The 71,056-nt window shown below is 32.2% G+C and overlaps 3 protein-coding genes across 3 annotated transcripts; all 3 read left to right on the forward strand.

Annotated features, from left to right (window-relative positions):
* Window positions 1–42,798: 42,798 nt before the first annotated feature.
* On the forward strand, window positions 42,799–43,437 carry LOC113341879. The gene has a single exon (XM_026586593.1). The coding sequence runs from the start codon at window positions 42,799–42,801 to the stop codon at window positions 43,435–43,437; it is 639 nt and encodes a 212-aa protein (XP_026442378.1).
* A 284-nt stretch (window positions 43,438–43,721) lies between these two features.
* Window positions 43,722–44,933, forward strand: LOC113341880. Its single transcript, XM_026586594.1, has 2 exons — window positions 43,722–44,051; window positions 44,118–44,933. The coding sequence occupies exons 1-2, from the start codon at window positions 43,722–43,724 to the stop codon at window positions 44,931–44,933; spliced, it is 1,146 nt and encodes a 381-aa protein (XP_026442379.1).
* A 6,113-nt stretch (window positions 44,934–51,046) lies between these two features.
* LOC113341881 lies at window positions 51,047–52,051 on the forward strand. Its single transcript, XM_026586595.1, has 2 exons — window positions 51,047–51,284; window positions 51,423–52,051. Exons 1-2 carry the CDS (start codon window positions 51,047–51,049, stop codon window positions 52,049–52,051), a joined length of 867 nt encoding a protein of 288 aa, XP_026442380.1.
* Window positions 52,052–71,056: the final 19,005 nt, after the last annotated feature.

Consider the following 71,056-nt stretch of genomic DNA (forward strand, 5'->3'; position numbering starts at 1 on the left):
ACATTTAAAGATGATCTTCATTATTATAGGGAATTTTGTTAGTAACATTCATTATAAAGAATTAAGTTATTTTCAGTTGGCTTTAACGAATCCCATGGCTAATACATACTAGTGCTACGAAATATAATTAACTTAAAGCTTTTTCAGAGCTTTTTAGAGTTTTTCAGAGCTCTTTAGATTTTTCAGAGCTCTATAGAAATTTCAGGGATTTTTAGAGTTTTCAAGGATTTTTAGAGAACATTCAAACTTGATCTTCAATATTGTAGGGATTTGCTATTATTATTCTTTATCGAATCTCCTAGCTCGTAGATCCCATTACTACGGAGTATTATTGAATTAATCTTTTCAAAGCTTTTTGGAGTCTTCTTGAACTTTTTAGAGTTTCTCAGAGCTCTTTCAGGGCTCTTAAGTTTTTAGGGTTTTTAGGAAACTTTGAAAGATAATCTTCATTATTATAGAGAATTTTCTTAGTATCATTCTTTATAAAGAATTAAGTTACTTTCAGTTGGCATTAACGAATCCCCTGGCTAGAAGATACTAGTGCTACGAAATATAATTAACTTAAAAGGTTTTTCAGAGCTTTTTAGAGTTTTTCAGAGCTCTTTAGATTTTTCAGAGCTCTTTAGAGTTTTCAGGGTTTTTAAAGTTTTCAAGGCTTTTTTAGTGAACATTCAAAGTTGATCTTCACTATTGTTGGGATTTGTTATTATCATTATTTAAGGAATCTCCTAGATTGTAGATCCCAGTGCAACGGAGTATTATTAAATTTTAGTTTTTCAAAGCTTATTGGATTCTTCCTGAGCTTTTAGAGTTTCTCAGAGCGCTTTCAGAGCTCTTTAGTGTTTTTAGGATTTTTAGGAAACATCCATAGATAATCTTCATTATTGTAGGGAATTTTGTTAGTATCATTCATTATAAAGAATTAAGTTACTTTCAGTTGAGTTTGACGAATCCCCTGGCTAATACATAATAGTGCTACGAAATATAATTAACTTAAAGGTTTTTCAGAGCTTTTTAGAGTTTTTCAGAGCTCTTTAGATTTTTCAGAGCTCTTTAGATATTTTAGGGATTTTTAGAGTTTTCAGGGTTTCTTAGAGTTTTCAAGGCTTTTTTAGAGAACATTCAAAGTTGATCTTCACTATTGTATGTATTTGTTATTATCATTCTTTAACGAAGCTCCTAGCTTGTAGATCCCAGTGCTACAGAGTATTATTAAATTTAAGCTTTTCAAAGCTTATTGGAGTCTTCTTGATCTTTTAGAGTTTCTCAGAGCTCTTTCAGGGCTCTTTAGTGTTTAGGGTTTTTAGGAAACATCCAAAGATAATCTTCATTATTGTAAGGAATTTTGTTAGTATCATTCATTATAAAGAATTAAGTTACTTTCAGTTGGCTTTAATGAATCCCCTGGCTAGAAGATACTAGTGCTACAAAATATAATTTACTTAAAGCTTTTTCAGAGGTTTTTAGACTTTTTCAGAGATCTTTAGATTTTCCAGAGCTCTTTAGATATTTTAGGGCTTTTTAGAGTTTTCAGGGTTTTTTTAGAATTTTCAAGGCTTTTTTAGAGAACGTTCAAAGTTGATATAAACTAATTGTAGGGATTTGTTATTATCATTCTTTAACGAATCTCCTAGATTGTAGATCCCAGTGCTACAGAGTACTATTATATTTAAGCTTTTCAAAGCTTATTGGAGTCTTCCTGAGCCTTTAGAGTTTCTCAGAGCTCTTTCAGGGCTCTTTAGTGTTTAGCGTTTTTAGGAAACATCCAAAGATAATCTTCATTATTGTGGGGAATTTTGTTAGTATCATTCATTATAAAGAATTAAGTTACTTTCAGTTGGCTTTAACGAATCCCCTGGCTAGTAGATACTAGTGCTACGAAATATAATTAACTTAAAGCTTTTTCAGAGCTTTTAAGAGTTTTTCAGAGCTCATTAGAATTTTTAGATCTTTTTAGATATTTTAGGGCTTTTTAGAGTTTTCAGGGTTTTTAAAGTTTTCAAGGCTTTTTTAGAGAACATTCAAAGTAGATCTTCACTATTGTATGGATTTGTTATTATCATTCTTTAACGAATCTCCTAGCTTGTAGATCCCAGTGCTACGGAGTATTATTAAATTTAAGCTTTTCAAAGCTTATTGGAGTCTTCCTAAGCTTTTAGAGTTTCTCGGGGCTCTTTAGTGTTATTAGGGTTTTTAGGAAACATCCAAAGATGATCTTCATTATTGTAGGTAATTTTGTTAGTATCATTCATTATAAAGAATTATGTTACTTTTAGTTGGCTTTCACGAATCCCTTGGCTAATACATACTAGTGCTACGAAATATAATTAACTTAAAGCTTTTTCAGAGCTTTTTAAAGTTTTTCAGAGCTCTTTAGATTTTTCAGAGCTTTTTAGATATTTTAGGGCTTTTTAGAGTTTTCAGGGTTTTTTAGAGTTTTCAACGCTTTTTAGCGAACATTCAAAGTTGATCTTCACAATTAGAGGGATTTATTATTATCATTCTTTATAGAATCTCCAAGCTTGTAGATCCCAGTGCTACGGAGTATTATTAAATTTAAGTTTTTCAAAGCTTTTTGGAGTCTTTCTGAGCTTTTAGAGTTTCTCAGAGCTCTTTCAGGGCTCATAAGTGTTTTTAGGGTTTTTAGGAAACATCCAAAGATGATCTTCATTATTGTAGGGAATTTTGTTAGTATCATTCATTATAAAGAATTAAGTTATTTTCAGTTGGCTTTAACGAATCCCCTGGATAATACATACTAGTGATACGAAATATAATTAACTTCAAGGTTTTTCGGAGCTTTTTAGAGTTTTTCAGAGCTCTTCAGATTTTTCAGAGCTCTTTAGATATTTTAGGGCTTTTTATAGTTTTCAGGGTTTCTTAGAGTTTTCAAGCCTTTTTTAGAGAACATTCAAAGTTGATCTTCACTATTGTATGGATTTGTTATTATCATTCTTTAACGAATCTCCTAGCTCGTAGATCCCATTACTACGGAGTATTATTAAACTTAATCTTTTCAAAGCTTTTTGGAGTCTTCTTGAACTTTTTAGAGTTTCTCAGAGCTCTTTCAGGGCTCTTAAGTTTTTAGGATTTTTAGGAAACTTTGAAAGATAATCTTCATTATTATAGAGAATTTTGTTAGTATCATTCTTTATAAAGAATTAAGTTACTTTCAGTTGGCATTAACGAATCCCCTGGCTAGAACATACTAGTGCTACGAAATATAATTAACTTAAAATCTTTTTCAGATCTTTTTAGAGTTCTTCAGAGCTCTTTAGATTTTTCAGAGCTCTTTAGAGTTTTCAAGGCTTTTTTAGAGATCATTCAAAGTTGATCTTCACTATTGTTGGGATTTGTTATTATCATTATTTAAGGAATCTCCTAGCTTGTAGATCCCAGTGCTACGGAGTATTATTAAATTTAAGTTTTTCAAAGCTTATTGGATTCTTCCTGAGCTTTTAGAGTTTCTCAGAGCTCTTTCAGGGCTCTTTAGTGTTTTTAGGGTTTTTAGGAAACATCCAAAGATAATCTTCATTATTGTAGGGAATTCTGTTAGTATCATTCATTATAAAGGATTAACTTACTTTCAGTTGGCATTAACGAATCCCCGGGATAGAAGATACTAGTGCTACGAAATATAATTAACTTAAAGCTTTTTTAGAGCTTTTTAGAGTTTTTCAGAGCTCTATAGAAATTTCAGGGCTTTTTAGAGTTGTCAGGGTTTTTTAGAGTTTTCAAGGCTTTTTAGAGAACATTCAAACTTGATCTTCACTATTGTAGGGATTTGCTATTATTATTCTTTATCGAATCTCCTAGCTCGTAGATCCCATTACTACGGAGTATTATTAAACTTAATCTTTTCAAAGCTTTTTGGAGTCTTCTTGAACTTTTTAGAGTTTCTCAGAGCTCTTTCAGGGATCTTAAGTTTTTAGGGTTTTTAGGAAACTTTGAAAGATAATCTTCATTATTATAGAGAATTTTGTTAGTATCATTCTTTATAAAGAATTAAGTTACTTTCAGTTGGCATTAACGAATCCCCTGGCTAGAACATACTAGTGCTACGAAATATAATTAACTTAAAAGCTTTTTCAGAGCTTTTTAGAGTTTTTCAGAGCTCTTTAGATTTTTCAGAGCTCTTTAGAGTTTTCAAGGCTTTTTTAGAGATCATTCAAAGTTGATCTTCACTATTGTTGGGATTTGTTATTATCATTATTTAAGGAATCTCCTAGCTTGTAGATCCCAGTGCTACGGAGTATTATTAATTTTAAGTTTTTCAAAGCTTATTGGATTCTTCCTGAGCTTTTAGAGTTTCTCAGAGCTCTTTCAGGGCTCTTTAGTGTTTAGGGTTTTTAGGAAACATCCAAAGATAATCTTCATTATTGTAGGGATTTTTGTTAGTATCATTCATTATAAAGAATTAAGTTAATTTCAGTTGGCTTTAACGAATCCCCTGGCTAGTACATACTAGTGCTACGAAATATAATTAACTTAAAGCTTTTTCAGAGCTTTTAAGAGTTTTTCAGAGCTCTTTAGAATTTTCAGAGCTTTTTAGATATTTTAGGGCTTTTTAGAGTTTTCAGGGTTTTTTAGAGTTTTCAACGCTTTTTAGCGAACATTCAAAGTTGATCTTCACAATTGGAGGGATTTGTTATTATCATTCTTTATAGAATCTCCAAGCTTGTAGATCCCAGTGCTACGGAGTATTATTAAATTTAAGTTTTTCAAAGCTTTTTGGAATCTTCCTGAGCTTTTAGAGTTTCTCAGAGCTCTTTCAGGGCTCATAAGTGTTTTTAGGGTTTTTAGGAAACATCCAAAGATGATCTTCATTATTGTAGGGAATTTTGTTAGTATCATTCATTATAAATAATTAAGTTATTTTCAGTTGGCTTTAACGAATCCCCTGGATAATACATACTAGTGATACGAAATATAATTAACTTCAAGGTTTTTCAGAGCTTTTTAGAGTTTTTCAGAGCTCTTCAGATTTTTCAGAGCTCTTTAGATATTTTAGGGCTTTTTATAGTTTTCAGGGTTTCTTAGAGTTTTCAAGCCTTTTTTAGAGAACATTCAAAGTTGATCTTCACTAATGTATGGATTTGTTATTATCATTCTTTAACGAATCTCCTAGCTTGTAGATCCCAGTGCTACAGAGTATTATTATATTTAAGCTTTTCAAAGCTTATTAGAGTCTTCCTGAGCCTTTAGAGTTTCTCAGAGCTCTTTCAGGGTTCTTTAGTGTTTAGGGTTTTTAGAAACATCCAAAGATAATCTTCATTATTGTGGGGAATTTTGTTAGTATCATTCATTATAAAGAATTAAGTTACTTTCAGTTGGCTTTAATGAATCCCCTGGCTAGTAGATACTAGTGCTACGAAATATAATTAACTTAAAGATTTTTCAGAGCTTTTAAGAGTTTTTCAGAGCTCTTTAGAATTTTCAGAGCTTTTTAGATATTTTAGGGTTTTTAGAGTTTTCAGGGTTTTTTAGAGTTTTCAACGCTTTTTAGCGAACATTCAAAGTTGATGTTCACTATGGTAGGGATTTGTTATTATCATTCTTTAATGAATCTCCTAGCTTGTACATCCCAGTGTTACGGAGTATTATTAAATTTAAGCTTTTCAAAGCTTATTGGAGTCTTCCTGAGCTTTTAGAGTTTCTCAGAACTCTTTAAGGGTTGTTTAGTGTTTTTAGGTTTTTATGAAACATTTAAAGATGATCTTCATTATTATAGGGAATTTTGTTAGTAACATTCATTATAAAGAATTAAGTTATTTTCAGTTGGCTTTAACGAATCCCCTGGCTAATACATACTAGTGCTACGAAATATAATTAACTTAAAGCTTTTTCAGAGCTTTTTAGAGTTTTTCAGAGCTCTTTAGATTTTTCAGAGCTCTATAGAAATTTCAGGGATTTTTAGAGTTTTCAAGGATTTTTAGAGAACATTCAAACTTGATCTTCACTATTGTAGGGATTTGCTATTATTATTCTTTATCGAATCTCCTAGCTCGTAGATCCCATTACTACGGAGTATTATTGAATTAATCTTTTCAAAGCTTTTTGGAGTCTTCTTGAACTTTTTAGAGTTTCTCAGAGCTCTTTCAGGGCTCTTAAGTTTTTAGGGTTTTTAGGAAACTTTGAAAGATAATCTTCATTATTATAGAGAATTTTCTTAGTATCATTCTTTATAAAGAATTAAGTTACTTTAAGTTGGCATTAACGAATCCCCTGGCTAGAAGATACTAGTGCTACGAAATATAATTAACTTAAAAGGTTTTTCAGAGCTTTTTAGAGTTTTTCAGAGCTCTTTAGATTTTTCAGAGCTCTTTAGAGTTTTCAGGGTTTTTAAAGTTTTCAAGGCTTTTTTAGTGAACATTCAAAGTTGATCTTCACTATTGTTGGGATTTGTTATTATCATTATTTAAGGAATCTCCTAGATTGTAGATCCCAGTGCAACGGAGTATTATTAAATTTTAGTTTTTCAAAGCTTATTGGATTCTTCCTGAGCTTTTAGAGTTTCTCAGAGCGCTTTCAGAGCTCTTTAGTGTTTTTAGGATTTTTAGGAAACATCCATAGATAATCTTCATTATTGTAGGGAATTTTGTTAGTATAATTCATTATAAAGAATTAAGTTACTTTCAGTTGAGTTTGACGAATCCCCTGGCTAATACATAATAGTGCTACGAAATATAATTAACTTAAAGGTTTTTCAGAGCTTTTTAGAGTTTTTCAGAGCTCTTTAGATTTTTCAGAGCTCTTTAGATATTTTAGGGATTTTTAGAGTTTTCAGGGTTTCTTAGAGTTTTCAAGGCTTTTTTAGAGAACATTCAAAGTTGATCTTCACTATTGTATGGATTTGTTATTATCATTCTTTAACGAAGCTCCTAGCTTGTAGATCCCAGTGCTACGGAGTATTATTAAATTTAAGCTTTTCAAAGCTTATTGGAGTCTTCTTGATCTTTTAGAGTTTCTCAGAGCTCTTTCAGGGCTCTTTAGTGTTTAGGGTTTTTAGGAAACATCCAAAGATAATCTTCATTATTGTAAGGAATTTTGTTAGTATCATTAATTATAAAGAATTAAGTTACTTTCAGTTGGCTTTAATGAATCCCCTGGCTAGAAGATACTAGTGCTACAAAATATAATTTACTTAAAGCTTTTTCAGAGGTTTTTAGACTTTTTCAGAGATCTTTAGATTTTCCAGAGCTCTTTAGATATTTTAGGGCTTTTTAGAGTTTTCAGGGTTTTTTTAGTATTTTCAAGGCTTTTTTAGAGAACGTTCAAAGTTGATATTCACTAATTGTAGGGATTTGTTATTATCATTCTTTAACGAATCTCCTAGCTTGTAGATCCCAGTGCTACAGAGTACTATTATATTTAAGCTTTTCAAAGCTTATTGGAGTCTTCCTGAGCCTTTAGAGTTTCTCAGAGCTCTTTCAGGGCTCTTTAGTGTTTAGCGTTTTTAGGAAACATCCAAAGATAATCTTCATTATTGTGGGGAATTTTGTTAGTATCATTCATTATAAAGAATTAAGTTACTTTCAGTTGGCTTTAACGAATCCCCTGGCTAGTAGATACTAGTGCTACGAAATATAATTAACTTAAAGCTTTTTCAGAGCTTTTAAGAGTTTTTCAGAGCTCTTTAGAATTTTTAGATCTTTTAGATATTTTAGGGCTTTTTAGAGTTTTCAGGGTTTTTAAAGTTTTCAAGGATTTTTTAGAGAACATTCAAAGTAGATCTTCACTATTGTATGGATTTGTTATTATCATTCTTTAACGAATCTCCTAGCTTGTAGATCCCAGTGCTACGGAGTATTATTAAATTTAAGCTTTTCAAAGCTTATTGGAGTCTTCCTAAGCTTTTAGAGTTTCTCAGGGCTCTTTAGTGTTATTAGGGTTTTTAGGAAACATCCAAAGATGATCTTCATTATTGTAGGTAATTTTGTTAGTATCATTCATTATAAAGAATTATGTTACTTTCAGTTGGCTTTCACGAATCCCTTGGCTAATACATACTAGTGCTACGAAATATAATTAACTTAAAGCTTTTTCAGAGCTTTTTAAAGTTTTTCAGAGCTCTTTAGATTTTTCAGAGCTTTTTAGATATTTTAGGGCTTTTTAGAGTTTTCAGGGTTTTTTAGAGTTTTCAACGCTTTTTAGCGAACATTCAAAGTTGATCTTCACAATTAGAGGGATTTATTATTATCATTCTTTATAGAATCTCCAAGCTTGTAGATCCCAGTGCTACGGAGTATTATTAAATTTAAGTTTTTCAAAGCTTTTTGGAGTCTTTCTGAGCTTTTAGAGTTTCTCAGAGCTCTGTCAGGGCTCTTTAGTGTTTAGGATTTTTAGGAAACATCCAAAGATAATCTTCATTATTGTAGGGAATTTTGTTAGTATCATTCATTATAAAGAATTAAGTTACTTTCAGTTGGCTTTAACGAATCCCCTGGCTAGTAGATACTAGTGCTATGAAATATAATTAACTTAAAGCTTTTTCAGAGCTTTTAAGAGTTTTTCAGGGTTTTTTAGAGTTTTCAACGCTTTTTAGAGAACATTCAAAGTTGATCTTCAAAATTAGAGGGATTTGTTATTATCATTCTTTATAGAATCTCCTAGCGTGTAGATCCCAGTGCTACGGAGTATTATTAAATTTAATCTTTTCATAGCTTTTTGGAGTCTGCTTGAGCTTTTTGGAGTTTCTCTGAGCTCTTTCAGGGCTCTTAAGTTTTTAGGGGTTTTAGGAAACTTTCAAAGATAATCTTCATTTTTATAGAGAATTTTGTTAGTATCATTCTTTATAAAGAATTAAGTTACTTTCAGTTGGCATTAACGAATCCCCTGGCTAGAAGATACTAGTGCTACGAAATATAATTAACTTAAAGCTTTTTCAGAGCTTTTTTGAATTTTTCAGAGCTCTTTAGATTTTTCAGAGCTCTTTAGATATTTTAGAGCTTTTTAGAATTTTCAACGCTTTTTAGAGAACATTCAAAGTTGATCTTCACAATATGAGGGATTTGTTATTATCATTCTTTATAGAATATCCTAGCTTGTAGATCCCAGTGTTACGGAGTATTATTAAATTTAAGCTTTTCAAAGCTTTTTGGAGTCTTCCTGAGTTTTTAGAGTTTTCAGAGCTCTTTCAGGGCTCTTTAGTGTTTAGGGTTTTTAGGAAACATCCAAAGATAATCTTCATTATTGTAGGGAATTTTGTTAGTATCATTCATTATAAAGAATTAAGTTACTTTCAGTTGGCTTTAATGAATCCCCTGGCTAGTAGATACTAGTGCTATGAAATATAATTAACTTAAAGCTTTTTCAGAGCTTTTAAGAGTTTTTCAGAGCTCTTTAGATTTTTTAGAGCTTTTAAGATATTTTAGGGATTTTTAGAGTTTTCAGGGTTTTTTAGAGTTTTCAACGCTTTTTAGCGAACATTCAAAGTTGATCTCCACAATTGGAGGGATTTGTTATTATCATTCTTTATAGAATCTCCAAGCTGGTAGATCCCAGTGCTACGGAGTATTATTAAATTTAAGCTTTTCAAAGCTTTTTGGAGTCTTCCTGACCTTTATAGAGTTTCTCAGAGCTCTTTCAGGGCTCATTAGTATTTTTAGGGTTTTTAGGAAACATCCAAAGATGATCTTCATTATTGTAGGGAATTTTGTTAGTATCATTCATTATAAAGAATTAAGTTACTTTCAGTTGGCTTTAACGAATCCCCTGGCTAATACATACTAGCGCTACGAAATATAATTAACTTAAAGCTTTTTCAGAGCTTTTTAGAGTTTTTCAGTGCTCTTTAGATTTTTCAGAGCTTCTTAGATATTTTAGGGCTTTTTAGAGTTTTCAGGGTTTCTTAGAGTTTTCAAGGTTTTTTTAAAGAACATTCAAAGTTGATCTTCACTATTGTATGGATTTGTTATTATCATTCTTTAACGAATCTCCTAGCTTGTAGATCCCAGTGCTACGGAGTTTTATTAAATTTAAGCTTTTCAAAGCTTATTGGAGTCTTCCTGAGCTTTTAGATTTTCTCAGAGCTCTTTCAGGGCTCTTTAGTGTTTTTAGGGTTTTTAGGAAACATCAAAAGATGATCTTCATTATTGTAGGGAATTTTGTTAGTATCATTCATTATAAAGAATTAAGTTATTTTCAGTTGGCTTTAACGAATCCCTTGGCTAATACATACTAGTGCTACGAAATATAATTAACTTAAAGCTTTTTCAGAGCTTTTTAGAGTTTTTCGGAGTTCTTTAGATTTTTCAGAGCTCTTTAGATATTTTAGGGCTTTTTAGAGTTTTCAGGGTTTTTTAGAGTTTTCAACGCTTTTTAGCGAACATTCAAAGTTGATCTTCACAATATGAGGGATTTGTTATTATCATTCTTTATAGAATATCCTAGCTTGTAGATCCCAGTGTTACGGAGTATTATTAAATTTAAGCTTTTCAAAGCTTTTTGGAGTCTTCCTGAGTTTTTAGAGTTTTCAGAGCTCTTTCAGGGCTCTTTAGTGTTTAGGGTTTTTAGGAAACATCCAAAGATAATCTTCATTATTGTAGGGAATTTTGTTAGTATCATTCATTATAAAGAATTAAGTTACTTTCAGTTGGCTTTAATGAATCCCCTGGCTAGTAGATACTAGTGCTATGAAATATAATTAACTTAAAGCTTTTTCAGAGCTTTTAAGAGTTTTTCAGAGCTCTTTAGATTTTTTAGAGCTTTTAAGATATTTTAGGGATTTTTAGAGTTTTCAGGGTTTTTTAGAGTTTTCAACGCTTTTTAGCGAACATTCAAAGTTGATCTCCACAATTGGAGGGATTTGTTATTATCATTCTTTATAGAATCTCCAAGCTGGTAGATCCCAGTGCTACGGAGTATTATTAAATTTAAGCTTTTCATAGCTTTTTGGAGTCTTCCTGACCTTTATAGAGTTTCTCAGAGCTCTTTCAGGGCTCATTAGTATTTTTAGGGTTTTTAGGAAACATCCAAAGATGATCTTCATTATTGTAGGGAATTTTGTTAGTATCATTCATTATAAAGAATTAAGTTACTTTCAGTTGGCTTTAACGAATCCCCTGGCTAATACATACTAGCGCTACGAAATATAATTAACTTAAAGCTTTTTCAGAGCTTTTTAGAGTTTTTCAGTGCTCTTTAGATTTTTCAGAGCTCTTTAGATATTTTAGGGCTTTTTAGAGTTTTCAGGGTTTCTTAGAGTTTTCAAGGTTTTTTTAAAGAACATTCAAAGTTGATCTTCACTATTGTATGGATTTGTTATTATCATTCTTTAACGAATCTCCTAGCTTGTAGATCCCAGTGCTACGGAGTTTTATTAAATTTAAGCTTTTCAAAGCTTATTGGAGTCTTCCTGAGCTTTTAGATTTTCTCGGAGCTCTTTCAGGGCTCTTTAGTGTTTTTAGGGTTTTTAGGAAATATCAAAAGATGATCTTCATTATTGTAGGGAATTTTGTTAGTATCATTCATTTTAAAGAATTAAGTTACTTTCAGTTGGCTTTAACGAATCCCTTGGCTAATACATACTAGTGCTACGAAATATAATTAACTTAAAGCTTTTTCAGAGCTTTTTAGAGTTTTTCGGAGCTCTTTAGATTTTTCAGAGCTCTTTAGATATTTTAGGGCTTTTTAGAGTTTTCAGGGTTTTTTAGAGTTTTCAACGCTTTTTAGCGAACATTCAAAGTTGATCTTCACAATATGAGGGATTTGTTATTATCATTCTTTATAGAATATCCTAGCTTGTAGATCCCAGTGTTACGGAGTATTATTAAATTTAAGCTTTTCAAAGCTTTTTGGAGTCTTCCTGAGTTTTTAGAGTTTTCAGAGCTCTTTCAGGGCTCTTTAGTGTTTAGGGTTTTTAGGAAACATCCAAAGATAATCTTCATTATTGTAGGGAATTTTGTTAGTATAATTCATTATAAAGAATTAAGTTACTTTCAGTTGGCTTTAATGAATCCCCTGGCTAGTAGATACTAGTGTTATGAAATATAATTAACTTAAAGCTTTTTCAGAGCTTTTTAGAGTTTTTCGGAGCTCTTTAGATTTTTCAGAGCTCTTTAGATATTTTAGGGCTTTTTAGAGTTTTCAGGGTTTTTTAGAGTTTTCAACGCTTTTTAGCGAACATTCAAAGTTGATCTTCACAATATGAGGGATTTGTTATTATCATTCTTTATAGAATATCCTAGCTTGTAGATCCCAGTGTTACGGAGTATTATTAAATTTAAGCTTTTCAAAGCTTTTTGGAGTCTTCCTGAGTTTTTAGAGTTTTCAGGGTTTTTTAGAGTTTTCAACGCTTTTTAGCGAACATTCAAAGTTGATCTTCACAATTGGAGGGATTTGTTATTATCATTTTTTATAGAATCTCCAAGCGGGTAGATCCCAGTGCTACGGAGTATATTAAATTTAAGCTTTTCAAAGCTTTTTGGAGTCTTCCTGAACTTTATAGAGTTTCTCAGAGCTCTTTCAGGGCTCATTAGTATTTTTAGGGTTTTTAGGAAACATCCAAAGATGATCTTCATTATTGTAGGGAATTTTGTTAGTATCATTCATTATAAAGAATTAAGTTACTTTCAGTTGGCTTTAACGAATCCCCTGGTTAATACATATTAGCGCTACGAAATATAATTAACTTAAAGCTTTTTCAGAGCTTTTTAGAGTTTTTCAGAGCTCTTTAGATATTTTAGGTCTTTTTAGAGTTTTCAGGGTTTCTTAGAGTTTTCAAGGTTTTTTTAAAGAACATTCAAAGTTGATCTTCACTATTGTATGGATTTGTTATTATCATTCTTTAACGAATCTCCTAGCTTGTAGATCCCAGTGCTACGGAGTTTTATTAAATTTAAGCTTTTCAAAGCTTATTGGAGTTTTCCTGAGCTTTTAGATTTTCTCAGAGCTCTTTCAGGGCTCTTTAGTGTTTTTAGGGTTTTTAGGAAACATCAAAAGATGATCTTCATTATTGTAGGGAATTTTGTTAGTATCATTCATTATAAAGAATTAAGTTACTTTCAGTTGGCTTTAACGAATCCCTTGGCTAATACATACTAGTGCTTCGAAATATAATTAACTTAAAGCTTTTTTAGAGCTTTTTAGAGTTTTTCGGAGCTCTTTAGATTTTTCAGAGCTCTTTAGATATTTTAGGGATGTTTAGAGTTTTCAGGGTTACTTAGAGTTTTTAAGGCTTTTTTAGAGAACATTCAAAGTTGATCTTCACTATTGTATGGATTTGTTAGTATCATTCTTTAACGAAACTCCTAGCTTGTAGATCCCAGTGCTACGGAGTATTATTAAATTTAATATTTTCAAAGCTTATTGGAGTCTTCCTGAGCTTTTAGAGTTTCTCAGAGCTCTTTCAGGGCTCTTTAGTGTTTTAGGGTTTTTAGGAAACATCCAAAGATGATCTTCATTATTGTAGGGAATTTTGTTAGTATTATTCATTATAAAGAATTAAGTTACTTTCAGTTGGCTTTAATGAATCCCCTGGCTAGTAGATACTAGTGCTACGAAATATAATTAACTTAAAGCTTTTTCAGAGCTTTTTAGAGTTTTTCGGAGCTCTTTAGATTTTTCAGAGCTCTTTAGATATTTTAGGGATGTTTAGAGTTTTCAGGGTTACTTAGAGTTTTTAAGGCTTTTTTAGAGAACATTCAAAGTTGACCTTCACTATTGTATGGATTTGTTAGTATCATTCTTTAACGAAACTCCTAGCTTGTAGATCCCAGTGCTACGGAGTATTATTAAATTTAAGCTTTTCAAAGCTTATTGGAGTCTTCCTGAGCTTTTAGAGTTTCTCAGAGCTCTTTCAGGGCTCTTTAGTGTTTTAGGGTTTTTAGGAAACATCCAAAGATGATCTTCATTATTGTAGGGAATTTTGTTAGTATTATTCATTATAAAGAATTCAGTTACTTTCAGTTGGCTTTAATGAATCCCCTGGCTAGTAGATACTAGTGCTACGAAATATAATTAACTTAAAGCTTTTTCAGAGCTTTTAAGAGTTTTTCAGAGCTCTTTAGATTTTTCAGAGCTTTTAAGATATTTTAGGGCTTTTTAGAGTTTTCAGGGTTTTTTAGAGTTTTCAACGCTTTTTAGCGAACATTCAAAGTTGATCTTCACAATTGGAGGGATTTGTTATTATCATTTTTTATAGAATCTCCAAGCGGGTAGATCCCAGTGCTACGGAGTATATTAAATTTAAGCTTTTCAAAGCTTTTTGGAGTCTTCCTGAACTTTATAGAGTTTCTCAGAGCTCTTTCAGGGCTCATTAGTATTTTTAGGGTTTTTAGGAAACATCCAAAGATGATCTTCATTATTGTAGGGAATTTTGTTAGTATCATTCATTATAAAGAATTAAGTTACTTTCAGTTGGCTTTAACGAATCCCCTGGTTAATACATATTAGCGCTATGAAATATAATTAACTTAAAGCTTTTTCAGAGCTTTTTAGAGTTTTTCAGAGCTCTTTAGATTTTTCAGAGCTCTTTAGATATTTTAGGGATTTTTAGAGTTTTCAGGGTTTCTTAGAGTTTTCAAGGTTTTTTTAAAGAACATTCAAAGTTGATCTTCACTATTGTATGGATTTGTTATTATCATTCTTTAACGAATCTCCTAGCTTGTAGATCCCAGTGCTACGGAGTTTTATTAAATTTAAGCTTTTCAAAGCTTATTGGAGTCTTCCTGAGCTTTTAGATTTTCTCAGAGCTCTTTCAGGGCTCTTTAGTGTTTTTAGGGTTTTTAGGGAACATCAAAAGATGATCTTCATTATTGTAGGGAATTTTGTTAGTATCATTCATTATAAAGAATTAAGTTACTTTCAGTTGGCTTTAACGAATCCCTTGGCTAATACATACTAGTGCTACGAAATATAATTAACTTAAAGCTTTTTTAGAGCTTTTTAGAGTTTTTCGGAGCTCTTTAGATTTTTCAGAGCTCTTTAGATATTTTAGGGATGTTTAGAGTTTTCAGGGTTACTTAGAGTTTTTAAGGCTTTTTTAGAGAACATTCAAAGTTGATCTTCACTATTGTATGGATTTGTTAGTATCATTCTTTAACGAAACTCCTAGCTTGTAGATCCCAGTGCTACGGAGTATTATTAAATTTAATATTTTCAAAGCTTATTGGAGTCTTCCTGAGCTTTTAGAGTTTCTCAGAGCTCTTTCAGGGCTCTTTAGTGTTTTAGGGTTTTTTGGAAACATCCAAAGATGATCTTCATTATTGTGAGGAATTTTGTTAGTATCATTCATTATAAAGAATTAAGTTACTTTCAGTTGGCTTTAACGAATCCCTTGGCTAATACATACTAGTGCTACCAAATATAATTAACTTAAAGCTTTTTCAGAGCTTTTTAAAGTTTTTTAAAGCTCTTTAGATTTTTCCAGAGCTTTTTAGATATTTTAGGGCTTATTAGAGTTTTCAGGGTTTTTTAGAGTTTTCAACGCTTTTTAGCGAACATTCAAAGTTGATCTTCACAATTAAAGGGATTTTTTATTATCATTCTTTAACGAATCTCCAAGCTTGTAGATCCCAGTGCTACGGAGTATTATTAAATTTAAGCTTTTCAAAGCTTTTTGGAGTCTTCCTGAGCTTTTAGAGTTTCTCAGAGCTCTTTCAGAGCTCTTTAGTGTTTAGGGATTTTAGGAAACATCCAAAGATAATCTTCATTATTGTAGGGAATTTTGTTAGTATCATTCATTATAGAGAATTAAGTTACTTTCAGTTGGCTTTAACAAATCCCCTGTCTAGAAGATACTAGTGCTACGAAATATAATTAACTTAAAGCTTTTTCAGAGGTTTTTAGACTTTTTCAGAGATCTTTAGATTTTGCAGAGCTCTTTAGATATTTTAGGGCTTTTTAGAGTTTTCAGGGTTTTTTAGAATCTTCAAGGCTTTTTTAGAGAACATTCAAAGTTGATATTCACTAATTATAGGGATTTGTTATTATCATTCTTTAACGAATCTCCTAGCTTGTAGATCCCAGTGATACAGAGTATTATTATATTTAAGCTTTTCAAAGCTTATTGGAGTCTTCCTGAGCCTTTAGAGTTTCTCAGAGCTCTTTCAGGGCTCTTTAGTGTTTAGGGTTTTTAGGAAACATCCTAAGATAATCTTCATTATTGTGGGGAATTTTGTTAGTATTATTCATTATAAGGAATTAAGTTACTTTCAGTTGGCTTTAACGAATCCCCTGGCTAGTAGATACTAGTGCTACGAAATATAATTAACTTAAAGCTTTTTTAGAGCTTTTAAGAGTTTTTCAGGGTTTTTTAGAGTTTTCAACGCTTTTTAGAGAACATTCAAAGTTGATCTTCACAATTGGAGGGATTTGTTATTATCATTATTTATAGAATCTCTTAGCTTGTAGATCCCAGTGCTACGGAGTATTATTAAATTTAATCTTTTCAAAGCTTTTTGGAGTCTTCTTGAGCTTTTTGGAGTTTCTCTGAGCTCTTTCAGGGCTCTTAAGTTTTTAGGGTTTTTAGGAAACTTTCAAAGATAATCTTCATTATTATAGAGAATTTTTTTAGTATCATTCTTTATAAAGAATTAAGTTACTTTCAGTTGGCATTAACGAATCCCCTGGCTAGAAGATACTAGTGCTACGAAATATATTTAACTTAAAGCTTTTTCAGAGCTTTTTAGAGTTTTTCAGAGCTCTTTAGATTTTTCAGAGCTATTTAGATATTTTAGAGCTTTTTAGAGTTTTCAACGCTTTTTAGAGAACATTCAAAGTTGATCTTCACAATAGGAGGGATTTATTATTATCATTCTTTATAGTATATCCTAGATTGTAGATCCCAGTGCTACGGAGTATTATTAAATTTAAGATTTAAAGCTTTTTGGAGTCTTCTTGAGCTTTTTAGAGTTTCTCAGAGCTCTTTCATGGCTTTTTAGTGTTTTTAGGGTTTTTAGGAAACATCCAAAGATAATCTTCATTATTGTAGGGAATTTTGTTAGTATCATTCATTATAAAGAATTAAGTTACTTTCAGTTGGCTTTAACGAATCCCCTGGCTAGAATATACTAGTGCTACGAAATATAATTAACTTCAAGCGTTTTCAGAGCTTTTTAGAGTTTTTCAGAGATCTTTAGATTTTTCAGAGCTCTTTAGATATTTTAGGGCTTTTTAGAGTTTTCAGGGTTTTTTAGAGTTGTCAACGCTTTTTAGAGAACATTCAAAGTTGATCTTCACAATTGGAGGGATTTGTTATTATCATTCTTTATAGAATCTCCTAGCTTGTAGATCCCAGTGCTACAGAGTATTATTAAATTTAAGCTTTTCAAAGCTTATGGAGTTTTCCTGAGCTTTTAGAGTTTCTTAGAGATCTTTCAGAGCTCTTTAGAGCTTTTAGGGTTTCTAGAAAACATCCAACGATAATCTTCAGTATTGTAGGGAATTTTGTTAGTATCATTCATTATAAAGAATTAAGTTACTTTCAGTTGGCTTTAACGAATCCCCTGGCTAGTAGATACTAGTGCTACGAAATATAATTAACTTAAAGCTTTTTCAGAGATTTTAAGAGTTTTTCAGAGCTCTTTAGATATATTAGGGTTTTTAGAGTTTTCAGGGTTTTTTAGAGTTTTCAACGCTTTTTAGCGAACATTCAAAGTTGATCTTCACAATTTGAGGGATTTGTTATTATCATTCTTTATAGAATCTCCAAGATTGTAGATCCCAGTGCTACGGAGTATTATTAAATTTAAGCTTTTCAAAGCTTTTTGGAGTCTTCCTGAGCTTTTTAGAGTTTCTCAGAGCTCTTTCAGGGCTCTTTAGTGTTCTTAGGGTTTTTAGGAAACATCCAAAGATAATGTTCATTATTGTAGGGAATTTTGTTAGCATCATTCATTATAAAGAATTAAGTTACTTTCAGTTGGCTTTAACGAATCCCCTGGCTAGAAGATACTAGTACTACGAAAGTTGGCTTTAACTTAAACCTTTTTCAGATCTTTTTAGAGTTTTTCAGAGATCTTTAGATTTTTCAGAGGTCTTTAGATATTTTAGGGCTTTTTAGAGTTTTCAACGCTTTTTCGAGAACATTCAAAGTTGATCTTCACAGTAGGAGGGATATGTTATTATCATTCTTTATAGAATCTCCTAGCTTGTAGATCCCAGTGCTACAGAGTATTATTAAATTTAAGCTTTTAAGAGTTTTTCAGAGCTCTTTAGATTTTTCAGAGCTTTTTAGAGTTTTCAGGGTTTTTTAGAGTTTTCAACGCTTTTTAGAGAACATTCAAAGTTGATCTTCACAATTGGAGGGATTTGTTATTATCATTCTTTAAAGTATCTCCTAGCTTGTAGATCCCAGTGCTATGAAGTATTATTAAATTTAATCTTTTCAAAGCTTTTTGGAGTCTTCCTGAGCGTTTTAGAGTTTCTCAGAGCTCTTTCAGGGCTCTTTAGTGTTTTTAGGGTTTATAGGAAACATCCAAAGATAATCTTCATTATTGTAGGGAATTTTGTTAGTATCATTCATTATAAAGAATTAAGTTACTTTCAGTTGGCTTTAACGAATCCCCTGGCTAGAAGATACTAGTGCTACGAAATATAATTAACTTAAAGCTTTTACAAAGCTTTTTAGAGTTTTTCAGAGCTCTTTAGATTTTTAAGAGCTCTTTAGATATTTTATGGCTTTTTAGAGTTTCAGGGTTTTTTAGAGTTTTCAAGGCTTTTTTAGAGAACATTCAAAGTTGATCTTCACTATTTTGGAGATTTGTTATTATTATTCTTTAACGAATCTCCTAGCTGGTATATCCCAGTGCTACGAAGTATTATTAAATTTAAGCTTTTCAAAGCTTATTGAAGTCTTACTGAGCTTTTAGAGTTTCTCAACGCTCTTTCAGGCTCTTTAGTTTTTTTAGGGTTTTTAGTAAACAACCAAAGATAATCTTCATTATTGCAGGGAATTTTGTTAGTATCATTCATTATACAGAATTAATTTACTTTAAATTGGCTTTAACGAATCTCCTGGATAGTAGATACTAGTGCTAAGAAATATAATTAACTTAAAGCTTTTTTAGAGCTTTTTAGAGTTTTTCATAGGTCTTTAGATTTTTCAGAGCTCTTTAGATATTTTAGACTTTTTAGAGTTTTCGGGGTTTTTTAGAGTTTTCAACGATTTTTAGAGAACATTCAAAGTTGATTTTCACTATTGTAGGGATTTATTATTATCATTCTTTAAAGAATCTCCTAGCTTGTAGATCCCATTGCTACAGAGTATTATTAAATTTAAGCTATTCAAAATGTATTGGAGTCTTCCTGATCTTTTTAGAGTTTATCAGAGCACTTTCAGGGCGCTTTAGTGTTTTTAGGGTTATTAGGAAACATCCAAAGATAATCTTCATTATTGTAGGGAATTTTGTTAGTATGATTCTTTATAAAGAATTAAGTTACTTTTAGTTGGCTTTAACGAATCCCCTGGCTAGTACATACTAGTGCTACGAAATATAATTAACTTGAAGCTTTTCAGAGCTTTTTACATATTTTCAGAGCTCTTTAGATTTTTCAGAGCTCTTTCGATATTTTAGGGTTTTTTTAGAGTTTTCAAGGCTTTTTAGAGAACATTCAAAGTTGATCTTCACTATTGTAGGGATTTGCTATTATCATTCTTTATTGAATCTCCTAGCTTGTAGAACCATGTACTACAGAGTATTATTAAATTTAAGTTTTTCAAAGCTTATTGGAGGCTTCCTGAGCTGTTAGAGTTTCTCAGAGCACTTTCAGGGCACTTTTGTGTTTTTAGGATTTTTAGGAAACATTCAAAGATAATCTTCATTATTGTAGGGAATTTTGTTAGTATCATTCATTATAAGAATTAAATTACTTTCAGTTGGCTTTAACGAATCCTCTGGTTAGTAGATACTAGTGCTACGTAATATAATTAACTTAAAGCGTTTTCAGAGCTTTTAAAAGTTTTTCAGTGCTCTTTAGATTTTTCAGAGATCTTTAGATATTTTAGGGCTTTTTAGTGTTTTCAGGGTTTTTTTAGAGTTTTCAACGCTGTTTAGAGAATATTCAAAGTTGATCTTCACTATTGTAGGGATTTATTATTATCATTCTTTAACGAATCTCCTAGCTTATAGATCACATTGCCACAGAGTATTATTAAATTTAAGTTATTCAAAACTTATTGGAGTCTTCCTGACCTTTTTAGAGTTTCTCAGAGCACTTTCAGGGCTCTTTAGTATTTTTAGGGTTTTTAGGAAACATCCAAAGATAATCTTCATTATTTTAGGGAATTTTGTTAGTATCATTCTTTATAAAGAATTAAGCATTAGTTGGCTTTAACGAATCCCCTGGCTAGTACATACTAGTGCTACGAAATTTAATTTACTTGAAGCTTTTGCAGAGCTTTTTACAGATTTTCAGAGCTCTTTAGATATTTTAGGGCTTTTTAGAGTTTTCAAAGCTTTTTATAGAACATTCAAAGTTGATCTTCACTATTGTAGGGATTTGTTATTATCATTCTTTAACTAATCTCCTAGCTTGTAGATCCTAGTGCTACGGAGTATTATTAAATTTAAGCTTTTCAAAGCTTATTGGAGGCTTCCTGAGCTTTTAGAGTTTCTTAGAGCTCTTTCAGGGTTCTTTAGTGTTTTTAGGAAACATCCAAAGATAATCTTCATTATTGTAGGGAATTTTGTTAGTATCATTCATTATAAAGAGTTAAGCTACTTTCAGTTGGCTTTAACGAATCCCCTGGCTAGGTAGATACTAGTGCTACGTAATATAATTAATTAAAGCTTTTTCAGAGCTTTTAAGAGTTTTTCAGACCTCTTTAGATTTTTCAAAGCTCTTTAGATATTTTAGGGCTTTTTAGAGTTTTCGGCTTTTTTTGAGTTTTCAACGATTTTTAGAGAACATTCAAAGTTGATCTTCACAATTGGAGGGATTTGTTATTATCATTCTTTATAGAATATCCTATCTTGTAGATCCCAGTGCTACGGAGTATTATTAAATTTAAGCTTTTCAAAACTTTTTGGAGTCTTCCTGAGCTTTTTAGAGTTTCTCAGAGCTCTTTCAGGGCTCTTTAGTGTTTTTAGGGTTTTTAGGAAACATCCAAAGATAATCTTCATTATTGTAGGGAATTCTGTTAGTATCATTCTTTATAAAGAATTAAGTTACTTTCAGTTGGCTTGAATCATTTTCATAGCTTTTTAGAGTTTTTCAGAGCTCTTTAGATTTTACCGATCTCTTTAGATATTTTAGGCTTTTAAGAGTTTTCAGGGTTTTTTAGAGTTTTCAACGCTTTTTAGAGAACATTCAAAGTTGATCTTCACTATTGTAGGGAGTTATTATTATCATTCTTTTACGAATCTCCTAGCTTATAGATCCCATTGCTACAAAGTATTATTAAATTTAAGCTATTCAAAACTTATTGGATTCTTTCTGAGCTTTTTAGAGTTTCTCAGAGCACATTCAGGGCTCTTAGTGTTTTTAGGGCTTTTAGGAAACATCCAAAGATAATCTTCATTTTTGTAGGGAATTCTGTTAGCATCATTCTTTATACAAAATTAATTTACTTGTAGTTGGTTTTAACGAATCCCCTGGCTAGTACACACTAGTGCTACGAAATATAATTAACTTGAAGCTTTTTCGGAGCTTTTTACAGATTTTCAGAGCTTTATAGATATTTTAGGGCTTTTTAGAGTTTTCAAGAATTAAGTTAATAGTAATTGGATGTAACGAATCCCCTAGCTAGTACATACTAGTGCTACGAAATATAATTAACTTGAAGCTTATTTAGAGCTTTTTACAGATTTCCAGAGCTCTTTAGATTTTTCAGAGCTCTTTAGATATTTTAGGGATTTTTAGAGTTTTCAGGGTTTTTTAGAGTTTTCAAGGCTTTTTATAGAACATTCAAAGTTGATCCTCACTATTGTAGGGATTTTCTATTATCATTATTTATCGAATCTCCTAGCTTGTAGATCCCAGTACTACGGAGTATTATTAAAATCTAAGCTTTTCAAAGCTTTTTGGAGTCTTCCTGAGCTTTTTAGAGTTTCTCAGAGCACTTTCAGGGCTCTTTAGTGTTTTTAGGGTTTTTAGGAAACATCCAAAGATAATCTTCATTTTTGTAGGGAATTTTGCTAGTATCATTCTTTATAAAGAATTAAGTTACTTGTAGTAGGTTTTAACGAATCCCCTGGCTAGTACACACTAGTGCTACGATATATAATTAACTTGAAGCTTTTTAGAGCTTTTTACAGATTTTCAGAGTTCTTTAGATATTTTAGGGATTTTTAGAGTTTTCAAGGATTTTTAAAGAACACTCAAAGTTGATCTTCACTATTGTAGGGATTTGCTATTATCATTCTTTATCGAATCTCCTAGCTTGTAGATCCCAGTACTACGGAGTATTATTAAATTTAAGCTTTTCAAAGCTTTTTGGAGTCTTCTTGAGCTTCTTAGAGTTTCACAGAGCTCTTTTAGGGCTCTTTAATTTTTAGGGTTTTTAGGAAACTTTCAAAGATAATCTTCATTATTGTAGAGAATTTTATTAGTATCATTCTTTATAAAGAATTAAGTTACTTTCAGTTGGCTTTAACGAATCCCCTGGCTAGAAGATACTAGTGCTACGAAATATATTTAACTTAAATATTTTTCAGAGTTTTTTAGAGCTCTTTAGATTTCACAGAGCTCTTTAGATATTTTAGGGCTTTTTAGAATTTTTAGGGTTCTTTAGAGTTTTCAAGGCTTTTTAGAGAACATTCAAAGTTGATCTTCACTATTGTAGGGATTTGTTATTATCATTCTTTAACGAATATCCTAGCTTGTAGATTCAGTGCAACGGAGTATTATTAAATTAAAGCTTTTCAAATCTTATTGGAGGCTTCCTGAGCTTTTAGAGTTTCTCAGAGCTCTTTCAGGGCTCTTTAGTGGTTTTAGTTTTTTAGGTTTTTAAAAAACATCCAAAGATAATCTTCATTATGGTAGGGAATTTTGTTAGTATCATTCATTATAAAAAATTAAGTTACTTTCAGTTAGCTTTAACGAATCCACTGGCTAGTACATAGTAGTGCTACGAAATATAATTAACTTAAAGCTTTTTTCGAGCTTTTTAGAGAGCTCTTTAGATTTTTCAGAGCTCTTTAGATATTTTAGGGCTTTTTAGAGTTCTCAGGGTTTTTTAGAGTTTTCAAGGCTTTTTAGAGAACATTCAAAATTGATCTTCACTATTGTAGGCATTTGCTATTATCATTCTTTATCGAATCTCCTAGCTTGTAGATCCCAGTACTACGGAGTATTATTAAATTTAAGCTTTTCAAAGCTTTTTGGAGTCTTCTTGAGCTTTTTAGAGTTTCTCAAATCTCTTTCAGGGCTCTTAAGTTTTTTGGGTTTTTAGGAAACTTTCAAAGATAATCTTCATTATTGTAGAGAATTTTGTTATTATCATTCTTTATAAAGAATTAAGTTACTTTCAGTTGGCTTTAACGAATCCCCTGGCTAGTAGATACTTGTGCTACGAAATATAATTAACTTAAAGCTTTTTTCGAGCTTTTTAGAGTTTTCAGAGCTTTTTAGAGTTTTTCAGAGCTCTTTAGATATTTTAAGGCTTTTTAGAGTTTTCAGGGTTTTATAGAGTTTTCAAGGCTTTTTAGAGAACATTTAAAGTTGACCTTCACAATTGTAGAAATTTGTTATTATTATTCTTTAACGAATTTCCTAGCTTCTAGATCCTAGTGCTATAGAGTATCATTAAATTTAAGCTTTTCAAATCTTATTGGAGTCTTCCTAAGCTATTTAGAGTTTCTCGGAGCTCTTTCAAGGCACTTAGTGTTTTTAGGGTTTTTAGGAAACATTGAAAGATAATCTTCATTATCGTTGAGAATTTTGTTAGTATCATTCGTTATAAAGATTTAAGTTACTTTCAGTTGGCTTTAACGTATCTCTTGGCTAGTAGATACTAGTGCTACGAAATATAATTAACATAAATCTTTTTCAGAGCTTTTTAGAGTTTTCCAGAGCTCTTTAGATTTTTCAGAGCTCTTTGGATATTTTAGGGCTGATTAAAGTTTTCAGGGTTTTTTAGAGTTTTCAAGGCTTTTTAGAGAACATTCAAAGTTGATCTTCACTATTGTAGGGATTTGTTATTATCAGTCTTTAACGAATCTCCTAGCTTCTAGATTCCAGTGCTACAGAGTATTATTAATTTTAAGCTTTTCAAAGCTTATTGGAGTCTTCCTGAGCTGTTTAGTTTTTCAGAGCTCTTTCAAGGCTCTTTAGTGTTTTTAGGAAACATCCAAATATAATCTTCACTATTGTAGGGAAATTTTGTTAGTATCATTATTTAAAAAGAATTAAATTACTTTCAGTTGGCTTTAACGAATCCCCTGGATAGTAGATACTTGAGGTACGAAATATAATTAAATCTTTTTCAGAGCTTTTTAGAGTTTTTCAGAGATCTTTAGATTTTTCAGACCTCTTTAGATATTTCAGATCTCTTTAGATTTTTCAGAGTTCTTTAGATATTTTAGGGCTTTTTAGAGTTTTCAGGGTTTTATAGAGATTTCAAGGATTTTTAGAGAACATTTAAAGTTGATCTTCACTATTGTAGGGATTTGTTATTTTCATTCTTTGTCGAATCTCCTAGCTTGTAGATCCCGGTACTACGGAGTATTATTAAATTTAAGCTTTTCAAAGCTTTTTTGACTCTTCGTGAGCTTTTTAGATTTTCTCAGAGCTCTTTCAGGGCTCTTTAGTGTTTTTAGGGTTTTTAGAAACATTCAAATATAATCTTCATTATTGTAGAGAATTTTGTTAGGATCATTATTTCTAAAGAATTAAGTTACTTTCAGTTGGCTTTAACGAATCCCTTGGCTAGTAGATACTAGTGCTACGAAACATAATTAACTTAAAGCTTTTTCAGAGCTCTTTAGATTTTCAGAGCTCTTTAGATATTTTAGGGCTTTTTAAAGTTTTCAGGGTTTTTTAGAGTTTTCAAGGCTTTTTAGAGAACATTCAAAGTTGACCTTCACTATTGTAGGGATTTGTTATTATCATTTTTCAACGAATCTCCTAGCTTCTAGATCCCAGTGCTACAGAGTATTATTAAATTTAAGCTTTTAAAAGATTATTGGAGTCTTCTTGAGATTTTTAGAGTTTCTCAGAGCTCTTTCAGGGATCTTTAGTATTTTTAGGGTTTTTAGGAAACATTCAAAGATAATCTTCACTATTGTAGAGAATTTTGTTAGTATCATTCTTTATAAAGAATTAAGTTACTTTCAGTTGGGTTTAACGAATCCCTTGGCTAGTAGATACTAGTGCTACGAAATATAATTAACTTAAAGATTTTTCAGAGAGCTTTTTAGAGTTTTTTAGAGCTCTTTATATTTTTCAGAGCTGTTCAGATATTTTAGGGATTTTTAAAGTTTTCAGGGATTTTTAGAGTTTTCAAGACTTTTTAGAGAACATTCAAAGTTGACCTTCACTATTGTCGTGATTTGTTATTATCATTCTTTAACGAATCTCCTAGCTTCTAAATTCTAGTGCTACAGAGTATTATTAAATTTAAGCTTTTTAAATCTTATTGGAGTCTTCCTGAGTTGTTTAGAGTTTTTCAGAGCTCTTTCAGGCTCTTTAGTGTTTTTAGGGTTTTTAGGAAACATCCAAAGATAATCTTAACTATTGTAGGGAAATTTTGTTAGTATCATTCTTTACAAAGAATTAATTTACTTTCAGTTGGCTTTAAGGAAGCCCCTGGCTAGTAGATACTTGTGCTACGAAATATAATTAAATCTTTTTCAGAGCTTTTTTGAGTTTTTCAGAGCTCTTTAAATTTTTCAGAGATCTTTAGATATTTTAGGGCTTTTTAGAGTTTTCAGGGTTTTATAGAATTTTCAAGGCTTTTTAGAGAACATTCAAAGTTGACCTTCACTATTGTAGAGATTTGTTATTATCATTCTTTAACGAATCTCCTAGCTTCTAGATCCCAGTGCTACAGAGTATTATTAAATTTAAGCTTTTCAAAGCTTATTGGAGTCTTCCTGAGCTATTTAAAGTTTCCCAGAGCTCTTTCAGGGCTCTTTAGTGTTTTTAGGGTTTTTAGGAAACAGTCAAAGATAATCTTCATTATTGTAGAGAATTTTGTCAGTATCATTCTTTATAAAGAATTAAGTTACTTTCAGTTGGCTTTAACGAATCCCATGGTTAGTAGATACTAGTGCTACGAAATATAATTAACTTAAAGCTTTTTCAGATCTTTTTAGAGTTTTTCAGAGCTCTTTAGATTTTTCAGAGCTCTTTGGATATTTTAGGGCTTATTAAAGTTTTCAGGGTTTTTTTTAGAGTTTTCAAGGCTTTTTAGAGAACATTCAAAGTTGACCTTCACTATTGTAGGGATTTGTTATTATCATTATTTAACGAATCTCCTAGCTTCTAGATTCCAGTGCTACAGAGTATTATTAAATTTAAGCTTTTTCAAAGCTTATTGGAGTCTTCCTGAGCTGTTTAGAGTTTTACAGAGCTCTTTCAGGGCTCTTTAGTGTTTTTAGGGTTTTTAGGAAACATCCAAAGATAATCTTCACTATTGTAGGGAAATTTTGTTAGTATCATTCGTTAAAAAGAATTAAATTACTTTCAGTTGGCTTTAACGAATCCCCTGGTTAGTAGATACTTGTGCTACGAAAATATAATTAAATCTTTTTTAGAGCTTTTTAGAGTTTTTCAGAGCTCTTTAGATATTTTAGGGCTTTTTAGAGTTTTCAGGGTTTTATAGAGTTTTCAAGGCTTTTTAGAGAACATTTAAAGTTGACCTTCACTATTGTAGGGATTTGTTATTATCATTCTTTAACGAGTCTTCTAGCTTGTAGATCCCGGTGCTACGGAGTATAATTAAATTTAAGCTTTTCAAATCTTATTGGAGTCTTCCTGAGCTATTTAGAGTTTCTCGGAGCTCTTTCAAGGCACTTAGTGTTTTTAGGGTTTTTAGGAAACATTCAAAGATAATCTTCATTATTGTAGAGAATTTTGTTAGTATCATTCTTTAAAAAGAATTAAGTTACTTTCAGTTGGCTTTAACGGATCCCTTGGCTAGTAGATACTAGTGCTACGAAATATAATTAACTTAAAGGTTTTTTAGAGCTTTTTAGAGCTCTTTATATTTTTCATAGCTCTTTAGATATATTAGGGCTTTTTAAAGTTTTCAGGGATTTTTAGAGTTTTCAAGGCTTTTTAGAGAACATTCAAAGTTGACCTTCACTATTGTAGGGATTTGTTATTATCATTCTTTAACGAATCTCCTAGCTTCTAGATCCCAGTTCTACGGAGTATTATTAATTTTAAGCTTTTCAAAGCTTATTGGAGTCTTCCTGAGCTGTTTAGAGTTTCTCAGAGCTCTTTCAGTGCTCCTTAGTATTTTTAGGGTTTTTAGAAAACATTCAAAGATAATCTTCATTATTGTTGAGAATTTTGTTAGTATCATTCTTTATAAAGAATTAAGTTACTTTCAGTTGGCTTTAACGTATCCCTTGGCTAGTAGATACTAGTGCTACGAATTATAATTAACTTAAAGCTTTTTAAGAGCTTTTTAGAGTTTTTCAGAGCTCTTTGGATATTTTAGGGCTTATTAAAGTTTTCAGGGTTTTTTAGAGTTTTCAAGGCTTTTTGGAGAACATTAAAAGTTGACCTTCACTATTGTAGGGATTTGTTATTATCATTCTTTAACGAATCTCCTAGATTCTAGATTCCAGTGCTACAGAGTATTATTAATTTTAAGCTTTTCAAAGCTTATTGGAGTCTTCTTGAGATTTGTAGAGTTTCTCAGAGCTCTTACAGGGCTCTTTAGTATTTTTAAGGTTTTCAGGAAACATTCAAAGATAATCTTCATTATTGTAGAGAATTTTGTTAGGATCATTCTATATAAAGAATTAAGTTACTTTCAGTTGGCTTTAACGTATCCCTTGGCTAGTAGATACTAGTGCCACAAAATATAATTAACTTAAAGCTTTTTCAGAGCTTTTTAGAGTTTTTCAGAGCTCTTTAGATTTTTCAGAGCTCTTTAGATATTTTAGGGCTTTTTAAAGTTTTCAGGGTTTTTTAGAGTTTTCAAGGCTTTTTAGAGAACATTCATAGTTGATCTTCACTATTGTAGGGATTTGTTATTATCATTCTTTAACGAATCTCCTAGGTTCTAGATCCCAGTGCTACAGAGTATTATTAATTTTAAGCTTTTCAAAGTTTATTGGAGTCTTCTTGAGCTGTTTAGAGTTTCTCAGAGCTCTTTCACTGCTCCTTAGTGTTTTTAGGGTTTTTAGAAAACATTCAAAGATAATCTTCATTATTGTTGAGAATTTTGTTAGTATCGTTCTTTATAAAGAATTAAGTTACTTTCAGTTGGCTTTAACGTATCCCTTGGCTAGTAGATACTAGTGCTACGAAATATAATTAACTTAAAGCTTTTACAGAGCTTTTTAGAGTTTTTCAGAGCTCTTTAGATTTTTCAGAGCTTTATGGATATTTTAGGGCTTATTAAAGTTTTCAGGGTTTTTTAGAGTTTTCAAGGCTTTTTAGAGAACATTAAAAGTTGACCTTCACTATTGTAGGGATTTTTTATTATCATTCTTTAACAAATCTCCTAGATTATAGATCCCAGTGTTACAAAGTATAATTAAATTTAAGCTTTTAAAAGGTTTTTGGATTCTTCCTGAGCTTTTTAGAGTTTCTCATAGCTCTTTCAGGGCTCTTTAGTGTTTTTAGGGTTTTTAGGAAACATCCAAAGATAATATTCATTATTGTAGGAAATTTTGTTAGTATCATTTTTTATAAAGAACTAAGTTACTTTCAGTTTTCTTTAACGAATCCCCTGGCTAGTAGATACTAGCGCTACGAAATAAAATTAACTTAAAGCTTTTTCATAGCTTTTTAGAGTTTTCAGAGCTCTTTAGATTTTTCGGAGCTCTTTAGATATTTTAGGGCTTTTTAGAGTTTTCAGGGTTTTTTTAGAGTTTTCAAGGCTTTTTAGAGAACATTCAAAGTTGATCTTCACTATTGTAGGGATTTGTTATTATTATTTTTTTACAAATCTCCTATCTTGTAGATCCCAGTGCTACGGAGTATAATTAATTTTAAGCTTTTCAAAGCTTATTGGAGTCTTCCTGAGCTGTTTAGAGTTTCTCAGAGCTCTTTCACTGCTCCTTAGTGTTTTTAGGGTTTTTAGAAAACATTCAAAGATAATCTTCATTATTGTTGAGAATTTTGTTAGTATCATTCTTTATAAAGAATTAAGTTACTTTCAGTTGGCTTTAACGTATCCCTTGGCTAGTAGATACTAGTGCTACGAAATATAATTAACTTAAAGCTTTTACAGAGCTTTTTAGAGTTTTTCAGAGCTCTTTAGATTTTTCAGAGCTCTATGGATATTTTAGGGCTTATTAAAGTTTTCAGAGTTTTTTAGAGTTTTCAAGGCTTTTTAGAGAACATTCAAAGTTGACCTTCACTATTGTAGGGATTTGTTATTATCATTCTTTAACAAATCTCCTAGATTATAGATCCCAGTGCTACAAAGTATAATTAAATTTAAGCTTTTAAAAGGTTTTTGGAGTCTTCCTGAGCTTTTTAGAGTTTCTCAGAGCTCTTTCAGGGCTCTTTAGTGTTTTTAGGGTTTTTAGGAAACATCCAAAGATAATCTTCATTATTGTAGGAAATTTTGTTAGTATCATTCTTTATAAAGAATTAAGTTACTTTCAGTTTGCTTTAACGAATCCCCTGGCTAGTAGATACTAGCGCTACGAAATAAAATTAACTTAAAAGCTTTTTCAGAGCTTTTTAGAGTTTTCAGAGCTCTTTAGATTTTTCGGAGCTCTTTAGACATTTTAGGGCTTTTTAGAGTTTTCAGGGTTTTGTTAGAGTTTCAAGGCTTTTTAGAGAACATTCAAAGTTGATCTTCACTATTGTAGGGATTTGTTATTATCATTCTTTAACAAATCTCCTATCTTGTAGATCCCAGTGCTACGGAGTTCAATTAAATTTAAGCTTTTAAAAGCTTTTTGGAGTCTTCCTGAGCTTTTTAGATTTTCCCAGAGCTCTTTCAGGCTCTTTAGTGTTTTTAGGGTTTTTGAGAAACATTCAAAGATAATCTTCATTAATGTAGGGAATTTTGTTAGGATCATTCTTTATAAAGAATTAAGTTACTTTCAGTTGGCTTTAACGAATCCCCTGGCTAGTAGATACTAGTGCTACGAAATATAATTAAGTTAAAGCTTTTTCAGAGCTTTTTAGAGTTTTTCAGAGCTCTTTAGATTTTTATAAGCACTTTAGATATTTTAGGGCCTTTTGGAGTTTTCAGGGTTTTTTAGAGAATATTCAAAGTTGATCTTCACTACTGTAGGGATTTGTGATTATCATTATTTAACGAATATCCTAGCTTATAGATACCAGTGCAACAGAGTATAATTAAATTTAAGCTTTTCAAGGATTTTGGGAGTCTTCCTGAGCTTTTTAGAGTTTCCCATAGCTCTTCTAGGCTCTTTAGGGTTTTTAGGATTTATATGAAACATTCAAATATAATCTTCATTATTGTAGGGAATTTTGTTAGTATCATTCTTCATAAAGAATTAAGTTACTTTCAGTTGGCTTTAACGGATCCCCTGGCTAGTAGATACTAGTGCTACGAAATATAATTAACTTAAAGCTTTTTCAGAGCTTTTTAGAGTTTTTTAGAGCTCTTTGGATATTTTAGGGCTTTTTAGAGTTTTCAGGGTTTTTTTAGAGTTTTCAAGGCTTTTTAGAGAACATTCAAAGTTGATCTTCACTATTGTAGGGATTTGTTATTATCATTCTTTAATGAGTCTCCTAGCTTGTAGATCCCAGTACTACGGAGTATAATTAAATTTTCGCTTTTCAAAGCTTTTTGGAGTCTTCCTGAGCTTTTTAGAGTTTCTCGGAGCTCTTTCAGGGCTCTTTAGTGTTTTTAGGGTTTTTAGGATATATTCAAAGATAATCTTCATTATTGTAGGGAATTTTGTTAGTATCATTCTTCATAAAGAATTAAGTTACTTTCAGTTGGCTTTAACGGATCCCCTGGCTAGTAGATACTAGTGCTACGAAATATAATTAACTTAAAGCTTTTTCAGAGCTTTTTAGAGTTTTTAGAGCTCTTTAGATTTTTCAGAACTCTTTGGATATTTTAGGGCCTTTTACAGTTTTCAGGGTTTTTTTAGAGAACATTCAAAATTGATCTTCATTATTGTAGGGATTTGTTATTATCATTCTTTAACAAATATCCTATCTTGTAGATCCCAGTGCTACGGAGTTCAATTAAATTTAAGCTTTTAAAAGCTTTTTGGAGTCTTCCTGAGCTTTTTAGAGTTTCCCAGAGCTCATTTAGGCTCTTTATGGTTTTTAGGGTTTCAAGGAAACATTCAAAGAGAATCTTCATTATTGTAGGGAATTTTGTTAGGATCATTCTTAATAAAGAATTAAGTTAATTTCAGTTGGCTTAAACAAAATATAATTAACTTAAAGCTTTTTCAGAGTTTTTTAGAGTTTTCAGAGCTATTTAGATTTTTCACAGCTCTTTGGATATTTTAGGGCTTTTCAGAGTTTTTAGGTTTTTTTTAGAGTTTTCAAGGATTTTTAGAGAACATTCAAAGTTGATCTTCACTATTGTAGGTATTTGTTATTATCATTCTTTAACGAATATCCTAGCTTATAAATCCCAGTGCTACAGAGTATAATTAAATTTATGCTTTTAAAAGCTTTTTGGAGTCTTTAGTCATTTTAGGGTTTTTAGGAAAAATTTAAAGATAATCTTCATTATTGTAGGAAATTTTGTTAGTATCATTCTTTATAAAGAATTAAGTTACTTTCTGTTGGCTTTAACGAATCCCCTGGCTAGTAAATACTAGCGCTACGAAATATCGGTAACTTAAAGCTTTTTCAGAGCTTGTTAGAGTTTTTCAGAGCTCTTTATATTTTTATGAGCTCTTTAGACATTTTACGGCTTTTTGGAGTTTTCAGGGTTTTTTTAGAGAATATTCAAAGTTGATCTTCACTACTGTAGAGATGTGTTATTATCATTCTTTAACGAAAATCCTAGCTTATAGATACCAGTGCTACAGAGTATAATTAAATTTAAGCTTTTAAAAGCTTTTTGGAGTCTTCTTGAGCTTTTTAGATTTTCTGATAGCTCTTTCAGGGTTCTTTAGTGATTTTAGGGTTTTTAGGAAAAATTCAATGATAATCTTCATTATTGTAGGAAATGTTTTTAGTATCATTCTTTACAAAGAATTAAGTTACTTTCAGTTGGCTTTCACGAATCCCCTGGTTAGTAGATACTAGCGCTACGAAATATAATTAACTTAAAGCTTTTTCAGAGCTTTTTAGAGTTTTTCAGAGCTCTTTAGATTTTTCAGAGCTCTTTAGATATTTTAGGGCTTTTTAGAATTTTCAAGGTTTTTTAGAGTTTTCAAGGCTTTTCAGAGAACATTTAAAGTCGATCTTCATTATTGTAGGGATTTGTTATTATCATTCTTTAACGAGTCTCCTAGCTTGTAGATCGCAGTTCAAAGGAGTATAATTAAATTTAAGCTCTTCAAAGCTTTTTGGAGGATTCCTGAGCTTTTTAGAGTTTCTCAGAGCTCTTTCAGGGCTCTTTAGTGTTTTTAGGGTTTTTAGAAAACATTCAAATATAATATTCATTTTTGTAGGGAATTTTGTTAGTATCATTCTTTATAAAGAGTTAAGTTACTTTCAGTTGGCTTTAACGGATCCCCTGGCTAGTTGATACTAGTGCTACAAAATAGAACTAACTTAAAGCATTTTCAAAGCTTTTTAGAGTTTTTCAGTGCTCTTTAGATTTTTCAGAGATCTTTGGATATTTTAGAGCTTTTTAGAGTTTTCAGGATTTTTTAGAGTTTTCAAGGCCTTTTCGAGAATATTGAAAGTTGATCTTCACTATTGTAGGGATTTGTTATTATCATTCTTTAAAAAATCTCCTATCTTGTAGATCCCAGTGCTACGGAGTTCAATTAAATTTAAGCTTTTAAAAGCTTTTTGGAGTCTTCCTGAGCTTTTTAGATTTTCCCAGAGCTCTTTCAGGGCTCTTTAGTGTTTTTAGGGTTTTTAGGAACATTGAAATATAATCTTCATTATTGTAGGGAATTTTGTTAGGATCATTCTTTATAAAGAATTAAGTTACTTTCAGTTGGCTTTAACGAAAGCTATGGCTAATAGATACTAGTGCTACGAAATATAATTAACTTAAAGCTTTTTCGGAGCTTTTTAGAGTTTTTCAGAGCTCTTTAGATTTTTATGAGCTCTTTAGATAGTTTAGGGATTTTAAGAGTTTTCAGGGATTTTTCTGAGAACATTCAAAGTTGATCATCACTATTGTAGGGATTTGTTATTATCATTTTTTAACGAATATCCTAGCTTATAGATCCCAGTGCTACAGAATATAATTAAATTTAAACTTTTAAAAAGCTTTTTGGAGTCTTCGTGAGCTTTTTAGAGTTTCTCATAGCTCTTTTAGGGCTCTTTAGTGATTTTTGGGTTTTTTATGTAAAATTCAAAGATAATCTTCATTATTGTTGGAAATTTTGTTAGTATCATTCTTTATAAAGAATTAAGTTACTTTTAGTTGGCTTTCACGAATCCCCTGGCCAGTAGATACTAGCGCTACGAAATATAATTAACTTAAAGCTTTTTCAAGATTTTTAGAGTTTTTCAGAGCTTTTTAGATTTTTCGGAGCTCTTTAGATATTTTAGGGCTTTTTAGAGTTTTCAGGGTTTTTTTAGAGTTTTCAAGGATTTTTAGAGAACATTCAAAGTTGATCTTCACTATTGTAGGGATTTGTTATTATCATTCTTTAACGAGTCTTCTAGCTTGTAGATCCCGGTGCTACGGAGTATAATTAAATTTAAGCTTTTCAAAGCTTTTTGGAGTCTTCCTGAGCTTTTTAGAGTTTCTCGGAGCTCTTTCAGGGCCCTTTAGTGTTTTTAGGGTTTTTAGGAAACATTCAAAGATAATCTTCATTATTGTAGGGAATTTTTTTAGTATCATTCTTCGTAAAGAATTAAGTTACTTTCAATTGGATTTCACGAATCCCCTGGCCAGTAGATACTAGCGCTAAGAAATATATTTAACTTAAAGCTTTTTCAGAGCTTTTTAGAGTTTTTCAGAGCTCTTTAGATTTTTCGGAGCTCTTTCGATATTTTAGGGCTTTTCAGAGTTTTCAGGGTTTTTTTTAGAGTTTTCAAGGATTTTTAGAGAACATTCAAAGTTGATCTTCACTATTGTAGGGACTTGTTATTATCATTCTTTAACGAATATCCTATCTTATAGATCCCAGTGATACAGAGTATAATTAAATTTATGCTTTTAAAAGCTTTTTGGAGTCTTCCTAAGCTTTTGAGAGTTTCTCATAGCTCTTTCAGGGCTCTTTAGTCATTTTAGGGTTTTTAGGAAAAATTTAAAGATAATCTTCATTATTATAGGAAATTTTGTTAGTATCATTCTTTATAAAGAATTAAGTTACTTTCGGTTGGCTTTAACGAATCCCCTGGCTAGTAAATACTAGTGCTACGAAATATAAGTAACTTAAAGCTTTTTCAGAGCTTGTTAGAGTTTTTCAGAGCTCTTTAGATTTTTATGAGCTCTCTAGATATTTTACGGCTTTTTGGAGTTTTCAGGGTTTTTTTAGAGAACATTCAAAATTGATCTTTACTATTGTACGGATTTGTTATTATCATTCTTTAACAAATATCTTATCTAATAGATCCCAGTGCTACGGTGTTCAATTAAATTTAAGCTTTTAAAAGCGTTTTGGAGTCTTCCTGAGCTTTTTAGAGTTTCTCAGAGCTCTTTCAGGCTCTTTAGGGTTTTTAGGAAACATTCAAAGATAATCTTCATTATTGTAGGGAATTTTGTTAGGATCATTCTTAATAAAGAATTAAGTTACTTTTAGTTGGATTAAACGAATCCCTGGCTAGTAGATACTAGTGCTACGAAATATAATTAACTTAAAGCTTTTTCATAGCTTTTTAGAGTTTTCAGGGTTATTTTAGAGTTTTCAAGGCATTTTAGAGAACATTCAAAGTTGATCTTCACTATTATAGTGATTTGTTATTATCATTCTTTAACGAATATCCTAGCTTATAGATCCCAGCGCTACAGAGTATAATTAAATTTAACCTTTTAAAAGCTTTTTGGAGTCTTCCTGAGCTTTTTAGAATTTCTCATAGCTCTTTCAGGGCTCTTTAGTCATTTTTGGGTTTTTAGGAAAAATTTAAAGATAATCTTCATTATTGTAGGAAATTTTGTTAGTATCATTCTTTATAAAGAATTTAGTTACTTTCGGTTGGCTTTAACGAATCCCCTGGCTAGTAAATACTAGTGCTATGAAATATAAGTAACTTAAAGCTTTTTCAGAGCTTGTTAGAGTTTTCAGAGTTCTTTAGATTTTTATGAGCTCTTTAGATATTTTACGGCTTTTTGGAGTTTTCAGTGTTTTTTTAGAGAATATTCAAAGTTGATCTTCACTATTGTAGGGATTTGTTATTATCATTCTTTAACGAATATCCTAGCTTATAGATCCCAGTGCTACAGAGTATAATTAAATTTATGCTTTTAAAAGCTTCTTGGAGTTTTCCTAAGATTTTTAGAGTTTCCCATAGCTCTTTCAGGGTTCTTTAGTGATTTTAGGGTTTTTAGGAAAAACTCAATGATAATCTTCATTATTGTAGGAAATTTTGTTAGTATCATTCTTTACAAAGAAGTAAGTTACTTTCAGTTGGCTTTCACGAATCCCCTGGCTAGTAGATACTAGCGCTACGAAATATAATTAACTTAAAGCTTTTTCAGAGCTTTTTAGAGTTTTTCAGAGCTCTTTAGATTTTTCGGAGCTCTTTAGATATTTTAGGGCTTTTTAGAATTTTCAGGGTTTTCTTAGAGTTTTCAAGGCTTTTTCAGAGAACATTCAAAGTCGATCTTCATTATTGTAGGGATTTGTTATTATCATTCTTTAACGAGTCTCCTAGCTTGTAGATCGCAGTTCAAAGGAGTATAATTAAATTTAAGCTCTTCAAAGCTTTTTGGAGGCTTCCTGAGCTTTTTAGAGTTTCTCAGAGCTCTTTCAGGGCTCTTTAGTTTTTTTAGGGTTTTTAGAAAACATTCAAATATAATCTTCATTTTTGTAGGGAATTTTGTTAGTATCATTCTTTATAAAGAATTAAGTTACTTTCAGTTGGCTTTAACGAATCCCCTGGCCAGTAGATACTAGAGTTACGAAATATATTTAACTTAAAGATTTTTTCAGAGCTTTTTAGAGTTTTTCAGAGCTCTTTAGATTTTTCGGAGCTCTTTAGCTATTTTAGGGCTTTTTAGAGTTTTCAGGGATTTTTTAGAGAGCATTCAAAGTTGTTCTTCACTATTGTAGGGATTTGTTATTATCATTCTTTAACGAATATCCTAGCTTATAGATCCCAGTGCTACAGAGTATAATTAAATTTAAGCTTTTAAAAGCTTTTTGGAGACTTCGTGAGCTTTTTCGAGTTTCTCATAGCTCTTTCAGAGCTCTTTAGTGATTTTAGGGTTTTTTAGGAAAAATTCAAAGATAATCTTCATTATTGTAGGAAATTTTGTTAGTATCATTCTTTATAAAGAATTAATTTACTTTCAGTTGGCTTTCACGAATCCCTGTCCAGTAGATACTAGCGCTACGAAATATAATTAACTTAAAGTTTTTTCAGAGCTTTTTAGAGTTTTTCAGAGATCTTTAGATTTTTCGGAGCTCTTTAGACATTTTAGGGCTTTTTAGAGTTTTCAGGGTTTTTTTAGAGTTTTCAGGGCTTTTTAGAGAACATTCAAAGTTGATCTTCACTATTGTAGGGATTTGTTATTATCATTATTTAACGAGTCTCCTAGCTTGTAGATCCCAGTGCTACGGAGTATAATTAAATTTAAGGTTTTCAAAGCTTTTTGGAGTCTTCCTGAGCTTTTTAGAGTTTCTCGGAGCTCTTTCAGGTCTCTTTAGTGTTTTTAGGATTTTTAGGAAACATTCAAAGATAATCTTCATTAGTATATGGAATTTTGTTAGTATCATTCTTCATAAAGAATTAAGTTACTTTCAGTTGGCTTTAACGGATCCCCTGGCTAGTAGATACTAGTGCTACGAAATATAATTAACTTAAAGCTTTTTCAGAGCTTTTTAGAGTTTTTCAGAGCTCTTTAGATTTTTCAGAGCTCTTTGGATATTTTAGGGATTTCTAGAGTTTTCAGGGTTTTTTTAGAGAACATTCAAAATTGATCTTTACTATTGTACGGATTTGTTATTATCATTCTTTAACAAATATCCTATCTTGTAGATCCCAATGCTACGGTGTTCAATTAAATTTAAGATTTTAAAAGCTATTTGGCGTCTTCCTGAGCTTTTTAGAGTTTCCCAGAGCTCTTTCAGGCTCTTTATGGTTTTTAGGAAACATTCAAAGATAATCTTCATTACTGTAGGGAATTTTGTTAGGATCATTCTTAATAAGGAATTAAGTTACTTTCAGTTGGCTTAACCGAATATCTGGCTAGTAGATACTAGTGCTACGAAATATAATTAACTTAAAGTTTTTTCATATATTTTTAGAGTTTTTCAGAGCTCTTTAGACTTTTCAGAGCTCTTTGGATATTTTAGGGGTTTTTAGAGTTTTCAGGGTTTTTTTAGAGAACATTCAAAATTGATCTTTACTATTGTACGGATTTGTTATTATCATTCTTTAACAAATATCCTATCTTGTACATCCCAGTGCTACGGTGTTCAATTAAATTTAAGATTTTAAAAGCTTTTTGGAGTCTTCCTGAGCTTTTTAGAGTTTCCCAAAGCTCTTTCACGCTCTTTAGGGTTTTTAGGGTTTTTTTAGGAAACATTCAAAGACAATCTTCATTATTGTAGGGAATTTTGTGAAGATCATTCTAAATAAAGAATTAAGTTACTTTCAGTTGGCTTAAACGAATCCCTGGCTAACAGATACTAGTGCTACGAAATATAATTAACTTAAGGCTTTTTCATAGCTTTTTAGAGTTTTTCAGAGCTCTTTAGATTTTTCACAGCTCTTTCAATATGTTAGGGCTTTTTAGAGTTTTCAGGGTTTTTTTTAGAGTTTTCAAGGAATTTTAGAGAACATTCAAAGTTGATCTTCACTATTGTAGGGATTTGTTATAATCATTCTTTAACGAATATCCTAGCTTATAGATCCCAGTGCTACAGAGTATAATTAAATTTAAGATTTTAAAAGCTTTTTGGAGTCTTCCTGAGATTTTTAGAGTTTCTCATAGCTCTTTCAGGGTTCTTTAGTGATTTTAGGGTTTTTAGGAAAAATTCAAAGATAATCTTCATTATTGTAGGAAATTTTGTTAGTATCATTCTTTATAAAGAATTAAGTTACTTTCAGTTGGCTTTAACGAATCCCCTGGCCAGTAGATACTAGCGCTACGAAATATAATTAACTTAAAGCTTTTTCAGAGCTTTTTAGATTTTTTCAGAGCTCTTTAGATTTTTCGGATCTCTTTAGATATTTTAGGGATTTTTAGAGTTTTCAGGGTTTTTTTAGAGTTTTCAAGGCTTTTTAGAGAACATTCAAAGTTGTTCTTCACTATTGTAGGGATTTGTTATTATCATTCTTTAACGAGTCTCCTAGCTTGTAGATCCCAGTGCTACGGAGTATAATTAAATTTAAGCTTTTCAAAGATCTTTGGAGTCTTCTCGAGCTTTTTAGAGTTTCTCGGAGCTCTTTTAGGGCTCTTTAGTGTTTTAGGGTTTTTAAGAAACATTAAAAGATAATCTTCATTTTTGTAGGGAATTTTGTTAGTCTCATTCTTTATAAAGAATTAAGTTACTTTAAGTTGGCTTTAACGGATCCCCTGGTTAGTAGACACTAATGCTACGAAATATAATTAACTTAAAGCTTTTTCAGAGCTTTTTAGAGTTTTTCAGAGCTCTTTGGATATTTTAGGGCTTTTTAGAGTTTTCAGGTTTTTTTTAGAGTTTTCAAGGCTTTTAGAGAACATTCAAAATGATCTCACAATTGTAACGGATTGCTATTATCATTCTTAACAAATATCCTATCTGTAATCCCAGTGCTACGGAGTTCAATTAAATTTAGTTGTTAAAAGCTTTTGGAGCTTCCTGAGCTTTTTAGAGTTTCCCAGAGCTCTTTCAGGCTCTTAGGGTTTCTAAAAAAACATCAAAGATATCTTTATTATTGTAGGGAATTTGTTAGGATCATTCTTTATAAAAAATTAAGTTACTTTCAGTTGGCTTAAACGAATCCCCTGGTTAGTAGATACTAGTGCTACGAATATATTAACTTAAGCTTTTTCAGAGCTTTTTAGAGTTTTCAGAGCTCTTTAGATTTTTATGAGCTCTTTAGATATTTAGGGCTTTTTAGAGTTTTCAGGGGTTTTTTTAGAGTTTTTAACGCTTTTTAGAGAACATTCAAAGTGATCTTCACTATGTAGGGATTTTTTATTATTATTGTAACGAATCTCGTATCTTGTAGATCCCATGGCTACGGAGTATAATTAAATTTAAGATTTCAAAGCTTTTGGAGTCTTCCTGAGCTTTTTAGAGTTTCTCCGAGCTTTTCAGGGCCCTTAGTGGTTTTAGGATTTCTAGGAAACATTCAAAGATAATCTTCATTATAGGGAATTTTGTTGTATCATTCTTTATAAGAATTAAGTTACTTTTAGGTTTGGCTTTAAGGATCACCTGGATAGTAATACTAGTGCTACGAAATATAATTAATTAAAGCTTTTTCAGAGCTTTTTAGAGTTTTTCAGCTCTTTAGATTTTTCAGCTCTTTAGATTTTAGGGATTTAGAGTTTTCTGGTTTTTTAGAGTTTCAAGGCTTTTTAGAGAACATTTAAAGTTGATCTTCACTATTGTGGGGATTTTTATTATCATTCTTTAACGAATCTCCTAGCTTGTAGATCCAGTGCTACGGAGTATTATTAAATTTAAGCTTTTCAAAGCTTGTTGGAGTCTTCCTGAGCTTTTAGAGTTTCACAGAGGTCTTTCAGGGCTCTTTAGTTGTTTTAGGGCTTAGGGAAACATCCAAAGATAATATTCATTATTGTAGGGAATTTTGTTAGTATCATCATTATAAAGTATTAAGTTACTTTCAGTTGGCTTAAGAATCCCCTGGCTAGTACATACTAGTGCTATGAAATATAATAACTTAAAGCTTTTCAGAGCTTTTAGAGTTTTCAGAGTTCTTTTGATTTTCAGAGCTCTTTAGATATTTTAGAGCTTTTTAGAGTTTTCAGGGTTTTTTTAGAGTTTCAAGGATTTTAGAGAACATTCAAAGTTGATCTTCCACTATTGTAGGGATTTGTTGAAGAAACACTAAGTAAAAAAATTTCTTCTCCTAAAATTTTTCCCTGGCGATTTTTTGAGAATTTTTTTGATTCACGTGAATTTTGTATTCATGATGGATCAATCTCATACTATGGTAATCAAAAATCATGGAGACAGTAACAAATCTTAGCTGATGCTTTTAAACAAAGAAAAACCATACAGCCAGCGTTTGTTGATGTCGTTCTTTGTTCAAACCCTAGTTTAATTGAGGGTGAAACCCGCTCTGGAGATCCCAACGGAATTCTTCGAAGAAGGATGCCAACAATTTCAACACAGTTTCATTGCTCGTATGGACTACACAGGCTTGAAGTTAATGAGATTGAAACAAAACCTAGAGGCTCAGTGGAAATTACTGCTAAGTTTGTTCCCATGACTAAGGTTTCTTATATTATGCTCAGTTCGAAGGAAGATAAGGAAAAAAGTACGTAAAACCAAATGGTCATCAATGAACATCTGCTTCATTTATAGATGGTATCCAAGCTTCAATCCTGAGAAGCAAGCTACATCCCATGCAACTGTTTCGGTTCGTTTTCCTAGGTTACCAGTTAAGTTGTGTACTGAAAAAACAATTTTATCCATGGGGAAAGTGCTCGGAACTCCAATCGTGGTTGATCAAAAAACCATAGATTGGATTTTGGTTACTTTGCAGGAGTTCTAGTTAACATGGGTTTGGTAAACACTTCCTGAGAGGATTAGAATTAAGTAAGGAGGAAAAAGCTTTTGGCAGTATTTGGACATCCCAAAATCCCGAATTTTGTTTGCACTGTAACTTATTGGCCATCATGAGAAGGAGTGCAAAAGAAGCCAGCGGATATAAAACTGTTCAAAACAATGAGCCAGCACGGATAACTCAACTTCTTCTCAAGCTTGGTAAGAAGTACATCGCAAGAGAAAGAGTCGTAAAGAGAATAATTATGGAACTTCTCAAGGTTTGCATGAGGGAATCTGGTCGTATGGAGAAAACTACTCAGCTTGAGGGGAGTTTCTCGTTCTGAGGCTGAGTTTAATGCAGCAGCAGCCAAGAAGCTAGAAAGAGCAAAGCAAGCTGCAGGACAATTTAGCTTTGGTGAATGAGACTGAGTTAGAGAGAACCAGCGCCTTAGTAACTATGTTAGGTGCTTCTGATGAATGGGCAATAACTAATCACAATGCGCGTGATAAGAATGATCTTCTACCCCTTTGCAGGTTTTAGATGGTAGTCATGCTTTGAGAATCCTTCGATTGCTTCAGAAACATCAAATACTGATGCTAATGAGAATGTTGTTAACATAGTTGCTTCGCAGGAGCATATTGTTGAACAATAAATTCTTCTTCAGTTCCAGGCGATAACTGAAAGGGAAGTGGTTATTTCTCCCAAAAATTTCAACGTGCTTCAGATGAGCTGGGTTTGAATACTTCAACTAATGAACTGGAAGCGCTATTGGGGAGAGTTCGTCAGAAATCCATCAATGTGAAAGGTAATCAATGGGGTGGAATTTCATTGGATAAGCCTAAAAACTAAGGAAACTCGCGAAGCTCGTTGTGATGCTGTGAACAATAATGCTGAAAAAGACAAGCCAGTTGATAAATCCTCTTCTGAATCGGAATGGGAAACTAATGACTTAGGCATAAAGGTGAAGAAAGGTGTTTCTCCGGTTGTAACTAGGATTTATAAGCCTAGTAAGAAATTGGTTTCTACTTCTCAGCTAGCTAATACTCCTCAAACTGGTTTTTAATGCGTACAATCTATTGGAATATAAATGGGGCCGCTAAGATAAACGTGGATATTAAGCTAAGAGAATTAGTTTCTGACTTAAATCCAGATTTTATTTGCATTGTAGAACCGAAAATACCTTGTTCTGAAGGTGTTATTGCGGGTCTTGGTTTAAGAGGTTTTGAAAATAAGACTATTCATAATTCCACTGTAGGATCCATTGGTAACATATGGATTCTTTGGAAGGATGTTTTTGACCAGCCTGAAGTAATAAATACTAGTAGGAAGGCCATTACAATAAAGGTTGATGGTGTTTTTATGTCTTTTGTTCATGCAAGCTATATTCAAGTTTTTCGTAGGAGGCTTTGGTAACAATTGAGTTTGCATGACTTGACGGTTCCTTGGTTGATTATGGGAGATTTTAACTGTGTTTTGCTTGGTGATGAGAAAAAAGGGGGTCATGAACCTAGAACTTCTTGTATAAATGAATTCAGTGATTGGATGGATGACAATAACTTGTTTGAAGCAGATTCGTTGGGTTGTAAACTGACTTGGACGAATGGGAAATCTGGTACAAGGCGTATTCTAAGCAAGTTGGATCGTGCTATTATTAATGAATCCTGGATAACAAAATTTGCGAATCGGAGGTGTAAAGCTCTTCCTAGGGAAGTTTCTGATCATTCGACTCTTTTTGGTTTTCCTTTTTTGGCTCCGAGACCGAAGCGTGCTCCTTTTAGAATTCAGAAGATGTGGTTTACTCACCCTGATTTTTTGAGAATGGTTGAAGCTTCTTGGAATGCTCCAGTCTATGTTAACCATGATATTATTTTTCCATTCAAGTTGAAGCGTTTGAAAGCAACAATGAAGTTGTGGAATAAAACGGTTTTTGGTAATGTGAATACTCGTTTTAAGCAAGCTCAACTTAAATTTGAGGTGGCTAGTAGAAATTCTGATGAGGACCCTCATGATGTTGCGAAGCTGAATGTTATGAAAAATGCCTTAGTGGCTGTACAAGATGTGAGAATGCAACAACATATCATGCTCAAGAAAAAGTCACGTAATAAATGGCTTTTGGAGGGCTCTAGTAATACTTCTTATTTCCATAGTACCATTAATATTCGTAGGAGTGCGAATACTATTTCAGAGCTGGTTTCTGAAGATGGTTTGACTATCAGTGATCCAGACCAAATTCGTGATCATGTGGTGTCCTATTATGAGGCTAAATTCAATGGCACGGACCTGCCAATTGATGAGAAGTTGTTTGAATATGATCATGCTTCTATTTCTGTTGAAGAGAACCAGATGTTAGATGCCATTCCTTCACTGGAGGAGATTAAAACTGCGTTTTTTGATTTAGGAGCGGATAGTGCTCCAGGGCCGGATGGTTTTTCAGGGTGCTTTTACAGACACTGTTAGGACCTTATTAACCAGGATTTATTCAAGGATATTACCTTTTGCTGGACTACTAAATCAATTCCTAATGGGGAAAATTCTAGTCTCATTCTCTTGCTTGCAAAGGTTCGAGGTGCTGATAGCTTAAGAAAATTTAGACATATTGGTCTAAGTAATTTGTTCTTTAAGATTTTCACAAAAATTCTGGCGACAAGACTTGGTAAGGTCTTGGGTAGTTTGGTTTCTGAGGAGCAGGTGGCTTTTATGAAAGGAAGGAATATTCATGAAAACATCACTTGGCGTCGGAGATGGTTAATGAGTTGCATATAAAATGTAAAGATGGTAACTTGGGTCTTAAGCTTGATATTTCTCAAGCTTTTGATACAGTGAGCTGGTCTTTCGTTTTGGAGGTGTTTAGAAGGTATGGTTTTTCAGAAGATTGGTGTTCTTGGATCCATAATATTCTGAAATTTGCTCGTATTTCAATTTTGCTAAGTGGTAGCCCTGAAGGTTTTTTCAAGATCACTAGGGGTTTGCGTCAAGGAGATCCTCTATCGCTTCTTATATTTATATTGATAGAAGATGTTCTTAGTAGAAACATCATTAAACTCTTTCAAAACAAAGACATGACTCATATTGTAAGGCATAATGGCATTGCTCCAACTCATTTATTCTGTGTTGATGATATTATGATTTTTTGCAAGGGTAATATGAAGAGTGTGAGAAATTTGGTGAAACTTCTTGAAGTTTATCAATGTGCTTCTGGTCAGCGAGTTTGTGGAGAGAAGAGCAAGATTTACTATGGTGGGGGGTCTTTAAGTAGGCGCCAAGCCATTGATGATTTCTTGGGCATGAGCATTACTAATTTTCCGGATCGTTATTTGGGGGTTAAGGTATTGCCAGGGGTGGTGAAGTATAGGCACATCAGCAACGTTGTGGACAAGCTTAAGGAGCAACTTTCAGTTATGAAAGGAAAAATGCTATCTTTTCAAAATAGGGTGGTGCTCATTAAATCAGTTTTTTCTAGCTACTCTATTCACAACATGGCTGTGTATAAGTGGCCAGTGAAATTTATTCAACAATGTGATCGTGCTATTCGCAATTTTCTTTGGTCGGGAGATTCGAATCTTTCAAGATATTTTGTGGTAGGGTATGACAAAATTTGTATTCCGGTGAAAGAAGGTGGCCTTGGGCTTTGTAGTCTGAAAACTATGAACCAGGCTTTGCTTATGAAGCTTTGGTGGAACATAAAATCTTCAGGTAAAAATTGGGCTCGTTTCTTAGAGTCTAAATTTACTTGCAGGGATGGACGTATCAAGGTTGCTGGGGTCAAATCTTCGATTCTGCCTGGAATTCGATGGGTTCATAATGATGTGGTTCGCAATAATAAATGCATAATTGGAGACAGAAGGAGCACTTCTCTATTTTTTGATGTTTGGTATGGAGTCACTACCTTGGATGATGTGTTAGGTCGTTATGATTTGGATAGAGGGGCTTGTGTTAGTGATATTATTCAGTAGGACGAATGGATGTTGCAAGGAGTTCATCTGCATGACTTGACTTCTGCGGGTGTCGTTAGGGAGCAGCTTCCGAGGATTCAAGGTGGCCCGGACAAGAAGATTTGTATGCCTGACTTAAGAGGAAAATTCTCAATCAAATCGGCTGGGGAACTGATTAGGATAAAATATCCAACTATGGCGGAAGCAAACTTGTTATGGAGGAGTGTGGTTCACCCTTCGCTTGCAGCTCAAAACTGAAAATTTGTCCGTGGTGCGTGTGCAACATTAGACAAGGTTCGCAGCAGGTTCAAGATTTTCCTAGCATCTAAGTGTTGCGTTTGTCAAAACGATGAAGAGTCCCTGGATCATATTTTATGGCAGTGCAGATTTACGAAACAGGCTTGGAATTGGATTTCAGGTATTTTCAAACTTACACCTCATTATAACTTGATAGCTTCTAACAAGGCAGCGAAAGGGTGTAGTAGAATGGTAAAAGATCTATGGTTAATCTCCAATTTGGTGTTGCTTTCAGAACTGTGGTATCAACGGAACAAGATGGTGTACGAAAAGAAGAAGCCTTGCTGGAACTTATTCAGAAAACGAGTGTTTAATCTTATTCATGAATACTCGGCTAGAATGAGGGGCTTTATGTTCAACAATGTAGAAGACCTGCAGATTTTGAATTTTTTCAGAGTTAAATGTGAAGGGTGAAAGTTTTGGAACCTGTTGAGTGTTTCTGGTATGCGCCAATGCATAATGAACTCTTGCTATGTTGCGACGGTGCCTCTAGAGGCAATCCAGGGGTGGCAGGAGCAGGTGTTGTGGCTAGAAATGCTGATTGCGAAGTAGTGGGGCGATGTGTGTTGGTCTTGGAGTTATTTCGAATTACATGGCGGAATTGTATGGGATTCTTATTGGCTTGGAATGGGCAGTTCAATGGGGATATAGAAACATATTGGTTCGTACTGATTCGTCTAGTGTGATAACAGCCTTGGAGGAGGATAATGTTCCTTGGTTTGCTCAACAAAGATGGACCGATGCAAAAGGCATGTTTGATTCTATTAAGTTTGTGTACACATACCGTGAGGAAAATTTTGCAGCTGATAAGATGGCAAAGAGCGGTTGCTTATTGAACAACGATGTGAGGCTAAATTTTGTCGGACGTCCTGTGTTATTAAATTCAATAGAATTTCCAAATGTTTCTTATTTTTGTTTTAAATAGTTTTTTTGAGTTTTTGGGATTGATGTGACCTCTTTTCTCATGAATTATCTTGTATATAATTTTTTTATTTTAATACGTCTTTTGACTTATCAAAAAAAAATGGATTTGTTATTATCATTCTTTAACGAATCTCCTAGCTTGTATATCCCAGTACTACGTAGTATTATTAAATTTAAGCTTTTCAAAGCTTTTTGAAGTCTTCTGGAGCTTTTTAGAGTTTCACAGAGCTCTTTCAGGGCTCTTTAGTATTTTTAGGGTTTTTCATCCAAAGATAATCTTCATTATTGTCGGGAATTTTGTTAGTATCATTCATTATAAAGTATTAAATAACTTTCAGTTGGCTTTAACGAATCACCGGACTAGTACATACTAGTGCTACGAAATATAATTAACTGAAAGCTTTTTCAGAGCTTTTTAGAGTTTTTCAGAGCTCTTTAGATTTTTCAGAGCTCTTTAGATATTTTAGGGCTTTTCAGAGTTTTCAGGGTTTTTTAGAGTTTTCAAGGCTTTTTAGAGAACATTCGAAGTTGATCTTCACTATTGTAGGGATTCCTTATTTTCATTCTTTAAAGAATCTCCTAGCTTGTAGATCCCAGTGCTATGGAGTATTATTAAATTAAGCTTTTCAAAGCTTTTTGGAGTCTTCCTGAGCTTTTTAGAGTTTCTCAGAGGTCTTTTAGGGCTCTTTAGTGTTTTTAGGATTTTTAGGAAACATCCAAAGATAATCTTCATTATTGTAGGGAATTTTGTTAGTATCATTCATTATAAAGAATTAAGTTACTTTCAGTTGGCTTTAACGAATCACATGTCTAGTATGTACTAGTGCTACAAAATATAATTAACTTCAAGATTTTTCAGAGCTTTTTAGAGTTTTTCAGATCTCTTTAGATATTTTAGGGCATTTTAGAGTTTTCAGGTTTTTTTAGAGTTTTCAAGGCTTTTTAGAGAACATTCAAAGTTGATCTTCACTATTGTAGGAATTTGTTATTATCAATATTTAACGAATCTCCTAGCTTGTAGATCCCAGTACTTAGGAGTATTATTAAATTTAAGCTTTTCAAAGCTTTTTGGAGTCTTCTTGAGCTTTTTAGAGTTTCTCAGAGGTCTTTCAGGGCTCTTTAGTGTTTTTGGGATTTTTAGTAAACATCCAAAGATAATCTTCATTATTGTAGCGAATTTTGTTAGTATCATTCTTTATTTATAAAGAATTATGTTACTTTCAGTTGGCTTTAATGATCCCTTGGCTAGAAGATACTAGTGCTACGAAATATAATTAACTTAAAACTTTTTCAGAGCTTTTTACAGTTTTTCAGAGCTCTTTAGATATTTTAGGGCTTTTTAGAGTTTTTCAGGTTTTTTTTAGAGTTTTCAAGGCTTTTTAGAGAACATTCAAAATTGATCTTCACTATTGTACGGATTTGCTATTATCATTCTTTAACAAATATCCTATCTTGTAGATCCCAGTGCTACGGAGTTCAATTAAATTTAAGCTGTTAAAAGCTTTTTGGAGTCTTCCTGAGCTTTTTAGAGTTTCCCAGAGCTCTTTCAGGCTCTTTAGGGTTTATAGGAAACATTCAAAGATAATCTTTATTATTGTAGGGAATTTTTTTAGGATCATTCTTTATAAAAAATTAAGTTACTTTCAGTTGGCTTAAACGAATCCCCTGGTTAGTAGATACTAGTGCTACGAAATATAATTAACTTAAAGCTTTTTCAGAGCTTTTTAGAGTTTTTCAGAGCTCTTTAGATTTTTATGAGCTCTTTAGATATTTTAGGGCTTTTTAGAGTTTTCAGGGTTTTTTTTAGAGTTTTTAAGGCTTTTTAGAGAACATTCAAATTTGATCTTCACTATTGTAGGGATTTGTTATTATTATTGTTTAACGAATCTCGTATCTTGTAGATCCCAGTGCTACGGAGTATAATTAAATTTAAGATTTTCAAAGCTTTTTGGAGTCTTCCTGAGCTTTTTAGAGTTTCTCCGAGCTCTTTCAGGGCTCTTTAGTGGTTTTAGGATTTCTAGGAAACATTCAAAGATAATCTTCATTATTGTATGGAATTTTGTTAGTATCATTCTTTATAAAGAATTAAGTTACTTTCAGTTGGCTTTAACGGATCACCTGGCTAGTACATACTAGTGCTACGAAATATAATTAAAGCTTTTTCAGAGCTTTTTAAAGTTTTTCAGAGCTCTTTAGATTTTTCAGATCTCTTTAGATATTTTAGGGCTTTTTAGAGTTTTCAGGGTTTTTAGAGTTTTCAAGGCTTTTTAGAGAACATTTAAAGTTGATCTTCACTATTGTGGGGATTTGTTATTATCATTCTTTAACGAATCTCCTAGCTTGTAGATCCCAGTGCTACGGAGTATTATTAAATTTAAGCTTTTCAAAGCTTTTTGGAGTCTTCCTGAGCTTTTTAGAGTTTCACAGAGGTCTTTCAGGGCTCTTTAGTGTTTTTAGGGCTTTTAGGAAACATCCAAAGATAATATTCATTATTGTAGGGAATTTTGTTAGTATCATTCATTATAAAGTATTAAGTTACTTTCAGTTGGCTTTAAAGAATCCCCTGGCTAGTACATACTAGTGCTACGAAATATAATTAACTTAAAGCTTTTTCAGAGCTTTTTAGAGTTTTTCAGAGCTCTTTTGATTTTTCAGAGCTCTTTAGATATTTTAGAGCTTTTTAGAGTTTTCAGGGTTTTTTTAGAGTTTTCAAGGATTTTTAGAGAACATTCAAAGTTGATCTTCACTATTGTAGGGATTTGTTTGAAGAAACACTAAGTAAAAAAATTTCTCTCTCCTAAAATTTTGCCCTGGCGATTTTTTGAGAACTTTTTTTGATTCACGTGGATTTTTGGATTCATGATGGATCAATCTCATACTATGGTAATCACAAATCATGGAGACAGTAACAAATCTTATGCTGATGCTTTTTAACAAAGAAAAACCATACAGCCAGCGTTTGTTGATGTCGCTTCTTTGTCAAACCCTAGTTTAATTGAGGGTGAACCCGCTCTGGAGATCCCAACGGAATTCTTCGAACAAGGATGCCAACAATTTCAACACAGTTTCATTGCTCGTATGGACTACACAGGCTTGAAGTTTAATGAGATGAAACAAAACCTAGAGGCTCAGTGGAAATTTACTGCTAAGTTTGTTCCCATGACTAAGGGTTTCTTTATTATTATGCTCAGTTCGAAGGAAGATAAGGAAAAATACGTAAAACCAAATGGTTCATCAATGAACATATGCTTCATTTAATAGACTGGTATCCAAGCTTCAATCCTGAGAAGCAAGCTACATCCCATGCAACTGTTTCGGTTCGTTTTCCTAGGTTACCAGTTGAGCTGTGTACTGAAAAAACAATTTTATCCATGGGGAAAGTGCTCGGAACTCCAATCGTGGTTGATCAAAAAACCCTAGATTTGGATTTTGGTTACTTTGCAGGAGTTCTAGTTAACATTGGTTTTTGTAAACACATTCCTGAGAGGATTAGAATTAAGTAAGGAGGAAAAAGCTTTTGGCAGTATTTGGACATCCCAAAAATCCCAAAATTTTGTTTTCACTGTAACATTATTGGCCATCATGAGAAGGAGTGCAAAAAGAAGCCAGCGGATAAAACTGTTCATAACAATGAGCCAGCACAGGATAACTCAACTTCTTCTCAAGCTTGGTAAGAAGTACAACGCAAGAGAAAGAGTCGTAAAGAGAAGAATTCTGGAACTTCTCAAGGTTTGCATGAGGGGAATGCTGGTAGTATGGAGAAAACTACTCAGCTTGAGGAGGAAGTTTCTCGTTCTGAGGCTGAGTTTAATGCAGCAGCAGCTAAGCTAGAAAGAGCAAAGCAAGCTGCAGGACAATTTAGCTTTGGTGAATGAGACTGAGTTAGAGAGAACCAGCGCCTTAGTAACTATGTTAGGTGCTTCTGATGAATTGGAAATAACTAATCACAATGCGCGTGATAAGAATGATCTTCTACCCCTTTGCAGGTTTTAGATGGTAGTCATGCTTTGATGAATCCTTCTATTGCTTCAGAAACATCAAATACTGATGCTAATGAGAATGTTGTTAACATAGTTGCTTCGCAGGAGCATATTGTTGAACAATTAAATTCTTCTTCAGTATTCCAGACGATAACTGAAAGGGAAGTGGTTATTTCTCCCAATAAATTCAACGTGCTTTCAGATGAGCTGGGTTTGAATACTTCAACTAATGAACTGGAAGACGCTATTGGGGAGAGTTCGTCAGATGAATCCATCAATGTGAAAGGTAATCAATGGGGTGGAATTTCATTGGATAAGCCTAAAAACTAAGGAAACTCGCGAAGCTCGTTGTGATGCTGTGAACAATAATGCTGAAAAAGACAAGCCAGTTGATAAATCCTCTTCTGAATCGGAATGGGAAACTAATGACTTAGGCATAAAGGTGAAGAAAGGTGTTTCTCCGGTTGTAACTAGGATTTATAAGCCTAGTAAGAAATTGGTTTCTACTTCTCAGCTAGCTAATACTACTCAAACTGGTTTTTAATGCGTACAATCTATTGGAATATAAATGGGGCCGCTAAGATAAACGTGGATATTAAGCTAAGAGAATTAGTTTCTGACTTAAATCCAGATTTTATTTGCATTGTAGAACCGAAAATACCTTGTTCTGAAGGTGTTATTGCGGGTCTTGGTTTAAGAGGTTTTGAAAATAAGACTATTCATAATTCCACTGTAGGATCCATTGGTAACATATGGATTCTTTGGAAGGATGTTTTTGACCAGCCTGAAGTAATAAATACTAGTAGGAAGGCCATTACAATAAAGGTTGATGGTGTTTTTATGTCTTTTGTTCATGCAAGCTATATTCAAGTTTTTCGTAGGAGGCTTTGGTAACAATTGAGTTTGCATGACTTGACGGTTCCTTGGTTGATTATGGGAGATTTTAACTGTGTTTTGCTTGGTGATGAGAAAAAAGGGGGTCATGAACCTAGAACTTCTTGTATAAATGAATTCAGTGATTGGATGGATGACAATAACTTGTTTGAAGCAGATTCGTTGGGTTGTAAACTGACTTGGACGAATGGGAAATCTGGTACAAGGCGTATTCTAAGCAAGTTGGATCGTGCTATTATTAATGAATCCTGGATAACAAAATTTGCGAATCGGAGGTGTAAAGCTCTTCCTAGGGAAGTTTCTGATCATTCGACTCTTTTTGGTTTTCCTTTTTTGGCTCCGAGACCGAAGCGTGCTCCTTTTAGAATTCAGAAGATGTGGTTTACTCACCCTGATTTTTTGAGAATGGTTGAAGATTCTTGGAATGCTCCAGTCTATGTTAACCATGATACTATTTTTCCATTCAAGTTGAAGCGTTTGAAAGCAACAATGAAGTTGTGGAATAAAACGGTTTTTGGTAATGTGAATACTCGTTTTAAGCAAGCTCAACTTAAATTTGAGGTGGCTAGTAGAAATTCTGATGAGGACCCTCATGATGTTGCGAAGCTGAATGTTATGAAAAATGCCTTAGTGGCTGTACAAGATGTGAGAATGCAACAACATATCATGCTCAAGAAAAAGTCACGTAATAAATGGCTTTTGGAGGGCTCTAGTAATACTTCTTATTTCCATAGTACCATTAATATTCGTAGGAGTGCGAATACTATTTCAGAGCTGGTTTCTGAAGATGGTTTGACTATCAGTGATCCAGACCAAATTCGTGATCATGTGGTGTCCTATTATGAGGCTAAATTCAATGGCACGGACCTGCCAATTGATGAGAAGTTGTTTGAATATGATCATGCTTCTATTTCTGTTGAAGAGAACCAGATGTTAGATGCCATTCCTTCACTGGAGGAGATTAAAACTGCGTTTTTTAATTTAGGAGCGGATAGTGCTCCAGGGCCGGATGGTTTTTCAGGGTGCTTTTACAGACACTGTTAGAAACATCATTAAACTATTTCAAAACAAAGACATGACTCATATTGTAAGGCATAATGGCATTGCTCCAACTCATTTATTCTTTGCTGATGATATTATGATTTTTTGCAAGCGTAATATGAAGAGTGTGAGAAATTTGGTGAAACTTCTTGAAGTTTATCAATGTGCTTCTGGTCAGCGAGTTTGTGGAGAGAAGAGAAAGATTTACTATGGTGGGGGGTCTTTAAGTAGGCGCCAAGCCATTGATGATTTCTTGGGCATGAGCATTACTAATTTTCCGGATCGTTATTTGGGGGTTAAGGTATTGCCAGGGGTGGTGAAGTATAGGCACCTCAGCAACGTTGTGGACAAGCTTAAGGAGCAACTTTCAGTTATGAAAGGAAAAATGCTATCTTTTCAAAATAGGGTGGTGCTCATTAAATCAGTTTTTTCTAGCTACTCTATTCACAACATGGCTGTGTATAAGTGGCCAGTGAAATTTATTCAACAATGTGATCGTGTTATTCGCAATTTTCTTTGGTCGGGAGATTCGAATCTTTCAAGATCTTTTGTGGTAGGGTATGACAAAATTTGTAGTCCGGTGAAAGAAGGTGGCCTTGGGCTTTGTAGTCTGAAAACTATGAACCAGGCTTTGCTTATGAAGCTTTGGTGGAACATAAAATCTTCAGGTAAAAATTGGGCTCGTTTCTTAGAGTCTAAATTTACTTGCAGGGATGGACGTATCAAGGTTGCTGGGGTCAAATCTTCGATTCTGCCTGGAATTCGATGGGTTCATAATGATGTGGTTCGCAATAATAAATGCATAATTTGAGACGGAAGGAGCACTTCTCTATTTTTTGATGTTTGGTATGGAGTCACTACCTTGGCTGATGTGTTAGGTCGTTCTGATTTGGATAGAGGGGCTTGTGTTAGTGATATTATTCAGCAGGACGAATGGATATTGCAAGGAGTTCATCTTCATGACTTGACTTCTGCGGGTGTCGTTAGGGAGCAACTTCCGAGGATTCAAGGTGGCCCGGACAAGAAGATTTGGATACCTGACTTAAGAGGAAAATTCTCAATCAAATCGGCTGGGGAACTGATTAGGATAAAATATCCAACTATGGCGGAAGCAAACTTGTTATGGAGGAGTGTGGTTCACCCTTCGCTTGCAGCTCAAAACTGAAAATTTGTTCGTGGTGCGTGTGCAACATTAGACAAGGTTCGCAGCAGGTTCAAGATTTTCCTAGCATCTAAGTGTTGCGTTTGTCAAAACGATGAAGAGTCCCTGGATCATATTTTATGGCAGTGCAGATTTACGAAACAGGCTTGGAATTGGATTTCAGGTATTTTCAAACTTACACCTCATTATAACTTGATAGCTTCTAACAAGGCAGCGAAAGGGTGTAGTAGAATGGTAAAAGATTTATGGTTAATCTCCAATTTGGTGTTGCGTTCAGAACTGTGGTATCAGCGGAACAAGATGGTGTACGAAAAGAAGAAGCCTTGCTGGAACTTATTCAGAAAACGAGTTTTTAATCTTATTCATGAATACTCGGCTAGAATGAGGGGCTTTATGTTCAACAATGTAGAAGACCTGCAGATTTTGAATTTTTTCAGAGTTAAATGCCGAAGGGTGAAAGTTTTGGAACCTGTTGAGTGTTTCTGGTATGCGCCAATGCATAATGAACTCTTGCTATGTTGCGACGGTGCCTCTAGAGGCAATCCAGGGGTGGCAGGAGCAGGTATTGTGGCTAGAAATGCTGATTGCGAAGTAGTGGGGGCGATGTGTGTTGGTCCTGGAGTTATTTCGAATAACATGGCGGAATTGTATGGGATTCTTATTGGCTTGGAATGGGCAGTTCAATGGGGATATAGAAACATATTGGTTCGTACTGATTCGTCTAGTGTGATAACATCCTTGGAGGAGGATAATGTTCCTTGGTTTGCTCAACAAAGATGGACCGATGCAAAAGGCATGTTTGATTCTATTAAGTTTGTGTACACGTACCGTGAGGCAAATTTTGCAGCTGATAAGATGGCAAAGAGCGGTTGTTTATTGAACAACGGTGTGAGGCTAAATTTTGTCGGACGTCCTGTGTTATTAAATTCAATAGAATTTCCAAATGTTTCTTATTTTTGTTTTAAATAGTTTTTTTGAGTTTTTGGGATTGCTGTGACCTCTTTTCTCATGAATTATCTTGTATATAATTTTTTTATTTTAATACATCTTTTGACTTATCAAAAAAAAATGGATTTGTTATTATCATTCTTTAACGAATCTCCTAGCTTGTATATCCTAGTACTACGTAGTATTATTAAATTTAAGCTTTTCAAAGCTTTTTGAAGTCTTCCGGAGCTTTTTAGAGTTTCACAGAGCTCTTTCAGGGCTCTTTAGTGTTTTTAGGGTTTTTCATCCAAAGATAATCTTAATTATTGTCGGGAATTTTGTTAGTATCATTCATTATAAAGTATTAAATAACTTTCAGTTGGCTTTAACGAATCACCGGACTAGTACATACTAGTGCTACGAAATATAATTAACTTAAAGCTTTTTCAGAGCTTTTTAGAGTTTTTCAGAGCTCTTTAGATTTTTCAGAGCTCTTTAGATATTTTAGGGCTTTTCAGAGTTTTCAGGGTTTTTTAGAGTTTTCAAGGCTTTTTAGAGAACATTCAAAGTTGATCTTCACTATTGTAGGGATTCCTTATTTTCATTCTTTAAAGAATCTCCTAGCTTGTAGATCCCAGTGCTACGGAGTATTATTAAATTAAGACTTTCAAAGCTTTTTGGAGTCTTCCTGAGCTTTTTAGAGTTTCTCAGAGGTCTTTTAGGGCTCTTTAGTGTTTTTAGGATTTTTAGGAAACATCCAAAGATAATCGTCATTATTGTAGGGAATTTTGTTAGTATCATTCATTATAAAGAATTAAGTTACTTTCTGTTGGCTTTAACGAATCACATGGCTAATATGTACTAGTGCTACGAAATATAATTAACTTCAAGCTTTTTCAGAGCTTTTTAGAGTTTTACAGAGCTCTTTAGATATTTTAGGGCATTTTAGAGTTTTCAAGGTTTTTTAGAGTTTTCAAGGCTTTTTAGAGAACATTCAAAGTTGATCTTCACTATTGTAGGGATTTGTTATTATCAATCTTTAACGAATCTCCTAGCTTGTAGATCCCAGTACTAGGAGTATTACTAAATTTAAGCTTTTCAAAGCTTTTTGGAGTCTTCTTGAGCTTTTTAGAGTTTCTCAGAGGTCTTTCAGGGCTCTTTAGTGTTTTTGGGATTTTTAGTAAACATCCAAAGATAATCTTCATTATTGTAGCGAATTTTGTTAGTATCATTCTTTATAAAGAATTATGTTACTTTCAGTTGGCTTTAACGATCCCTTGGCTAGAAGATACTAGTGCTACGAAATATAATTAACTTAAAGCTTTTTCAGAGCTTTTTAGAGTTTTTCAGAGCTCTTTAGATATTTTAGGGCTTTTTAGAGTTTTCATAGTTTTTTAGAGTTTTCAACGCTTTTTAGAGAACATTCAAAGTTGATCTTCACTATTGTCGGGATTTGTTATTATCATTATTTAACGAATCTCCTAGCTTGTAGATCCCAGTGCTACGGAGTATAATTAAATTTAAGCTTTTCAAAGCCTTTTGGAGTCTTCCTGAGCTTTTTAGAGTTTCTCATAGCTCTTTCAGGGCTCTTTAGTGATTTTATGGTTTTTAGGAAAAATTCAAAGATAATCTTCATTATTGTAGGAAATTTTGTTAGTATCATTCTTTATAAAGAATTAAGTTACTTTCAGTTGGCTTTAACGAATCCCCTGGCTAGTAGATACTAGCGCTACGAAATATAATTAACTTAAAGGTTTTTTCAGAGCTTTTTAGAGTTTTTCATAGATCTTTTGATTTTTCAGAGCTCTTTAGATATTTTAGGGATTTTTAGAGTTTTCAGGGTTTTTTAAAGTTTTCAAGGCTTTTTAGAGAACATTCAAAGTTGATCTTTACTATTGTAGGGATTTGTTATTATCACTATTTAACGAATATCCTAGCTTGTAGATCCCAATGCTACAGAGTATTATTAAATTTAAGCTTTTCAAAGCTTATTGGAGTCTTCCTGAGCTTTTTAGAGTTTCTCCGAGCTCTTTCGAGGCTCTTTAGTGTTTTTAGGTTTGTAGGAAACATCCAAAGATAATATTCATTATTGTAGGGAATTTTGTTAGTATCATTCTTTATAAAGAATTATGTTAGTTTCAGTTGGCTTTAACGAATCCCTTGGCTAGTAGATACTAGTGCTACGAAATATAATTAACTTAAAGCTTTTTCAGAGCTTTTTAGAGTTTTTCAGAGCTCTTTAGATTTTCAGAGCTCTTTAGATATTTTAGGGATTTTTAGAGTTTTCAGGTTTTTTAGAGTTTTCAACGCTTTTTAGAGAACATTCAAAGTTGATCTTCACTATTGTAGGGATTTGTCATTATCATTCTTAATCGAATCTCCTAGCTTGTAGATCCCAGTGCTACGGAGTATTATTAAATTTAGGCTTTTCAAAGCTTTTTGGAGTCTTCTTGAGCTTTTTAGAGTTTCTCAGAGGTCTTTCAGGGCTCTTTAGTGTTTTTGGGATTTTTAGTAAACATCCAAAGATAATCTTCATTATTGTAGCGAATTTTGTTAGTATCATTCTTTATAAAGAATTATGTTACTTTCAGTTGGCTTTAACGATCCCTTGGCTAGAAGATACTAGTGCTACGAAATATAATTAACTTAAAGCTTTTTCAGAGCTTTTTAGAGTTTTTCAGAGCTCTTTAGATATTTTAGGGCTTTTTAGAGTTTTCATAGTTTTTTAGAGTTTTCAACGCTTTTTAGAGAACATTCAAAGTTGATCTTCACTATTGTCGGGATTTGTTATTATCATTATTTAACGAATCTCCTAGCTTGTAGATCCCAGTGCTACGGAGTATAATTAAATTTAAGCTTTTCAAAGCCTTTTGGAGTCTTCCTGAGCTTTTTAGAGTTTCTCATAGCTCTTTCAGGGCTCTTTAGTGATTTTATGGTTTTTAGGAAAAATTCAAAGATAATCTTCATTATTGTAGGAAATTTTGTTAGTATCATTCTTTATAAAGAATTAAGTTACTTTCAGTTGGCTTTAACGAATCCCCTGGCTAGTAGATACTAGCGCTACGAAATATAATTAACTTAAAGGTTTTTTCAGAGCTTTTTAGAGTTTTTCATAGATCTTTTGATTTTTCAGAGCTCTTTAGATATTTTAGGGATTTTTAGAGTTTTCAGGGTTTTTTAAAGTTTTCAAGGCTTTTTAGAGAACATTCAAAGTTGATCTTTACTATTGTAGGGATTTGTTATTATCACTATTTAACGAATATCCTAGCTTGTAGATCCCAATGCTACAGAGTATTATTAAATTTAAGCTTTTCAAAGCTTATTGGAGTCTTCCTGAGCTTTTTAGAGTTTCTCCGAGCTCTTTCGAGGCTCTTTAGTGTTTTTAGGTTTGTAGGAAACATCCAAAGATAATATTCATTATTGTAGGGAATTTTGTTAGTATCATTCTTTATAAAGAATTATGTTAGTTTCAGTTGGCTTTAACGAATCCCTTGGCTAGTAGATACTAGTGCTACGAAATATAATTAACTTAAAGCTTTTTCAGAGCTTTTTAGAGTTTTTCAGAGCTCTTTAGATTTTCAGAGCTCTTTAGATATTTTAGGGATTTTTAGAGTTTTCAGGTTTTTTAGAGTTTTCAACGCTTTTTAGAGAACATTCAAAGTTGATCTTCACTATTGTAGGGATTTGTCATTATCATTCTTAATCGAATCTCCTAGCTTGTAGATCCCAGTGCTACGGAGTATTATTAAATTTAGGCTTTTCAAAGCTTTTTGGAGTCTTCTTGAGCTTAATAGAGTTTCTCGGAAGTCTTTTAGGAATCTTTAGTTTTTAGGGTTTTTAGGAAACATTCAAAGATAATCTTCATTATTGTAGAGAATTTTGTTAGTATCATTCTTTGTAAAGAATTAAGTTACTTTTAGTTGGTTTTAACGAATCCCCTGGCTACAACATACTAGTGCTACGAAATATAATTAACTTAAAGCTTTTTCAGAGCTTCTTAGAGCTTTTTAAGAGCTCTTTAGATATTTTAGGGATTTTTAGAGTTTTCAGGGGTTTTTTAGAGTTTTCAAGGCTTTTTAGAGAACATTCAAAGTTGATCTTCACTATTGTAGGGATTTTTTATTATCACTCTTTAACGAATCTCCTAGATTGTAGATCCCAGTGCTACGGAGCATTATTAAATTTAAGATCTTCGAAGCATATTGTAGTTTTCCTGAGGTTTTTAGAGTTTCTCAGAGCTCTTTCGGGGCTCTTTAGTGTTTTTAGGTTTTTAGGAAACATCCAAAGATAATATACATTATTTTAGGGAATTTTGTTAGTATCATTCATTATAAAGAATTATGTTAGTTTCAGTTGGCTTTAACGAATCCCCTAGCTAGTAGATACTAGTGCTACAAAATATAATTAACTTAAAGCTTTTTCAGAGCTTTTTAGAGTTTTTCAGAGCTCTTTAGATTTTTCAGAGCTCTTTAGATATTTTAGGGCTTTTTAGAGTTTTCAGGGTTTTTTAGAGTTTTCAACGCTTTTTAGAGAACATTTAAAGTTGATCTTCACTATTGTAGAGATTTGTTATTATCATTCTTTATCGAATCTCCTAGCTTGTGGATCCCAGTGCTACGGAGTATTATTAAATTTAAGCTTTTCAAAGCTTTTTGGAGTCTTCCTGAACTTTTTAGAGTTTCTCAGAGCTCTTTCAGGGCTCTTTAGTGTTTTAAGGGTTTTTATAAAACATCCAAAGATAATCTTCATTATTGTAGGGAATTTTGTTAGTATAATTCATTATAAAGAATTAAGATACTTTCAGTTGTCTTTAACGAATCCCCTGGATAGTACATACTAGTGCTACGAAATATAATTAACTTAAAGATTTTTCTGAGCTTTTTAGGGTTTTTCAGAGCTCTTTAGATTTTCAGAGCTTTTTAAAGTTTTCAGGGTTTTATAGAGTTTTCAAGGCTTTTTAGAGAACATTCAAAGTTGATCTTCACTATTGTAGGGATTTGGTATTATCATTCTTTATCGAATCTCATAGCTTGTAGATCCCACTACTACGGAGTATTATTAAGTTTAAGCTTTTCAAAGCTTTTTGGAGTCTTCTTGACCTTTTTAGAGTTTTTCAGAGCTCTTTCAGGGTTCTTTAGTTTTTAGGGTTTTTAGGAAACGTTCAAAGATAATCTTCATTACTATAGGGAACTTATTAGTATCATTCTTTATAAAGAATTAAGTTACTTTCAGTTGGCTTTAACGAATCCCATGGCTAGTAGATATTAGTGCTACGAAATATAATTAACATAAAGCTTTTTCAGAGATTTTTAGAGTTTTTCAGAGCTCTTTAGATTTTTATGAGCTCTTTAGATATTTTAGGGATTTTTAGAGTTTTCAGGGTTTTTTAGAGTTTTCAAGGCTTTTTAGGGAACATTCAAAGTTGATCTTCACTATTGTAGGGATTTATTATTATCATTCTTTAACGAATCACCTAGCTTGTAGATCCCAGTGCTACAGAGTATATTTAAATTTAAGCTTTTAAAAGCTTTTTGGAGTGTTCCTGAGCTTTTTAGATTTTCTCATAGCTCTTTCAGGGCTCTTTAGTGATTTTAGGGTTTCTAGGAAAAATTCAAAGATAATCTTCATTATTGTAGGGAATTTTGTTAGTATCATTCTTTATAAATAATTAAGTTACTTTCAGTTGGATTTAACGGATCCCCCGGATAGTAGATACCAGTGCTACGAAATATAATTAACTTAAGCTTTTTCAGAGTTTTTTCAGAGCTCTTTAGATTTTTCAGAGCTGTTTGGATATTTTAGGGTTTTTAGAGTTTTCAGGTTTTTTTTAGAGTTTTCAAGGCTTTTTAGAGAACATTCAAAGTCGATCTTCAGTATTGTAGGGATTTGTTATTATCATTCTTTAACGAATCACTCATCTTGTAGATCCCAGTGCTACGGAGTATAATTAAATTAGAGCTCTTTAGATTTTTCGGAGTTCTTTAGATATTTTAGGGCTTTTTTAGAGTTTTCAGGGTTTTTTTAGAGTTTACAAGGCTTTTTAGAGAACATTCAAATTTGATCTTCACTATTGTAAGCATTTGTTATTATCATTCTTTAACGAATCTCCTAACTTGTAGATCCCAGTGCTACGAAGTATAATTAAATTTAAGCTTTTTGGAGTCTTCTTGAACTGTTTAAAGTTTCTCAGAGCTCTTTCAGGGCTCTTTAGTGTTTTTAGGATTTTTAGGAAACATTCAAAGATAATCTTCATTATTATAGGGAATTTTGTTAGTATCATTCTTTATAAAGAATTAAGTTACTTTCAGTTGGCTTTAACGGATCCTCTGGCTAGTAGATACTAGTGTTACGAAATATAATTATCTTAAAGCTTTTTCAGATCTCTTTAGATTTTTATGAGCTCTTTAGATATTTTTGGGCTTTTTAGAGTTTTCAGGGTTTTTTTTAGAGTTTTCAAAACTTTTTAGAGAACTTTCAAAGTTGATCTTCACTACTGTAGGGATTTGTTATTATCATTCTTTAAGGAATCTCCTAGCTTATAGATCCCAGTGCTATAGAGTATAATTAAATTTAAGCATTTACAAGCTTTTTGGAGTCTTCCTTAGCTTTTTAGAGTTTCTCATAGCTCTTTCAGGGCTCTTTAGTGATTTTAGGGTTTTTAGGAAAAATTCAAAGATAATCTTCATTATTGTAGGAAATTTTGTTAGTATCATTCTTTATAAAGAATTAAGTTACTTTCAGTTGGCTTTAACGAATCCCCTGGCTAGTAGATACTAGCGTTACGAAATATAATTAACTTAAAGATTTTTCAGAGATTTTTAGAGTTTTTCAGAGCTCTTTAGATTTTTCGGAGCTCTGTTGATATTTTAGGGATTTTTAGAGTTTTCAGTGTTTTTTTTAGAGTTTTCAAGGCTTTTTAGAGAACATACAAAGTTGATCTTCACTATTGTAGGGATTTATTATTATCATTCTTTAACGAATCACCTATCTTGTAGATCCCAGTGCTACGGAGTATAATTAAATTTAAGATTTTCAAAGCTTTTTGGAGTCTTCCTAAGATTCTTAAAGTTTCTCATAGCTCTTTCAGGGATCTTTAGTGTTTTTAGGGTTTTTAAGGAAAATTCAAAGATAATCTTCATTATTGTATGAAATTTTGTTAGTATCATTCTTTATAAAGAATTGAGTTACTTTCAGTTGGCTTTAACGAATCCCCTGGCTAGTAGATACTAGCGCTACAGAATATAATTAACTTAAAGCTTTTTCAGAGCTTCTTAGAGTTTTTCAGAGCTCTTTAGATATTATAGGGATTTGTAGAGTTTTCAGTGTTCTTTTTGAGTTTTCAAGGCTTTTTAGAGAACATTCAAAGTTGATCTTAACTATTGTAGGGATTTATTATTATCATTCTTAATCGAATCTCCTAGCTTGTAGATCCCAGTGCTACGGAGTATTATTAAATTTAAGCTTTTCAAAGCTTTTTGGAGTCTTCTTGAGCTTAATAGAGTTTTTTGGAAGTCTTTTAGGGCTCTTTAGTTTTTAGGGTTTTTAGGAAACATTCAAAGATAATCTTCATTATTGTAGAGAATTTTGTTAGTATCATTCTTTGTAAAGAATAAAGTTACTTTTAGTTGGTTTTATAGAATCCCCTGGCTAGAACATACTAGTGCTACGAAATATAATTAACTTAAAGCTTTTTCAGAGCTGTTTAGAGTTTTTCAGAGCTCTTTAGATATTTTAGGGATTTTTAGAGTTTCCAGGTTTTTTTAGAGTTTTCAAGGCTTTTTAGAGAACATTCAGAGTTGATCTTCACTATTGTAGGGATTTTTTATTATCACTCATTAACGAATCTCCTAGATTGTTGATCCAAGTGCTACGGAGCATTATTAAATTTAAGCTTTTCAAAGCATATTGGAGTCTTCTTGAAGTTTTTAGAGTTTCTCAGAGCTCTCTCGATGCTCTTTAGTGTTTTTAGGTTTTTAGGAAACATCCAAAGATAATATTCATTATTTTAGGGAATTTTGTTAGTATCATTCATTATAAAGAATTACGTTAGTTTCAATTGGATTTAACGAATCCGCTGGCTAGTAGATACTAGTGCTACGAAATATAATTAACTTAAAGCTTTTTCAGAGCTTTTTAGAGTTTTTCAGAGCTCTTTAGATTTTTCAGAGCTCTTTAGATATTTTAGGGCTTTTTAGAGTTTTCAGGGTTTTTTAGAGTTTTCAACGCTTTTTAGAGAACATTTAAAGTTGATCTTCACTATTGTAAGGATTTGTTATTATCATTCTTTATCGAATCTCCTAGATTGTGGATCCCAGTGTTACGGAGTATTATTAAATTTAAGCTTTTCAAACCTTTTTGGAGTCTTCCTGAGCTTTTTAGAGTTTCTCAGAGCTCTTTCAGGGCTCTTCAGTGTTTTTAGGGTTTTTAGGAAACATCCAAAGATAATTTTTCGGAGCTCTTTGGATATTTTAGGGCTTTTTAGAGTTTTTATGGTTTTTTTTTGGGTTTTCAAGGCTTTTTAGAGAAGATTCATAGTTGATCTTCACTATTGTAAGGATTTATTATTATCATTCTTTAACGAATCACCTAGCTTGTAGATCCTAGTGCTACGGAGTATAATTCAATTTAAGATTTTCAAAGCTTTTTGGAGTCGTCCTAAGATTCTTAAAGTTTCTCAGAGCTCTTTCATGGATCTTTAGTGTTTTTAGGGTTTTTAGGAAAAATTCAAAGATAATCTTCATTATTGTAGGAAATTTTGTTAGTATCATTCTTTATAAAGAATTAAGTTACTTTCAGTTGGCTTTAACGAATCCCCTGGCTAGTAGATACTAGCGCTACGAAATATAATTAACTTAAAGCTCTTTCAGAGCTTTTTAGAGTTTTTCAGAGCTCTTTAGATTTTTCGGAGCTCTTTAGATATTTTAGGGATTTTTAGAATTTTCAGTGTTTTTTTAGAGTTTTCAAGGCTTTTTAGAGAACATTCAAAGTTGATCTTCACTATTGTAGGGATTTATTATTATCATTCTTTAACGAATCACCTATCTTGTAGATCCAGTGCTACGGAGTATAATTAAATTTAAGATTTTCAAAGCTTTTTGGAGTCGTCCTAAGATTCTTAAAGTTTCTCAGAGCTCTTTCAGGGATCTTTAGGGTTTTTAGGGTTTTTAGGGAAAATTCAAAGATAATCTTCATTATTGTAGGAAATTTTGTTAGTATCATTCTTTATAAAGAATTAAGTTACTTTCAGTTGGCTTTAACGAATCCCCTGGCTAGTAGATACTAGCGCTACGAAATATAATTAACTTAAAGCTTTTTCAGAGCTTTTTAGAGTTTTTCAGAGCTCTTTAGATTTTTCGGAGCTCTTTAGATATTTTAGGGATTGTTAGAACTTTCAGTGTTTTTTTAGAGTTTTCAAGGCTTTTTAGAGAACATTCAAAGTTGATCTTCACTATTGTAGGGATTTATTATTATCATTCTTTAACGAATCACCTATCTTGTAGATCCCAGTGCTACGGAGTATAGTTAAATTTAAGATTTTCAAAGCTTTTTGGAGTGTTCCTAAGATTCTTAAAGTTTCTCATAGGTCTTTCAGGGATCTTTAGGGTTTTTAGGGTTTTTAGGGAAAATTCAAAGATAATCTTCATTATTGTAGGAAATTTTGTTAGTATCATTCTTTATAAACAATTAAGTTACTTTTAGTTGGCTTTAACGAATCCCCTGGCTAGTAGATACTAGCGCTACGAAATATAATTAACTTAAAGATTTTTCAGAGCTTTTTAGAGTTTTTCAGAGCTCTTTAGATTTTTCGGAGCTCGTCTTATATTTTAGGGATTTTTAGAGTTTTCAGTATTTTTTTAGAGTTTTTTCAAGAACATTCAAAGTTGATTTTCACTATTGTAGGGATTTATTATTATCATTCTTTAACTAATCACCTAGCTTGTAGATCCCAGTGCTACAGAGTATAATTAAATTTAAGTTTTTAAAAGCTTTTTGGAGTGTTCCTGAGCTTTTTATAGTTTCTCATAGCTCTTTCAGGGCTCTTTAGTGATTTTAGGGTTTTTAGGAAAAATTCAAAGATAATCTTCATTATTGTAGGAAATTTTGTTAGTATCATTCTTTATAGAGACTGAAGTTACTTTCAGTTGGCTTTAACGAATCCCCTGGCTAGTAGATACTAGCGCTATGAAATATAATTAACTTAAAGCTTTTTCAGAACTTTTAGAATTTTTCAGAGCTTTTTAGATTTCAGAGCTCTTTAGATATTTTAGGGATTTTTAGAGTTTTCAGTGTTTTTTAGAGTTTTCAAGGCTTTTTAGATAACATTCAAAGTTGATCTTCACTATTGTAGGAATTTATTATTATCATTCTTTGACGAATCACCTAGCTTGTAGATCCCAGTGCTACTGAGTATAATTAAATTCAAGATTTTGAAAGCTTTTTGGAGTCTTCCTAAGATTTTTAGAGTTTCTCATAGCTCTTTTAGGGATCTTTAGTGTTTTTAGGGTTTTTAGTAAAAAATTAAAACATAATCTTCATTATTGTAGGGAATTTTTTTAGTATCATTCTTTATAAAGAATTAAGTTAATTTGAATTGGCTTTAACGAATCCACTGGCTAGTAGATACTAGTGCTACGAAATATGATTAACTAAAAGCTTTTTCAGAGCTGTTTAAAGATTTTCAGAGCTTTTTAGATTTTCCAGAGCTCCTTGGATATTTTAGGGCTTTTTAGAGTTTCAGGTTTTTTTTAGAGTTTTCAAGGCTTATTAGAGAACATTCAAAGTTGATCTTCACTATTGTAGGGATTTGTTATTATCATTCTTTAATGAATCTCCTATCTTGTAGATCCCAGTCCTACGGAGTATAATTAAATTTAAGCTTTTCAAAGCTTTTTGGAGTCTTCCTTAGCTTTTTAAAGTTTCTCATAGCTCTTTCAGGGCTCTTTAGTGATTTTAAGGTTTTTAGGAAAAATTCAAAGATAATCTTCATTATTGTAGGAAATTTTGTTAGTATCATTCTTTATAAAAAATTAAGTTAATTCCAGTTGGCTTTAACGAATCCCCTGGCTAGTAGATACTAGCGCTACGAAATATAATTAACTTAAAGCTTTTTCAGAGCTTTTTAGAGTTTTTCAGAGCTCTTTAGATTTTTCGGAGCTCTTTAGATATTTTAGGGATTTTTAGAGTATTCAGTCTTTTCTTAGAGTTTTCAAGGCTTTTTAAAGAACATTCAAAGTTGATCTTCACTATTGTAGGGATTTTTTATTATCATTCTTTAACGAATCACCTAGATTGTAGATCCCAGTGCTACGGAGTATAATTAAATTTAAGATTTTCAAAGCTTTTTGGAGTCTTCCTAAGATTCTTAAAGTTTCTCAGAGCTCTTTCAGGGATCTTTAGGGTTTTTAGGAAAAATTCAAAGATAATCTTCATTATTGTAGGAAATTTTGTTAGTATCATTCTTTATAAAGAATTAAGTTACTTTCAGTTGGCTTTAACGAATCCCCTGGCTAGTAGATACTAGCGTTACGAAATATAATTAACTTAAAGATTTTTCCAGAGCTTTTTAGAGTTTTTCAGAGCTCTTTAGATTTTTCGGAGCTCTGTTGATATTTTAGGGATTTTTAGAGTTTTCAGTGTTTTTTAGAGTTTTCAAGGCTTTTTAGAGAAAACTCAAAGTTGATCTTCACTATTGTAGGGATTTATTATTATCATTCTTTAACGAATCACCTATCTTGTAGATCCCAGTGCTACGGAGTATAATTAAATTTAAGATTTTCAAAGCTTTTTGGAGTCTTCCTAAGATTCTTAAAGTTTCTCATAGCTCTTTCAGGGATCTTTAGTGTTTTTAGGGTTTTTAGGGAAAATTCAAAGATAATCTTCATTATTGTATGAAATTTTGTTAGTATCATTCTTTATAAAGAATTAAGTTACTTTCAGTTGGCTTTAACGAATCTCCTGGCTAGTAGATACTAGCGCTACGAAATATAATTAACTTAAAGCTTTTTCAGAGCTTCTTAGTGTTTTTCAGAGCTCTTCAGTGTTCTTTTTGAGTTTTCAAGGCTTTTTAGAGAACATTCAAAGTTGATCTTAACTATTGTAGGGATTTATTATTATCATTCTTAATCGAATCTCCTAGCTTGTAGATCCCAGGGCTATGGAGTATTATTTAATTTAAGCTTTTCAAAGCTTTTTGGAGTCTTCTTGAGCTTAATAGAGTTTCTCGGAAGTCTTTTAGGGCTCTTTAGTTTTTAGGGTTTTTAGGAAACATTCAAAGATAATCTTCATTATTGTAGAGAATTTTGTTAGTATCATTCTTTGTAAAGAATTAAGTTACTTTTAGTTGGTTTTAAAGAATCCCCTGGCTAGAACATACTAGTGCTACAAAATATAATTAACTTAAAGCTTTTTCAGAGCTTTTTAGAGTTTTTCAGAGCTCTTTAGATATTTTAGGGATTTTTAGAGTTTCCAGGTTTTTTTTAGAGTTTTCAAGGCTTTTTAGACAACATTCAAAGTTGATCTTCACTATTGTAGGGATTTTTTATTATCACTCTTTAACGAATCTCCTATATTGTTGATGCCAGTGCTACGGAGCATTATTAAATTTAAGCTTTTCAAAGCATATTGGAGTCTTCTTGAGGTTTTTAGAGTTTCTCAGAGCTCTTTCGGTGCTCTTTAGTGTTTTTAGGTTTTTAAACATCCAAAGATAATATTCATTATTTTAGGGAATTTTGTTAGTATCATTCATTATAAAGAATTAAGTTACTTTCGGTTGGCTTTAACGAATCCCCTGGATAGTACATACTAGTGCTATGAAATATAATTAACTTAAAGATTTTTCTGAGCTTTTTAGAGTTTTTTTGAGCTCTTTAGATTTTTCAGGGTTTTTTAGAGTTTTTAAGGCTTTTTAGAGAACATTCAAAGTTGATCTTCACTATTGTAGGGATTTGTTATTATCATTCTTTATCGAATCTCCTATCTTGTAGATCCCACTACTACGGAGTATTATTAAATTTAAGCTTTTCAAAGCTTATTGGAGTCTTCTTGACCTTTTTAGAGTTTCTCAGAGCTCTTTCGGGGATCTTTAGTTTTTAGGGTTTTTAGGAAACTTTCAAAGATAATCTTTATTATTGTAGAGATTTTATTAGTATCATTATTTATAAAGAATTAAGTTACTTTCAGTTGGCTTTAACGAATCCCCTGGCTAGAAGATACTAGTGCTACGAAATATAATTAACTTAAAGCTTTTTCAGAGCTTTTTAGAGTTTTTCAGAGCTCTTTAGATATTTTAAGGCTTTTTAGAGTTTTCAACGCTTTTTAAAGAACATTCAAAGTTCATCTTCACTATTGTAGGGATTTGTCATTATCATTCTTAATCGAATCGCCTAGTTTGTAGATCCCAGTGCTACGAAGTATTATTAAATTTAAGCTTTTCAAAGCTTTTTGGAGTCTTCTTGAGCTTAATAGAGTTTCTCGGAAGTCATTTAGGGCTCTCTTGTTTTTAGGGTTTTTAGGAAACATTCAAAGATAATCTTCATTATTGTAGAGAATTTTGTTAGTATCATTCTTTGTAAAGAATTAAGTTACTTTTAGTTGGTTTTAACGAATCCCCTGGCTAGAACATACTAGTGCTACGAAATATAATTAACTTAAAGCTTTTTCAGAGCTTCTTAGAGCTTTTTAAGAGCTCTTTAGATATTTTAGGGATTTTTAGAGTTTTCAGGGTTTTTTTAGAGTTTTCAAGGCTTTTTAGAGAACATTCAAAGTTGATCTTCACTATTATAGAGATTTGTTATTATCATTCTTTATCGAATCTCCTAGCTTGTGGATCCCAGTGTTACGGAGTATTATTAAATTTAAGCTTTTCAAAGCTTTTTGGAGTCTTCCTGAACTTCTTAGAGTTTCTCAGAGCTCTTTCAGGGCTCTTTAGTGTTTTAAGGGTTTTTAGGAAACATCCAAAGATAATCTTCATTATTGTAGGGAATTTTGTTAGTATCATTCATTATAAAGAATTAAGTTACTTTCAGTTGTCTTTAACGAATCCCCTGGATAGTACATACTAGTGCTACGAAATATAATTAACTTAAAGATTTTTCTGAGCCTTTTAGGGTTTTTCAGAGCTCTTTAGATTTTCAGAGCTTTTTAAAGTTTTCAGGGTTTTATAGAGTTTTCAAGGCTTTTTAGAGAACATTCAAAGTTGATCTTCACTATTGTAGGGATTTGGTATTATCATTCTTTATCGAATCTCATAGCTTGTAGATCCCACTACTACGGAGTATTATTAAGTTTAAGCTTTTTGGAGTCTTCTGGACCTTTTTAGAGTTTTTCAGAGCTCTTTCAGGGTTCTTTAGTTTTTAGGGTTTTTAGGAAACGTTCAAAGATAATCTTCATTACTATAGGGAATTTTATTAGTATCATTCTTTATAAAGAATTAAGTTACTTTCAGTTGGCTTTAACGAATCCCATGGATAGTAGATACTAGTGCTACGAAATATAATTAACATAAAGCTTTTTCAGAGCTTTTTAGAGTTTTTCAGAGCTCTTTAGATTTTTATAAGCTCTTTAGATATTTTAGGGATTTTTAGAGTTTTCAGAGTTTTTTAGAGTTTTCAAGGCTTTTTAGGGAACATTCAAAGTTGATCTTCACTATTGTAGGGATTTATTATTATCATTCTTTAACGAATCACCTAGCTTGTAGATCCCAGTGCTACAGAGTATATTTAAATTTAAGCTTTTAAAAGCTTTTTGGAGTGTTCCTGAGCTTTTTAGAGTTTCTCATAGCTCTTTCAGGGCTCTTTAGTGATTTTAGGGTTTCTAGGAAAAATTCAAAGATAATATTCATTATTGTAGGGAATTTTGTTAGTATCATTCTTTATAAATAATTAAGTTACTTTCAGTTGGATTTAACGGATCCCCCGGATAGTAGATACCAGTGCTACGAAATATAATTAACTTAAAGCTTTTTCAGAGTTTTTCAGAGATCTTTAGATTTTTCAGAGCTGTTTGGATATTTTAGGGTTTTTAGAGTTTTCAGGTTTTTTTTAGAGTTTTCAAGGCTTTTTAGAGAACATTCAAAGTCGATCTTCACTATTGTAGGGATTTGTTATTATCATTCTTTAACGAATCACTCATCTTGTAGATCCCAGTGCTATGGAGTATAATTAAATTAGAGCTCTTTAGATTTTTCGGAGTTCTTTAGATATTTTAGGGCTTTTTTAGAGTTTTCAGGGTTTTTTTAGAGTTTACAAGGCTTTTTAGAGAACATTCAAATTTGATCTTCACTATTGTAAGCATTTGTTATTATCATTCTTTAACGAATCTCCTAACTTGTAGATCCCAGTGCTACGAAGTATAATTAAATTTAAGCTTTTTGGAGTCTTCCTGAGCTGTTTAAAGTTTCTCAGAGCTCTTTCAGGGCTCTTTAGTGTTTTTAGGATTTTTAGGAAACATTCAAAGATAATCTTCATTATTATAGGGAATTTTGTTAGTATCATTCTTTATAAAGAATTAAGTTACTTTCAGTTGGCTTTAACGGATCCTCTGGCTAGTAGATACTAGTGTTACGAAATATAATTATCTTAAAGCTTTTTCAGATCTCTTTAGATTTTTATGAGCTCTTTAGATATTTTAGGGCTTTTTAGAGTTTTCAGGGTTTTTTTTAGAGTTTTCAAGACTTTTTAGAGAACTTTCAAAGTTGATCTTCACTATTGTAGGGATTTGTTATTATCATTCTTTAAGGAATCTCCTAGCTTATAGATCCCAGTGTTATAGAGTATAATTAAATTTAAGCATTTATAAGCTTTTTGGAGTCTTCCTTAGCTTTTTAGAGTTTCTCATAGCTCTTTCAGGGCTCTTTAGTGATTTTAGGGTTTTTAGGAAAAATTCAAAGATAATCTTCATTATTTTAGGAAATTTTGTTAGTATCATTCTTTATAAAGAATTAAGTTACTTTCAGTTGGCTTTAACGAATCCACTGGCTAGTACATACTAGCGCTACGAAATATAATTAACTTAAAGCTTTTTCAGAGCTTTTTAGAGTTTTTCAGAGCTCTTTAGATTTTTCGTAGCTCTTTAGATATTTTAGGGATTTTTAGAGTTTTCAGTCTTTTCTTAGAGTTTTCAAGGCTTTTTAGAGAACATTCAAAGTTGATCTTCACTATTGTAGGGATATTTTATTATCATTCTTTAACGAATCACCTAGCTTGTAGATCCCAGTGCCACGGAGTATAATTAAATTTAAGATTTTCAAAGCTTTTTGGAGTCTTCCTAAGATTCTTAAAGTTTCTCTGAGCTCTTTCAGGGATCTTTAGTGTTTTTAGGGTTTTTAGGAAAAATTAAAAGATAATCTTCATTATTGTAGGAAATTTTGTTAGTATCATTCTTTATAAAGAATTAAGTTACTTTCAGTTGGCTTTAACGAATCCCCTGGCTAGTAGATACTAGCGTTACGAAATATAATTAACTTAAAGATTTTTCAGAGCTTTTTAGAGTTTTTCAGAGCTCTTTAGATTTTTCGGAGCTCTGTTGATATTTTAGGGATTTTTAGAGTTTTCAGTGTTTTTTTAGAGTTTTCAAGGCTTTTTAGAGAACATTCAAAGTTGATCTTCACTATTGTAGGGATTTATTATTATCATTCTTTGACGAATCACCTATCTTGTAGATCCCAGTGCTACGGAGTATAATTAAATTTAAGATTTTCAAAGCTTTTTGGAGTCTTCCTAAGATTCTTAAAGTTTCTCATAGCTCTTTCAGGGATCTTTAGTGTTTTTAGGGTTTTTAAGGAAAATTCAAAGATAATCTTCATTATTGTATGAAATTTTGTTAGTATCATTCTTTATAAAGAATTAAGTTACTTTCAGTTGGCTTTAACGAATCCCCTGGCTAGTAGATACTAGCGCTACGGAATATAATTAACTTAAAGC

This window comes from Papaver somniferum, unplaced genomic scaffold (assembly GCF_003573695.1).
Source record: "Papaver somniferum cultivar HN1 unplaced genomic scaffold, ASM357369v1 unplaced-scaffold_32, whole genome shotgun sequence".
Lineage (NCBI taxonomy): Eukaryota > Viridiplantae > Streptophyta > Magnoliopsida > Ranunculales > Papaveraceae > Papaver > Papaver somniferum.

Bases quoted from the DNA above. Each gene is read 5' to 3' on its own strand.
- LOC113341879 (XM_026586593.1), top strand. From the start codon at position 42,799: ATGGTTGAAGCTTCTTGGAATGCTCCAGTCTATGTTAACCATGATATT.
- LOC113341880 (XM_026586594.1), top strand. From the start codon at position 43,722: ATGGTTAATGAGTTGCATATAAAATGTAAAGATGGTAACTTGGGTCTT. The intron at 44,052-44,117 runs GTAAGGCATAAT...ATTTTTTGCAAG, and splicing joins ACAAAGACATGACTCATATT to GGTAATATGAAGAGTGTGAG.
- LOC113341881 (XM_026586595.1), top strand. From the start codon at position 51,047: ATGGGAGATTTTAACTGTGTTTTGCTTGGTGATGAGAAAAAAGGGGGT. The intron at 51,285-51,422 runs GTAAAGCTCTTC...GAATGGTTGAAG, and splicing joins AAAATTTGCGAATCGGAGGT to ATTCTTGGAATGCTCCAGTC.